A 72,089-nucleotide genomic window follows, 5' to 3' on the forward strand; every position below is an offset into this window, starting at 1 on the left:
TACATTTATTCCAAATGGGAGAAATTGGCCAAAACAAAGGGGCTAGACCCCATGTATGTCTGAAATCCAATAGGGTAGTCATTAAACTTTAAAATTCCAAAGTGATCTCCTTTGACTCCATGTCTCATATCCAAAGCACACAGATGAAAGAGGTGGGCTCATACAGCCTTGGGCAGCCCTGCCCCTGTGGCTTTGCAGCATGTAACTCCCCTCCCAGATGCTTTAATGGGCTGGCATTGAGTGCCTGTGGCTTTTCCAGGTACCTGGTGCAAGCTGTTGGTGAATCTACCATTCTGGGGTCTGCAGGACAGTGGCCCTTTTCTCACAGTATGCAGTGCCATAGTGGGGATTCTGTGTGAGGTCTCCAACCCCATATTTCCCCTCTGCACTGTCTTAGCAGAGGTTCCCTATGAGGTTTCCACTCCTGCTGCAAACTTCTGCCTAGACACCCAGGTATTTTCGTACATCCTCTGAAACCTCTCAAACCTCAGTTGTTGACCTCTGTGCACCTGCAAGGCCAACACCACATGTAAGCTGCCAAGGCTTGGAGCTTGTACCCTCTGAAGCAAGAGCCTGAGCTGTATGTTGGCCCCTTTGAGACACAGCTGGAGCTAAAGCAACTGGAACTCAAGGCACCATGCCCTGAGGCTGCATACAATAGGGGACCTTTGGACCTGGCCCAGGAAACCATTTTTCCCTTTCAGGCCGCTAGGCCTGTGATGGAAGGGGCTGCTGTGAAGATCTGTGACATGCCCTGGAGACATTTTCCCCATTGTCCTGGTGATTAACACTTGGCTTCTTGTTACTTATGCAAATTTCTGCAGCCAGCTTGAATTTCTCCTCAGAAAAATGGGTTTTTATTTTCTATTGCATTTTCAGGCTGTAAATTTTCCAAATTTTTGTGCTCTGTTGTTTCTTCAATGCTTTGCTGCTTAGAAATTTCTTCTGCCAGATACCCTAAATTATCTTTCTCAAGCTCAAAGTTCTACAAATCTCTAGGGCAGGGGAAAAATGCTGCCAGTCTCTTTGCATAGCAAGAGTGACATTTACTCCAGTTGCCAATAAGTTCCTCACCTCCATCTGAAACCACCTCAGCCTGGACTTAATTGTCCATATCATTATCAGCATTTTGATCAAACCCATTTGACAAGTCTCTATGAAGTTCCAAATTTTCCCACATCTTTGGGTCTTCTGAGCCCTCCAAGTCTCTAGGAAGTTCCAAACTTTTCCACATTTTTGTACCGTTTTCTGAATCCTCCAAATTGTTACAACCTCTGCCTGTTACCCAGTTCCAAAGTTGCTTCCACAATTTTGGGTAGAACCCTACTACCCAATTTACTGTATTCATGCTGCTAATAAAGACATACTTGAGACTAGGTAATTCATAAAGGAAAGAGGTTTAATTAACTCACAGTTCAGCATGGCTGGGGAAGCCTTAGGAAACTAGCAATCATGTTGGAAAGGGAAGCCAACACGTTCTTCATCAGATGACGCATCAGGAAGTGCTGAGCAAAAGGGGGAAAAGCCCCTTATAAAACCGTCAGATATCGTGAGAACTCACTATCACAAGAACAGCAGCATGAGAGTAACTGGCTCCATGACTCAATTACCTCCCAAGGGGTCCCTCCCACAACATGTGGGGATTATGGGAACTACAGTTCACAATGAGATGTGGGTGAGGACACAGCCAAACCATATCAGAAATAGCAAATTTTACATGGATATCCAAAACTGTAGTTCTGAATATAAAAGATTTCTAGTTACTTAAAAGAATAAGAACAAGCAAACAAAAAACACTTAATATAGATAAGTTACTAGACTGGACTCTGCTTTTAGGGATTTCAATTAAGAAAAAAAAAATGTGTCTGACTAAAGAAATAGATTCTACTTATGCCAGCCTGATTGAGGATGGTGAGTATTTTGTGCTTATCTTCCAGGTCCTTAGACAACACTCCACACTGCCACACTAAGGTGATGCTTTTACCTTTACTTCACTTTTCTAGTGAGGGCTTTAACATAGAAATGATTGATTTTAACACGTGAGTCTCTGTGAAAAATTTGATCTTGTTACATGATGGATCATGCCTTATTCATCTTCAGTTGCCTGGATCTAAGCACAGGACCTGACACCTACCTCATTCTCAATATATTTGTGTTGAATATAATTTGACAAGCTGGAGAGAAGTGCAGATTTGTCAGCTTTTTACTTGGAGATACCTATCTTGAGATCCAGTTTACCTGGCTCTACCATTTAGAATCTCTGAATGCAATTAAGAAAACAGCATGGTATTGCCAATTCTCAATTTTTTCGTGTTTAAATTGCCAGTAAGATTGCCTATTCATAGGTTTGTCATAAGGATAAATTGTGATGATAGTAACAATAAATAACCTTTCTTGAGTGCCTTTGTTGAGTGCCTACTGTGTATCAGGTGTGGTTCTGCATACCAAGCTTTGTCCTAAAACTTCAGATACATATTTTATTTAATCCTAAATAACCTCATAAATTATGTATTATTTCTAAATTTTACAGATTAATAAAATGAGACAGAGATTAAATAATTTGCTCAAGTTCAAACAGAAAATGGATCAAGAATGGGGAAGTTTGACTCCATGTCCTCCTGTAAGGGTTTAAATATAAACCCATGATCAATAAAGTTAGACTTTAAAAAACAAAATAAAAGAAAAACACTTCAACTGCTATTCATTATTTGTAAGTTTTTTATGGGGGAGGAGTGACTATAATGCAAACTTTCTTTGGTCTCTAGTTGCTAATAAGTGTGTCATTTTTATGAACATATGAATATACTTAAGCCTACAAAGACTTGCTTTGGCAAGCTGTTGAACACTAAACTAAATGGATGTGACTAGCTACAGGGACATACTCTTTGAATGAAAGGAGTGACTTCTCTATTAAAGAAAACATGTGTGACTTTGGGTAGGATGTAACACTTTTACCATATGATTTACAACATATCTATACTTTTAACTCCTCCCTGCAATTTCAAGCCAACTTACACATTTTTTTAACCTAAGTTGCCCTTGCCTTTCAGTGGCCATTTTACATTTGAAAATATAAAATAACAAGTGTTATTTTCGTCTAATTTCTAAAAATTTGGCTTTCTTCTAGACAGGCACCTGATTTGGAAAAAAGCAGAGGTTCCATCCAGCTGGAAAGAACAACAAAGTAAAAAAATAGTCAAGGTTTCCAAGAATATAGGTCTCTCTCTGTTTAAATGGTTCCAAACCACACTTGCTTAGAAACACAGACCAAAAAAGTCTTGACTTTTTCTATATAGAAACTTTTTAATCATCTATGGCAGGCCAAGGGCTACAGCTTTAGGCAGTCACATGGCCGGAATTTCTGTTCTCATGTCTTTGGCTATAAGAAAAGTCTGTAAACCAATTTCCAGACTGTGTTAAAAGTAGTTTTACTGTGAGAAGGAGGGAAAAAAGTACCTTTGATGTTCAATATGTGAAATTAAACATTTGGTTTACGTACGTTTCCTTTTTAGGATTATTAAACCATAACCAGTCACCTATATTGGAGTCCCACATTGCTATAGCTAACTAACACTTATATCACTTTTCAGCTGCCTCCAGTATTAAGCTCACAAGTGCCAGTTGTAATTAAAGGGAATATTTTTTAAAAAATCACTTCACAGTTTATTCACAATGCTGAATGCATTTATTTTGTGGAATTACCTACAGCTAAGCTAAGGTAAACAGGTGCAGGTTTTCTAAAACTGTTTTCCCTTCATTTTTTTTCTCTCCAAAATTACGTACTTGTTTCCCGCTTTGGAGAAGCAAAGTGACTGACTTTTAGCTGCTATAACATATTACAAGGAAGAATACCAGTTCGAGTGGCTCTGTTCTAGGACAGTGCATTTCTTATTTTCTGCAACATAGGAATATTTTTACAGGCATGATTCCTGCCTCCATTAATACTGGAGAGCTCAGAGCACAAATCCCAACACGTAGAAATGCAATTTTCAGTATCTGAATAAAACTATTATCTACTTAGCTTAGTGCATCTCAGCAGCATAGATGAGTTCATAGAAACAGTTCTCTGCATTGCAAGTCAACTTCCAAAAAGCATCCATAAGTCGAAAAAGATTAATTCTGTTTCCACAAGACTATTTCTACAGAGTACTATTAAGTGATAGCTATAAGGATGTTTGAGGGTTCTTTATTTTCCATCTCTATCTGCCCCACTAGGCCATTCCATGTAAATAACAACTAGAAAGACAAAGAGCATGTTTGCTATCTAAACATATCTTTAAAAACACCCGTCCAATCAGACTGGGTCTCCCAATTGCCTCCTTTTTTCCCCCAGCTTTCTTGAGGTATAATTGCCAAATAAAAATTGTATAGATTTAAGATTTAAAACATGAGGTTTTGATATACATATTATTATTAAATGATTACACAATCAAGTTAATTAACATATTTGTCACTTTACAGAGTTACTTTTCTACAGTGAAAACACAAGCTTTACTCTCTTAGCAAATTTTGAGTTTACAAAACTTTTACTTATTATTAACTATAGTTATCATACTGTGCATTAGGTTTCTGGAATTTATTCATCTTATAACTGAAGTTTGTACCCTACAACTAACATCTTTTCATTTTACCCTATCACCAACTCCCTCTAAAATAGAAATTTTGAAACTACTACTCGTGGTATTTCTTGTATTTTGAAACAACTTAGTCAAAATAAATTTTTAATAAAGTCAGTGTTGTCCTGTTCCTATGCTGTAAAAGTCTGCCAACTTCAAATCATTGTATTTGTGCTGTCTAAATAAGAACAATTACATGTTTTCATTTATTTCCACAGCATAAGTATAAATGGATCTAATTTTCCGTAGCAGTGAAAAACTTTGAATACAACATTAAAAACTTGTTTCAAATATTGATATTGACAGCATTATTTCTAAATTGATCAAATATTCAATATGGATATATAGATTTTAATAAGTAATCAAATTTCCTAGCAAAGTCCACATTAATTGATTATATTTAAAATAATTCTATCAAAGTATTTAAGGTAACCACTGATGATATTAGCATATTTACTGCATTTTTTACATTGATGAATCTAAAAGAAAACAATGAAAAAGAATAATATTCAGTTATCAGCAAGTATAAGTTTGTTACATAAATCATCCAGAGAATGACTCACTACATAATGGTATTTTTTAAATTTTTGTGTGTCTGTGAAATTCTCAAATTTCCTTCTGTTATTGATGTCTAACTTCCTTCCATTGTGGTTGGAGAACAAACTTTCTTAAACCATTATGATAATGATGAAAAGGGTGATGAGCCTTTTTAAATTTTTGGAGCCTTGTTTTAATGGCCTGATATATGGTTTATCCTGAGGACATGCTCCTTCTCTTTTATTCATTTTCCTGTTTGTTCCTTAGAGTAGATAATTTCCATAGTCCCATAGTCAAGTTTGCTGACTCTCTGTCTGCTTAGTTCTGGTCTTGAGCCCCTCTAGTTAGTTATTATTTCAGTTATTGTAATATTCAACCCCAGACATTCTATTTGGGTCTTTTTAAAAACGACTTCTGTCTCTTATAGATATTCACTATTTTGTGAGACATTGTTATCACTCTTTCCTGCATAGTTTAGTTTTCGAATACATTTAAAATATCTGATATAAAGTCTTTGTCTCTTAAGTCCAGTGTCACCTTCCTCATTAATTGTTTATATTGACTACTCTTGTTCTCACGTATTGGGCATACTATTTGTATACCTCCTAATATTATTTTGTTGTTGAAAACTGGATGTTTTAAATTATGTAACTTGACAGCTGTGGAAATCAGCTTCTACTCTCTACCCAATGTTTGTAGTAGTTACTGTTTATTGTACTAGCAGTTGTTTGTTTGCTGAGTCACTTTTCTAAACTAATTTTGTAAAGTCTCTTTCCCTTGTCATGTGTGTCCATTAAAGTCTCTGCTTGGTGGGTTTAGTGACCAGCTAATGACTATACAGAGATTTCCTTAAATGCTTCAAACAAGATATCTTCTGATTTTTGCTGTGATGACTTGAATGTGTTCTGAGATATGCCCTCACTGTACAGGCAAGCAGTTTACAACTCTGTATTATCCTTCACTTTTTGCTTGTGCGGCATATTAAGCTAAGCCACAGCTACACGCTTTGGACATTATCAGGTCTTTCCAGGAGGTGCACAAACCCTGGGCATGCACAATGTCGTACATGGTTCTAGATTCACAGGAGCATATAGAGCTTTTCAAAGCTCTCTGTGGATATCTCATTCACTAGCTCTTTCTTGCAGGTTTTCACCATTTGTTTTCCACAAAGCTAATCAGAATCCTAAACAGCTACCGTGTTAAACATTTGCTGCTGATAATTTTCACAAACACTCTGAGAAAAGGCTGTTTGTCCTGAGTGAGCTCAGAGGCAGGTCAGATAAATGCACTCTCTGCAAGTGAGGGTCTTCTATGAAACCACAAGACAGGTTAAGCAGTGAGAATTCTTTGGAAATGAGACTTTCAAGGAGTTTTAAATGGTACTCATTTCTGTAGTGGCTGCCAGGCTGCTAGTTTTTACCACGAGTGTGCACTGTTTGATTTCAGGGAACATGTAGCTGCAAAGTTTAAACCCCCATAAAACTGTTCACTGTTCTTACTTAAATCATTGTTGTTGTCGTTGTTTTGAATAAATATTCCGAGTTGTTCCAAGCTTTTGCTTTATATCCAGATTTTTGGAAAAAACAGAATTGATCTTTTTTTTTGCCAGTTTACTGACATTTTTATGGTGGAAACAAATCCCAGAAATCTCTTCTATGCTCTGTTTGCTGATGTCACCCTTTATCATTTTTTAAAATACTAGTTTACCTGGTTATAGAATTACATATTGAAGATTTCTTTCCCTTAACAACACTTTATGATGTAATTGTATTGACTTCTCACCTAAATGATTTCTGAAAAAGATCTTTAATGATTTTTGTTGTTTCTATGCAGGTACTCTAGCTGAGTCTAATTTTTCTATTCGTGTCTAGATTTTAGCAGTTCAAAAATGAATTTCTAGATATTTTTCTTGCTGTTTATTTTCCTATTTTTCTTGCTGTCTTCCATTAGATTCTTGTTTCTGTGGTTGATGCCAGTCATTAAATCTGCAAATGTGTTCGCTATTATTTCTTCAGTGTTTATTGTATCTTTTCTCTTTTCTCTTTCTGAAATACCAATCATGCATATGTTACTGGTGTATTACTTTCTCAAAACTCTGAGATGCTATGTTATATGTTTATAATTTTTTTCTCCCTCAATTTCAGTTCAAATAATTTCAATTATTTTCAAAATCTCCTGATCATTCTGGAGAAAGTTCTGCTTGCTTGTAAGGTATGATTGGAAAACAGGGGAAGTTGTAACTACTACAAAGGGACATACTTGTTTTGCGATAGGAGAGAAGAAACAACACTCTTATCACTTGGGAAGGCAATAATGTAAACACTAAGAGTAAAGGTGAGGGAGAAATGCTAAGTACACTTGTCTTTTACAATCACCTTCATCCTCATAAATGAACTCCCTCTTAATATTGCTTTCCCACACAATTGCAAGCAGTTTTATTTTATCTGGCTGTCAGATCTACCAGATTTTGACAGACAGCTCCAATCAAAATATTATTATAATTATCTTTACTTTACTGGTGAACTATTAAAACAGAGTAGATGACCCTAGCTCCTTCACCTTCAACTCTAAACACCTGTCAATATCTTTGGACACCTTTTCAACCCACCTCCTTATAGTCAGTCATTCTTTGAGACAGACAGACACCATCCTGCTGGTGACTTGAACATCCCCTTCAAAAGTGAATTCGATCAATTATTAAAACCAAACCTAGAGAGCATATTAGTTATCTTGGAGACTACATTGGAAGCACTGTCAATCTGTGCCCCCTCCTAATGAATACTATTTGCACTTTTGAGACCTCAAAATTTTGGCCAAGAATTTCTATCCTGGGAAATCATACATGTCTCTGGAATTGTCTTTTTGTCTGGCAAAAATGAACCAATTTGTCCTTTCCCAAAAATATAGTCATTTACATCTTAGGGGTACATGTTAGGTACCTTGTAATGTTTTATAAAACACTAAACTGGATGACTGTGACTATCTTTTTTTCAAAATGAGACTCCCTAGATTACTCAGAGATACTTCCTAAAAGGAAAATATGTTCATTATTTATGTATTCCTTGAAGACTGTTATCTCTACAACGTGAGTCAATAGATTAGAAACCATAATACAAAATTTATCGCTGACTTTAACCAAAGTGATCAATTATACTGAATTGGCCCTGGAAGGCATTCAGTTCTGCCTGAACTCACTGGTCATGGTTGTTATGAATGATTGCCTGAGACTTGCTTCTCATAGTTCAAGGTAGAGTCAGTGCAATTACTAAATCATCTTGCTGTGCTTGGATTAATGTCTCCAGTGAAGTGGAAATGTCAATACTAAAACTTATACAAAATGACACCAGACTTTCTAAGTTAAAACGCATTTTTTGTTGTTGTTGTTGTTGTTGTTGTTTAGCTGTGTCTGGTACCTTAGATGACATATTTGTGGTCAATACTTAAGGTTGTACTCTTTAGGCTGCTTAGAATCTTATTTAGAATGGCCTTAATTAAATGTTGTAGGAGATAATTGAACAGAGTTGGCCTAGTTTCTGCAGGTCAGATTAATCAGAGTTGCTGATGAAGTGGCACTGTGACAAAATTCACCAGCATTCAAGACTTTGCAAAAATGAAGGGTGGATATTGTGAAGAGACAATTCTGCCAATTCTGCACAGGTCTTTCATTTTTCTGCATGTATTCTGAATGAGACAGTGATGGTTCTTTTGTTCCAGACTATGTTTTCAATGATATTTGTATAAAAGACAACCTTGGAAGATAGAGTATCTCCCTCAAGAGTAAAGTAGAGAAATACTTTGTGTCTCTTATAGGGAAAATAATGTCTTCCTCCAAAGCAATGGGTTATTGTAATTACTATGCATCATGAGCAACTAGGGTTTCCTAAACTTAATTTTAATATCCTGTAATACAACCCACTGTATTTGGCACAACTTATCAAATGTGAGGTTAGGACATTCTATAGGACAAGTTAGCCCGTGTATTCAATAAATATGTCACCTGAAAAAACAAAGAAGAAAATTGGATGCCCTACAGAAAAAAATATAGACATATCAACCAAATGCAATGTGTGAATTTTGACTGAACTTAATTAACAGAAACCAACAATTAAAATATATTGAAACAGTGACATTAGAATATCAACTATGTATTATTAGATAATATTAAGAAATTATTATTGTGTTGATTGGGGTTACTAAATTAAGGTTGTGTATATAAAGAAAGTTTATCTGTTAGAAATAATACTAGTGTTAGTACTGAAAGGATATTTCTGAGATTTGCTTTAATCTACTACTACTACTGCGCACGCACACACACACACAGACACACTCAGACACACACAAAGATACGAAGCAAGTATATGGTGGAGGATATAGTTGGAAAAAATCAGACAAATATTTCTAATTGTTGAAACTGTGTGAAAGATGCATGGGACTGCATTATACCAAACCCAACAACAGAAAATGGACTCAAGTATAGCTTCTTAAATTCAAATTCCAAGTACACTTCTTCCTAGTTGTAAGACCTTTGGAAAGTTCCTTACCAGAGTTTCCTAAATTTCTCAGTTGAAAGTAGTGGTAATAGTAATTTCTCTCAGAGCTGTTATGAGTTTTAAATGTGTTAATATTTTCAGTCACTCAGGACAATGCCTTGCTAAATGTGTTACTTAGATACCAAAATGTAAATATTGCTGAATAACAAAATGAAGACAAGAACTATTTCTTCAAAATTATATTTTAAATTATGAATTAATAATGTATAATATATAAAAATAATCTTATATTAAGCACATAAATGTTATAGCTCTATAAAGTACCAATTACTTTATACTCATTGGTGTCTTCTTGTTTTTTTTTAACTCGTGAATGAGAATGGGGGCCTTTTAGAGAATATCATTCTAATTCAAGATCTTCCTGTATTTTCATGACTTCCACTGCATGCACTAAATCTAGGAAGTAGTTTAAAAATTCTCTTTTACTTACATCTACCTTGAAAAATTGTTTCACTTCTTCTCCAGGTCTGAACAAATATAGATCATTCTATCCACTTACAAGAAAAGAATCTTCAGAAATAAAAAGAAAAGATATTTTCTTCACTTAAATATACATTCAGAATTGTAGACCTCAGGCCTAGCATATAAACAATATTTCATTAATCAACCATGTATAAACCAATCAATCAATATTTTTAAATAAATTACTTAACAGAATTAAAATGTTTCCTGAATGTAGATAGGCACTGGTAAAGTTGTCTGCTTCATGAAATTCCTCTGTGAATTTATAGTGGAGAATATAATTCATAGCAAGAAAATCACATTATGTACTCCTCCCTCCCCCAATAAGTTAAAAGTGGCTCATATAGCTACTGCCAGAGAACTGCATTTTCCACTCACTGCTGAATGCCCTTTCCTCAAATATACTTCACAGAGAGATGATAATTTACATTTCTCAAAAAGAAATGCGTGTTCAATGATTTAGAGGAAAGGAACATCTCATCTACTTGTTCGTTTCACATATTTTTCCACAAACTCACCCCAGTTATATAAGCTTTCTCTAAATATGAGAATGGAAAGTCCTGGAACAGAGATCCCATTTCCTAAGGTAAACGTTGTGGTAGTTTTACAACTCAGGTGGTTGAGGTACATCATTTCACATCTTCTCAATTAGAATAATAAACTACAGAAGCGGTGAATGGTGGTTAAGAGCTACTACAGAAAATAAAAAAGAAAATGTAAAGTAATATTTTTTAGACAGAACAATTCTAAGTTATATAAAAAATGTGATGAAATGTTGAGGAAACTTTTGTATGACATATCCGTGATTGTACTATTAATAACCTCGAAAATAACTAAATTTATATGCTAGAAATTTATTCCAAAGTTTAAAAGTGAGTCAATAATTCTATTTTCAATTAATGACTCAGTCCTTTGTTTGACGCATTTGCGTCTCAAGTTGGAAAATGTTTCCAATTCATTCTCCAAAGAAGTTAGAGAATGATTCAAAATTTCCATGTTGGCTTTTGATAATTTCAAATATAAATAAGAAACCTAAATGAACATTAGTTAATATTACATTTCTGTCTACTTTAATCACTTAATATCAATTTTTTGTATCAAATTGTTTTATAAATGATTATTTTGCTACAGAGAGTGTAAGCTCCATAAAAGCAATGTCTGTGAAAATACAATGCTATATATTGTTTTATAAATATGTCTTAGAAATAATATGGTCTGGAGACAAACTCTGTCATCATTCTTTACTAGGTGCATGACCTTGGGAATCATCTAACCCTTCTGAGTTTTGTTTTATAATTTTATAAATGAGGGTAATATCTACGAAATATAAAGATATATATCTATATATCTGTATACAGATAGAACTTAGAAAACAATCGATAGCTACTTAATTATGAAGCACACCTAATCCTGATAAAAGCTGCCAAAATCATTGTATTATTTTGTATTATTTGTATCTATTTCTCCAGAGAAATAGAGCCAATAACATATAGATAGATAGATAGATAGATAGAGATACACAGAAAGATATTTACAGTCATGTGTGATTTAACAATATTACATTCTAAGAAATGTGTCCTTAGGTGATTTCATCATTATGCAAACATCAATGAGTCTATTTACACAAACCTAGAGAGTATAGCCTACTGCACACCTAGGCTGTATGTCATAGCCTATTACTTTTAGGCAACAAACCTGTATAGCATGTTACTATACTGAATGCTATAGGCAATTATAACACAATGGTAAATAGTTGTGTATATAAATGTAGCTAAGCATTGAAAAGGTAAAAAATATGACATAAAAGATAAAAAATGGTGCACTTGTAGAGGGTACTTACCATGAATGGAGCTTGAAGGACTGGAAGTTGTTCTGGCTGAGTCAGTGAGTGAGTGGTGAGTGAATGTGAAGGCCTAGGACATGACTATACGAATGTAGGATTGTTAACATTGTACACTTAGCCTATACTAAATTTATTTCTTAAATTTTCTTTCTTTGATAATAAATCTTAGCTTTCTGTAACTTTCAATCAACTTTTTATTTTTCAGCTTTTTGACTGTAATAATTCACTAAAAACACAAATGTACAACTGTACCGAAAACATTTTCTATGTTATTCTATAGGCTTTTCCTATTTAAAGACTTTTGGTTGTTATACTTTTCTATTAAAAACGAAGACACCAACACACACATTGGCCTCAGCTTACACAGGGTCCAGATAATATCAGTCTTTTATTGCCATATTTTGTCCCACTGGAAGGTCTTCAAGGGCAATAACAAGCATGGAGCTGTCACCTCCTAGGAAAACAATGCCTTTTTCTGGAATACTTCCTAAATGACCTGCCTGAGACTGTTTTAAAGTTACCATTTTTTTTCTTAAGTAAATAGACAGAATACACTCTAAAATAATAAAAAAGTAAAGTAAATGCATAAACCAGTAACATAGTTGTTTATTATCATCACCATGTATTATATACTGTGCATAATTGTACCTGTTCTGCTTTTATTTGACTAGCAGCACAGGGGGTTTGTTTACACCAGCATCACAAACGGGTGAGTATTGTACTGCCCTCAGAAGTCATGATGGCTACAAAGTCAACAGGCAATAGAAAATTTTCTGCTTCATCATAATCTTATGGGACCAAAATCATAAATTCAATCTGTCCTTGACCAAAACATCCTTATGCAGCGCATGACTGTATTATGAGTGACCAGCCTTACACAATTATAGAAGCTGCGATGTTCCAGGATCTGCCCTGTGCAAGCTGGAAACTCCAGAAAGCTGATGGTGTATGAGATAACCAGGACAACCAATGGTGTAAGTCCTATTTTGAGTTTAAAGGAACAAGAGTCAGCAGTACCAGTGTTTCACAAGTTGGATGGCCCAGCTCAAGCAAAGGGAGTAAATGTTTCCTTCCTCCACATTTTGTTCTTGTTCAGGCCTTCAGTGAATCGGGGGTGCCGCCCAAATTGGTAAGGGTGATCTTTACTCAGTATACAAATTCACATGCTAATGTCTTACAGAAACATCCTCACAGACATGTCCAGAAAAAGTGTTTGATGAGGTATTTGGGCTTCCCTTATCTGAGCCAAGCTGACCCACAAAAGTAACCACCACAATAGCAAAAATAAAAAAATTACAAATTAGCACATCACAAAGTGTGTTCAGAAAAAAAAAAAAAAAAAAAAAGCCATTATTCTAGTCCATACGTTTATTTAAAAAAAAAAAAAGATAAATTCTTTATTTAAAAAAGATTTTAGTTTTCTACACTGCAAAATCAACTGACTTGTTGATTTTCATAATCTTTTTCTAAAAAGAAGGTATAATGGTGAGGTTTGTAATTCTCACTTACGGAAAAAAGTCAATTCCTTTCTTTTTTTTGAGACGGAGTCTCCCTCTGTCGCACAGGCTGGAGTGCAATGGAGCCATCTCGGCTCACTGCAAGCTCCGCCTCCTGGGTTCACGCCATTCTCCTGTCTCAGCCTCCCAAGTAGCTGGGACTACAGGCGCCCGCCACCACGCGCAGCTAATTTCTTTTGTATTTTTAGCAGAGATGAGGTTTCACCATGTTAGCCAGGATGGTCTCCATCTCCTGACCTTGTGATCCTCCCACCTCAGCCTCACAAAGTGCCACAGGCTAATTTAAATTACAGGTGTGGCTCAGCCAAAAAGTCAATTCTTAAATAAAATACTAGATACCAAATTAAGCATATGCTAAAAAATGCATTTTTTCTTTGGAAATTCTAATAAATTTCTTCAAAATATAGAACAAGAAAGGGGGAACAGATAAACTAAAAAAAAAAGGAAGTCAATTACACAACAAATTATAAAATGGTATACCCTAACCCAATATTGGTAATTAAATGTTGATATACAAACAACTTCAACCACTCTCAGAAGGGATTAAGAAGTAACAATAAAAATCCAAGACCCAACTAGTTTTCTTTACAGATACAAATACAGTTATTCAGCACCATTTGGTGAAGCAATCTTTAAATTTTAATGGAATTAACCCATCACATTTGCCCACCTTGTTCATTTTTAAGGCTGTTTTAAATATTTTAAATTATTTGTCTTTTCATTAAAAAATTTAAATTAGCCTGTTAATTACTTATAAAAACGAGAATATTGATTTCAATCACAAATCAATTGAACAGTTACAACTTAACTATTTCAAATATTTTAATTCACTAACAATCCATTAACAAAACATCTCCTTCATCTATATTTTCTTAAATCAATCTTTGCAATGCTTTGTATTTCCCTGCTTAAACACATGTCACTAAATGTATTCTTCAGCATTCTATTTTTAAGTTATTATGGCAGATCCATTGCCAGTATATTGAATTACAAATGGCATTTGTGTATTATCTTGAATCCAGTGACCTTGGTAAATTTACTTGCTAAAATAACTCTTCCTAAAACCTTTTTTTTCTAGGTCTCTTAAGGTTTGCACCTACAATATTTTTATTTATCTGTCTTTATTGTAGGTATGCAATATAATACATACAATATGTACAATAAAGACAGTTTCACTTTCATTCTCATCTTTATGTTATTTTTTCTATCACTGTCTTACTGCACTAGCAATACAATGTTGAGTAGTATTACAGTAAATTATGATAATAAAATAACAATTACTATAAATGATTATAAATATATAAATAAATATAATTTACTTATAAATGATTACAATATATATTTTAGATAATGTAAGAATATTATATACATTTATATTTCTTTTATATTTATTTATATTATATAAATATATAATTATATATTATATTATAAATATAAAAATATTCTTACATTATCTAAAGTATTTATTCTATGATTAAAAATATATTTACATATAGATAAAAATGTATTATATTTTATATATTTATAATATTACATCATCTAAAGCATATAAATATATTTACATTATGTTATAAATAAAATACAAATAACACAATTAAAATTATTAACACACTTCTAAAAGGAAAATAGGCACATGGCCAATGAACATATAAGGAAGTGCTTGACAATATTCATTAGAAAAAAACGCAAATTTTCGCATAATGAACTACCACTACATACCCACCAGAAAAGCTGTAATTAAAAGCATGGAAACTCCAAATGTTGGCAAGGATTTGTAGCATACCAACTTCTCCTCTATTGACTGCTGAAAGTGTAAAATTATATAACCACTCTGTAAAATTATTTGACAGTTTCTTATAAAGATACATCTACCTTATGAATTAGTTCTACTCATGTATTCATACAAGTGTAACAAAAACATATTATAGCCTCTAAAATCATCTGCATAGAAGCTTTCTTAATTTCTTAATAGTAGTCAAAAAATGGAAATAGTTTATTATAAAAAGATTGGATAGATTGTAAAAAAGTCACAAAATTGAATACTTTCAGTAGTTAAAAGGAAAAAACAATGATTTTATGCAACAAAAGGTTGAATCTCACAAAAATTGTGCTGAGCTTAGACAAAGAGTCTTTACCTTCTAATATGATTAAGATGAAGTTCCAGAACAGGCAAAAACTAAGCTAGGATAATAAAAGAGATAGGAAATTGTTTGCCTATTGGAGAGTATGTTAAATAGGAAGTGACACGAGAGAACTTTCTAAGGTGATAAAATTTTTATATTTTATACTGATAGATGTCGGTATCAGTTCTATGGGCATAAGTCACAACTCATTAAACTCTATACTTTGAGACCTGTGTATTTTTCTGTATGTTAATTATAATTAAGCAGAAAAAATAAGATATAAAAACTCAGACAAGAAAATTATACACTAAATATATGTAAATAAAAAATAAAAATTTGTGTACTTTATCCAATAAATCAAACATATTTTCATACCATTAAGTATATCTTTATATATGTTTTTCCAGTTGATCTGCTAAAGATTGAGAAGTATGTATAAGTGTAATATTACTATATTTTCTGTCTACTTACATTTGCATTTGCTAAAGTTTTTGTATATACACATATATAATTCAACAAGATTTTTCTTTATTCTTATAATACAGTTGTGGTGTGCATTGTGTATTTTCTTTTAAAATATCAATTGAAGTTTCTTCAGTTTATTTTTCTACTCTTACTTTGTTGCATTTATTTTGTTTGCCCTGGTCTAATCTTCAAGAATATCAAGTAAAAATTACTTGTAGGCTGGGTGCAGTGGCTTATGCCTGTAATCTCAGCATTTTGGGAGAATGATGAGGGTGGATTGCTTGAGTCTAGGGGTTCAACATCAGCCTGGGTGACATGGTAAAAGCCCGTATCTATGAAAAATACAAAAAATTAGATGGACATGGTGATGCATGCCTGTAGTCACAGCTACTAGGGAGGCTAAGGTGGGAGGATCACCTGAGCCACAGGTTGAGGCAGCAGCGAGCCATGCTGATGCCACTGCACTCCAGCCTGGGCAACAGGATGAGATTCTGTCTCAAAAAATAATAACAATTGTATATTCATTATCTGAAATACACATATAAAATGTCCTCCATGATTTTTTCAACCCTTTAGCATTTGCATTTGCATTTTGTGAGTGTTTCGCAAATATTTTTACCTTATTAATTTTCTTTGAGTTTGGCTTTTTATTTGAGGATTTACATATTTCATTATGCTACCACAATTTAGTAGATATTAATTATACTACTATGCTTTATTTTATTTTTCCTGTATTATCTTATTTTCTTTTAATTTCATTCTATTTCCATTTCACACTGTCTTTCATTTTTAACTGTTTTTTCTAAATGGTACTTTCCTCTTCTGCTCATATTTCATGAAGGTAACTTTTTTTCATGCTCATGAAAGTGCCAAATATTTTTCTGAAAGTTAGGAAGTTGGGATCCTGAATTAGATCTTTATTTCAGAAATAGTCAGATGTGTTATTCCCTTTCTCGTCTATTTTTCAGGATAGCTTTTTTCCTCCTCAAAAGGTAATATGTCCTCTAATTTTATTGATATGTATTTGTTTCCCATTATCAGTATGATTTTTGACAATTTTTTAAAAATCTCTTTTTCATATGTTGAGCTACAGAGCAAGTTGATGTGACACGTTTCCAATAACACTTTTTAAATTTCTTTAGGCTTTCATCAGCCTTCCTTATTACTTATTTCTCTAAAAGTTGCAAATAATATGAAAACCAGGGTCCTCTAGCAAGCACAATTAACTAGCATTACTTTTATCTCCAACCCTTCCTCCAATATGTATCTGAGAAACTATACCACCAACAATAGAAATAATAGCTTTTACCCCATTCTTTCTTTGAACTTCCTCCCTGGCCCTCTGTTTCTGCACAAATATATTCTGTGATTTATTCACTCACTCTGAAAGGATTTCAAAAGTTGCTATCCAAAAAGTAGTACTGGCTCATGGAGATCAAAAAGCAAAATACAAAAATACAGGTTGAGAATTGTCCAGTTTTCTGAGTTTTATACGCCCTGAGTTTCAGAAAACAGCTAGTGAAGAGGAATGCCTAATTCTTGTTTTGCCTTTTTTATATAGTCTGTTTCAAAAACATGGCCATGTTAGGCCAAGAGTTGAAGCCTAGATGCATTCTTGTTTTCAATCTGGCTTCATCCACATGTCTTTAATTAATATTGAAAGTTTCACTCAGCAATTAAATTGTCTGACAGCCTAGTTTGGGGAGTGTCTCAATGTGTTTATAGTTATTTCACTATACAATTTTTTAGACACAATATTAGAGGTTTCTAGCCATATTATTTTGGGTTGTATGTAATACTTATTTAATCCAATAAAAATACATTTGTCTGAGTACTCTTATAAACTGTTAGAGTGATTATAAATTCATAGAGACCATGGGATGAAAATTTGGTAATATCTATTACATTCTAAATTTGATATAGTTTCTGTCACATTAATTAAACCTTAAATATTTTATGGAGATGTATTCAAGAAAGTGTGTAGTAGTTTATGTTCATTAGTCTTTGAAACATTACTTGAAATTAAAGCACACCTGAAAAAAGAAGAAATATCTAGCAATTGAGGGAATTGTACAGATATTAAGCAGATTTTTAACAGAACAAGATATATCTACTTGTATCAGTCTATGAAGTCCACAAAGTTCTATTATAAATTTTAAATAAAGTTTTTAGAGAGTATGCATAATAAGTTTTCATTTGTCTATACAATGGCAATAATAAGATGCATATGTAAATACACGTATAGTTTATAGGAATATACGTGTTTTGTTAATTTGTTTAACGGCATAAAACTGAAGGATTGTAAAGATTAATCTTATACATTTGGCTTTATGTATGTCATTATTATTTAATATTTTCTTAACCTAAGCATATTTATTTTCTTGAATTAAAAAATCAGTTAACAAAAAAGCAAAAGGAGATTTTTTAAAGAACATTATAAATTTTATTGTGGAGGATTGTTACAGGACTTAAATATAATATACATTATTAGAGCTTTGTAATTGATAGCATCCTATAAAAGAAGTTATAATTTGTTCTTCTGTGTTCCTACAGAAAAATATAAGACAGGATTTTTCAGGTATCAGATACTGTCCTATTATAGCATATATACATATATATATATATACACACACATATATATACACATATGTATATAAATGTATGCCTTTTTCATAATTATCTTTTGTTTTATTTTGGAAGTGTATTTAGGGTCAGAGAAATTCTTCTTGAAAAAAAAAATGTAACATCCACCTGTGTTTCAGTTGTTCTTAACTCTTAAAAGAAATAATGTATAGGTTTTTGGAAAGTGTCCTTTGTATAATCCTGCTAGGAAGCAGCTACATTTCAGTTTAATACAAAACTATTCTAATATTTAAGCCTTGTATGTACTGTTTTTAATGTAAAATAATGACTTAAAATACAATTATGAGTAGGTAGATTTGTTTATCCAAACTTTAAAAATCAACAAATGCAATTATTAAAATCTTAATAGATTTTGATTTAATGTTACCGTATTGGCAGGGAGAAGACTGGTGGGAGACTGTCCCAGCAGGCAACAACCATCTGTGTTAGGGTCAGAGGCTTTGTCAAAATGTTCAAACCAAAGGGGATATATGTTCTTGAAAATTAAGATGAAGAATTAAAAATTACTTTTGCAGTCTTTTAAACAATACAGAATTATGGATATAATTATGTAGCATAAGATTCACGTTTTTGCATGAAACATGCAGAATTCATAGATTAGTTGAAAGTAGAGCACACTTTATTAACCAGTAGACAAGTTAGCCTTTGGGCACTGTGTGTGAATACGTGATATAATGTTATAAGTATCTAATCTCTCTATGTTAACAAACAGAAAAGGCTCAGGAGCTTAGGGAGTTGGCTAGGAACACATCTGTTGAACAAACACCTTGGCTCTTCATGCTTTCTGTCCTCTGCAAGCTGTCCAGGCCAGCACTGAGCACTTCTCTTTTGTCCACTGTTTCTCCTTTGCACAACTGGACGTCACTGGCAAGCCTCCGGAGAAGATAAATCCAGTGTTCAGGTTTTGATTTAATGTCTTTTTTTTTTTTTTTCTGTAAAATCTTTCTGAAATGTAATGTTTGTCTTTTTATGGAAACAAAATTAATGGAAATCAGAACCTACACAATGGTTTTTATGGCAAATGTTATTACAAATGAATGCATTAAGTGGTGCTCATTTAAAGTTCAAACGCTAATAGGCGCTGGATTTTAACAAAGCAAAGCAGGGCCTTTGGAGAAAGCCCTGAGTGGAGTCCTGGTTGTATTCAAGGTCATGCATCTGATTTGTTGGGCAATCTTGGGCAAAGTCATTTATGTGGCCTTAACCTAAATCTAGTGGGTTTTTCCTCTCCATCTGTAAAAAATTAGGCTAATAACACATGTTTATTTGTGAAGTGCTTTCATCTGCTCAGAGTAAGAAGTCACAAGTGCAAATATTGTTATTATTATATTTATTAATTGCTGAGGATGGCTTCAATGCACCTTTGCTATTTAAAAATCCTGCTTGCAGCTGTGAAAACATTATGCTTAACAGGAGCAATTATCAGTGGTGGTCGGTGCAGAACTCACAGGGAGGGCAGCTGCTGGAGGAACCATTTATTAAAAGCAGAGGGAGAAAGAAAAAGAAACTGCAGGCATTATGTAAAAAGTGAATGTAATATTATACACACTATTATGTAATGTATATAACCAAATACATATTTGTATAAATCAAATATATTTATACACGTAAACTAAACATTCCCATATTTATAATCAAAGAAAGAAAGAAAAGGCTATTGGGCTCTTGGTTTTGTTTTGTTACTCTCAGTCTCTTGCCTTCACCACCTTCTCTAGGCCTATTGGATCTCTTCCCTTTCACAAAGCCTGCTTTTGTGTATAATATGTTACTACATTTTTGTTTCTAAATAAATATAAATATATTAAAATGTTATAAAATAAAAAAGCTAGGGGATAAATATATATATTTATATGATTAAAATATATATTTATATTATATATATTCATATTATTATATATTTATATATATTATATATTTGTGAAAATTACATCTTGTCCTCTTTTGTGCCTCAAAATCCAGTAGCATATGGACAGTTTGGCACCAGATTAACCATAGTTGTTTCTCTTCACCTCTATTTTTTCCTTAACTGCTTTTTCCCTGTCCATATGTTAACTTATTTACTATATCAAATTTATTTGTAGTAGTGACTTTTATTATGTTTTCCCAAGGTGGCACATATGGATCCTTTGGATTTCTGAAATTAGCAATTATGTTTCTGCTGATAGAAATGTGTAGAGGGACAGAAGATGAGACCTGACCTGAGGTATGGAGGAACATAGCGAAACTACCTCCTACTTGCCTACATCCATTCTTCATCATCTAGCTAGATTGAATAAAACTCCTCTATAAGATTTAATTTGGTGAAAACAAAGTAAGGTTTACAATTCGGTGAAGATACTATTAGTAAAACAAAATATATTTTTACAGAATGAAGAGAGAGCAACAAATGGAAAAAGTCAACGCTAAAAGTGAAGGGTTTGCAATTCCTAGCTTGTCAGACCAGCAACCTGTTCACTGCTTCATCTTCCCTCAACTATTTTCTTCATCTCTCATCTTTCTATTATTTTGCATTTTCTCTTTTATTTTCTGCCTCTGATTTCTTCTTCCTCATCTAGATAGACTATGGAGTTTTACACGTGGCCACTTAACTGATGAGAAAAATATCTTCTGAGGAATATGTCAGCCAGTAAGTGGAAATTAAATCATGACAAACTGGAGCAACTGTTCAGATTATTCAGGTAAATTTAAAGCAAGTCCATATTCAAGGGAAGTGAAACACATTGATGTTTTAGATTAACTAAATTAAAAAATGTTCAGCATGTATTTTGTTTTGGTTTTATGGAACTTAGCTAAAAGATCCTCTTCAAAATATGATATTATCAAGCCATTTATTTTTTACTTCATTAGGGGAGGGTTGTGTCGATCATACTCATTAGTGAATGTCACATTATCTCCATGGTCTCTGCAAATACATTCTCTTATTTCATTTATTTTGTTTCATTCACATACTTTATTATTTTCCCTACCCACCCTTTACCCTGCTAGAGACAATCATTCTATACAATCATTTTTAGTTGTTTGTTTTGGTTTGTTCTTATAAATAATATACTTTTGTATTATGTTACTAAACTTACCTGTTTCTTATATTTGATTCACTGAGTACTATGATTTTTTAAAATCTACTTGTGGTTTTAGGTAAATTTTAAGCTAATGCTTCTAAGACTAGCATTGTTTAAAGTGGATTGATGGTAGGATATGGCGGCTCACACCTGTAATCCCAGTGATCAGAAGGCAGTGGCAGGAGGATCTCTTGAGGTCAGGAGTTCAAGACTAGCCTGGGCAACAAAACAAGAACCTGTCTGCTGGGCGCCTGTAATGCTAGCTACATGGGAGGCTGAGATGGAAAGATCCCTTGAGCCAAGGACTTTGAAACTGCAGTGAGCTATGATAGCACCACCCCACCCCCAAATAAATTAAGGTGAAATGAGTTTTGGATTTGGAGGAAGTTAGCTACTTGGGAATTAGATTGATACTTTTAAGTTTTGTTAGGGCAGGCTAACATCGCCTTTACTCTTGGGTTACTTAAGCTTTACTACCAGAGGTGACCCTTCTGGGAGCCTAGTGAAAGCCATAGTTGTTCAGTTAATCCTCTCTGATGTGGTTGGTTGGAACTTATGCATCTTACACTCCTTTGAATTTTGGAAGGTTTTCAGTTTACATCTCACTAGTTGTTGTTTTTCTCCAGAAATTATTATTTGCCAAGTCTTGTGAATTCTTATCCTATGCATATGCAGCTGAGTATTTGCTGAAAGACTTGAGATTACCCCTATTCAGATTCCTGGAGCTCTTTGTGTAGCTTTCTCTTGTGCAGTAATCTGATTCACAAGTTCCAGCTGCTGAGCCTCCTAAACTCTGATATCTGCCTCTTAGGCACGGTTGGTTGTCTAGTATCTAAAAACAGTTGTTTCTGATATTTTTTGTTTTCTATTATGGGAGGACAATGCAAGAGCCATTTCTTCTATTGTGGCCAAAAGCAGAAGTAAGAAATAAGTTTGGATTTTATGTCTTTTCTGCTTAGTGTTGCTTGATTATCAAAGCCCTCATTTTATATATACAAAAGAAAAGCTCCAAGTTGTAAATTGTATGCTTTTCTGGATGCTGAAACCAAATTGTAGGCAGATTAACAAATTTAGGGTGATTAATCTAGTATCAGCTAAATAAATTTATATTAGCTCATCCCTAATGGCTCACTTTCTCCCAAGGAAACCATAATATTAGCTTGTTGACAGACTAGATAATTAAAAACTAGCCTTTACAAAAATAGCTAAATAGGTCTTATAATCACAGAAAAATCTGAGCATTGGCAGGTAGGGTATTTATTATATCAGTTAATAATAGTCATAAATTATGCATTCATTACTGACTTATACAAAGCAAGGAATTACCAACAGTTCTTGCTCTTAGCAACTTATGGTCCAATGTGGAGAGAGATGAATAAATACATACCTCCTAAAAATATAAAAAAAAGTGATAAAAATAAATCAACAGCATAAATAAAATACAATAATTCTTATAAATGTATAGAAATCATTTAAACAGTGAAAAATCTTTATAGGAGAGTGGTATTGATTTGGGCCTTGAATTGCAGAAAGGATTTTTATATACCTGGAATAGAAGGAAGGACATTGGTGTTGGGAAAGGAAAAAAAGGAGAGAGAAAAACTTGACATGACTCTATGTATAGTAATGGGAGGCACCAAAGCATGACACGCTGAGATCATTATAGTTGCATCAGAGTTTTCGTGTAGGGTATCAGAATGAAAAAAGGCAAAAAAGAAAAAAGAAAGAGAGCAGTAGAGTGTATTGGTATTAAGATCATGAGATTTATAGTGGAAGTTAAGTTTTTAAGTTTCAAGATTTTTTCAACATGTACAAAATATACAAATCATGAAAATAAATTTACTTTCTTAAATCCTTATTTTCTTCATATTCTAGAATAATATCCAGAATATACATGGAACTGAAATAATTCAACAATAAAAACAGACAAGTAATTCCACTAAAAGTGGAAAAAGAATATGAATAGACATTTTTTCAAAAGAAGGGATACAAATGGCCAAGAGGTATATTTTTAAAAAATGCTTGCCATCACTAATAATTAGGGCAATACAAATCAAGGCCATATTGAGAAATTTTCTTACCTGAGTTAGAATGGCTATTAGCAAATGATAAAAAATAACAGATGCTTACTAGAATGCAGAAAAGAAGGAACTCATATACTGTTGGTGGCAATTTCAAGAAGTATAGCCACTATAGGAAATAGTACGGAGATTTCTCAAAAAATTAAAGGTAATATTACTATTACTATATATTAAAAGCAATATTATTATTGGGTATTTACCGAAAGTAAAGGAAATCAGTATATAAAAGGGATGCTTGCACTTGCATGTTTATTGAAGAATTACTTACAATATTAAAGACAGAGAATCAACCTAAGTTTCTATCAATGGATGGATGGGTAAAGAAAACATTGTACGTATACACAACAGAATATAAGTTGACCATAAAAAAGAATGAAATCATATCGTTTCCATTAACATAGATGGGACTGATGGTCATTATCTTAAGTTGAAAAAAATCCAAGCCCAGAAAGAAAAATACATCTTCTCACTCACATGTTGGAGCTAGCAAAGTTGATCTTATGAAGTGGGAAGGGTATGTGGTTGAGGGGTTGAGAAAGAGAGGTTAGTGGGTAGAAACATACAATTAGAAGAAGAAATAAGTGCTAAAGTCTAATAGCAGCTGAATCTGGATAACAACAACATACTGAATCTTTCAAAGTAGCCAGAAGAGAAGACTGAAAATGTTCCCAACACACAGAAATGATAAATACTTTAGATAATGGACACCCCAAATGCCCTGACTTGATTATTACTCAGTTTATTCATGTAGCCAAATATTACGTGTACTCAAAAGTATGTACAAAAATTATGTATCAAAAAAGCATTTTAATATAAAATAAAATTTATTTTTATAGGGTTTCTTTTGACCAATGTGTTTTCACCTCTTTTTCCTAGTCCCAAGTCACTTCTCAAATTGAAGACATAACCAAGCTGGCCAGTAACATGATATACTAGGTACTTTCCACTACTAGGTACTTTTGCAGGTGCTTGGATACTTCTAGATATGGGCTCACACTGCTTACTGATCCTATGTACACCTACAAATCAAAGGAAAGGAAATATATATATATATATAAAGAATATTTAGAGAAGACTTCATCTAATAAGTTAAGATAACCAGTAAGAAAGAGATATTCAAAATCATTGGCAATGACAGAAATGAATATTCAATCAACAAGATATCATTAGATATCTGTTAGAATGGCCAAAATTGTATAGCTACATAATAAAAAATAAAATGTTGACTACCAAAATATGGAATACACCAAAGCAGTTCTAAGAAGCAAGTTTATAGCAATAAAAACCAATATTTAAAAAGAAAAAAAGATCTCAAATAAACAACCTAACATTACATCACAAGAAAATAGGAAAAGAAGAACAAACTAAGCCTAAAGATAATAGAGAAAAGGAAAAAAGATCAGAGCAGAAATAAATGAAATAGTGAATTACGAAAAGTAGAAAAACTCAATAAAACTAAGAGTTTTGAAAATATAAACAAAACTGACAAACTTATAACTGGATTTACTAAGAAAAACAGAGAGAAGACAAATTGAAATGAAAGAGAAAGCATTCTAACTGATACCACAGAAATATAAAAATCCTAAGACTACTATTAATAAGTATTCTCCAACAAATAGATATTAGAACAAATAAATTACTAGACCATTCAATGTACCAAGAATAAATCAGGAAGAAATAGAAAATCTGAAGAAAGCAATAACGAGTGAAGACGTTGGATCAGTAAGAAAAAGTCACCTATCAATGAAAAGCCCGCAACTTTATAGCTTATTTGCTGAATTCTACCAAACATTTAAAAAAGAATTAATATAAATTTTTATTAAACTTTTCCAAAATATTAAAGTGGAGGTAATGCTTCCAAATTCATTTCACAAATTTGGAATTATCCTGCTACAAAATTCAGACAAGGACACTAGACGAAAATAAAATTACAGGATAATAACCTTGATAAACATAGATGCAAAAATCTTCAACAAAATACTAGCAAACTGAATTATATTCACATTAAAAGATTATTCATTATGATCAAGTGGGATTTTTTCCCTGGGATGCAAGAATGGTTCAACCTATGTAAATTAATCATGGTGATATACCACATTAACAGAATGAAGGACAAAAGTCATATGATCATCTTAATAAATGCAAAAGAGGCATTCAAAAAAGTCAATATCCTTTCACAATAAAAACTTTCAACAAATTCGGTATAGAAGGACTTTACCTTAACACAATAAAAGTCCTATATAACAGAACCACAGCTTATGTACTCTGGTTAAAAATTAAAAAGGTTTTCCTCTAAGATCATGAACAAGACAAGAATGTCCACTCTTGCCATTTCTATTCACACAATACTGGAAGTCCTTGCTAGAGCAATTAAAAAAGAGAAACAAAGAAAAGCCATCCAAATTGAAAGGGAGAAGTAAAATTATGTTTGCAGATGACATCATTTTACTTATAAAACCCCCTAAAGGCTCTACCAATAAAACCAAATCTGAGATACTCAGTAAAGTTGCAGAATATAAAATCAACATACAAAAATCAGTCATATTTCTATATACTGACAAAGAACTGTCTGAAAGTAAATCAAGTAATATCTCGTGTACAATAGCGAAAAAAAACGAAAATAATCAGGAATAAATTTAACCAAGGAGGTGAAAGATCTGTACACTGTAATCTATGAAACATTGATTATAAAAATGAAGACACAAATAAATGGAAAAGCATCCCATGTTCAAGGATTGGAAGAATTCATATTGTTAATTATATAACTAAAGTTAACTATTACGTAAATTGCCCATACTACTCAGAGCAATTAGCAATTTCAATCCAACACCTAAACAAAATTCCAGTGCCAGTTTTCTCAGGAATACGAAAAAATTCTAAAATTCATATGGAGCCACAACACAACCTAAATAGTCCGAGCAATCTCAGACATACAGAATAAAGCGTGATACCACCTAACTTCAAAACCTACTGTAAAACTTAAGGAATCAAAACAACATGCTACTGGCATAATGATAGAAATATAGACCATTGGAACAGGGTGGAAGGCCCAGTATAAGTCTACACACTTATAGCCAACTGATTTTCAACAAAGTTGTGAAACACACTCTATGAGGAAAGGAAATCTTTTCAATAAACAGTGCTAGGAAAACAGGATATCCACATACAGAAGACACTAATTAGATCCTAGTATCATTCCACATAAAAATTTCAATTAGCAATGGAATAAAGACTTAAACTACAAAACTACTGGAAGAAAACAGAGGAAATACTTCATGACATTAGTCTGGGAAATGATTTATATATATACTCAAAAGCATAGGCAAGAAAAGCACAAATTAACAAATGGGATCACATCAAACTAAAATGCATCTACACAGCAAAGGGAACATTCAAAAGAGTGAAGAAACAATCTTCAAAATAGGAGAAAATATTTGCAAACCATATATCTGATAAGGGGCTAATATCTAACATTTATAAATAATTTAAACAACTGAATATCAAGAAAACAAATAACCTGATTAAAAAACGAGCTAAGGGCCTGAATAGACATTTCTCAAAGGAACACGTATAAATGGGCAATGAGTTCATTTAAAAAACTCCCAGTATCACTAATTATCAGAGAAATGCAAGTTAAAACCATATTGAGATATTACCTCACACCTGTTAAAATTATGGTTATCAAAAAGATGAAAGATAACTATTGGTGAAGATGTGGAGAAAACAGAACTATTGGACATTGTTGATAGGAATGTAAATTAGAACAGCCCTTATGGAAAACAGTATGGAGACCCCACAAAAAAATACTAAATAAAATTACCATATGATCCAGCAATCTTACTACTGGGTATATTCAAAGGATATGAAATCAGTATGTTGAAGAGACATTTGTACTCTCATGTTTATTGCAGTATTCTTTACAATAGCTAATATATTGATTCAATGTATGTTTTCAGTACCTCAGGAATAAATAATAAAATGTGGCATATATACACAATGGAATACTATTCGGTCTTAAAAAGGAAGGAAATCCTGTCATTTGGCACAACATGGATGAATCTAGAATGCATTATATTAAGTGAAATAATCTAGACACAAGAAGATAAATACTGCATGATCTCACTTATATGTGGAATATTTAGAAAATTGAACTCATAGAAAGAAGCAAAGAGTGAAATGACAGTTACCAGAGGTAAGTTTGTGGATGGGGAAATTGGGAAGATGTTGACCAAATGAAACAAGATTTCAGTTAGAACGAATAGGAAAAAAGTTATATATCATGGCGACAATAGTTAATAATAATATATTGTTTACTTGAAAACTTACAGGACTAGATTCTACGTGTATTTACCACACAAACACAAATAAGTATGTGAAGTAATACTTATGTTAATTGGCATCATTTAAATATTCTGTAGTATATACATGTATTAAAACATCATGTACTTCAGAAATATATGCCATTTTTAGTTGTCAATTAATAAATACATACATACATAAAATGTTGAGGAGGAAGATGAAATGGTAGCATCGCTAATGAGCGAGTATTAAGGGAGCCATTCCAGAGAGCAATATGGTACTACTTAGACAAACTGAAAATACAAATACTTATAACGTAGAAATAATACTCCCAGTAATATTTTCCAAATACATCTTCAGTGAGTCATAAGGAAATATGTGTATGCATGTTTATTTCAGTGTTATTTGTGATTGCAAGAGGATAAATGTAACTTTCTGTCCATTTCAAAGTCAATATAGTGGGTAAGTAAACTGTAAAGAACACTTAACAATGTAACAATCACAATTTTCATCACTTAATAAAATGCTAAAGAGAAAAAGAAAGTGAAAAGGAAAGAAAGAAAACATGGGTGAAAAAGGAAATAAATGTTACCCATACATGGAAAAACACCAGTCAATGGAAACAGACCTAAAAATAAGAGAGACTTTAGAATACTGACTTTAAATGTTGAAAGATCTGAAGAAAACACGAAAATAATGTAAAGAAAACTAAAAGATACTGAGAAAAAGAGAACAAATTAGACATGGAAAACATACACAAAGAAGAGAGCAATAGACACTAGGGCCTATTTGAGTGTGGAGTGTGGAAGAGGGGTGAGAATCAAAAACCTACCGAGCACCATGCTTATTACCTGGGTGAGAAAATAGTCTGTACCAACCGCCGGCAACACACAATTCACCTATATAACAAACCTGCACATATACCCTTGAAACTAAACTAAAAGTTAAAAAATAAAATAAAATAAACCACTAAATGGCTTTAACAGCAACTTACACACTTACACATTTTTACAGTAAAAAAGAATTTAACATCAACTTACACACTTACACATTCTTACAGTAAAAACAATTGTGAACTTGAAGATAGTGATAAACACTCAACCGAAATAATTTTTTTTCTAAAAGTAACAGAGTAAGCAGAGTTTTGATGAACTGTGGATCAACGGTCTAAGATGTGCATATTCCCAGGAGGAGAATCAGGAATGTTTGAAAAATTTTCAAATTGATATAAACTATAAACCCAAGATCCAAATGGCTAAATGAGATACATGAAATAAAGAGAAAGAAAACTGTGCCAAATTACATCAAATCAAATTGTTGAAACCCTAGGGAGGAGAAAATACTAAAAACATGCAGAAAAAAAAAAACCCAAAATGTAAAAATAATGAAATGAGTTCTGATTTCTCGTTTTAAAAAACGAAGCCAAAATTATATTGACATCTTTAAATGCAAAAACACATACAACTGTCAAACGAAATTTCGTATTGAATAAAAATCACCCTCAAAAGTTAATGCCAAATAGAGCCCTTTTCAGAAAAACACAGAACGATATACTCACAGCCATGAATCTGCATTTAAGAAATAGTAAAACAAATTATTGGGACCGAAAGAACATGGTAGTAGAAGAACCTAGAACTACACAAAGGAATAGAAACTGCCAGAATGAAGGAACCAAGGGCAACTAAAAGATAATGCATAGGACAACTTAAAAAAAAAAAAAAAAAAAAGACAGTATATTTAAACTTAGTCATATCGATAATTACATTTTATGTAAGTGGTCTAAAACATTTCAATAAAGAAGCAATACACCCTCCCTGAGATGACTAGAGTAGATTAAAAAAAAAGTAAAATATAACTGTAGGCATTTCCAGAGGATGCACATGAAATATAAAGAAATAGACAGCCAAAACATTAAAAATATATAATGCAAGTATACTCATATATGGATCATCATTATATAAATATATTAATAAAGTTGGAATAGCTATATTTTTATTAGAACAAAGACTGGTGTGAAGAATATTATAAGAGATAAAGAGGGCATATGAAAATAAATATTCTAATTGAAAAGACAAAACAATCCCAAATATATATATATATTTAACATCAGTGCTCAACATATATGAAACAAAACTGACAGAACTATCAATAGAAATAGACAAATGTATTATTATATCTAGAAATTTCAATATTTCTCTTTCATAAATAATTGACAACAGTATCAACCAAATTAATGAATTTATATTTTAAAAACACTCTGGCTGCACCTGCCAGTGCCCCAACCCTATGCTAATATCGCCACCACTGCAACTACCTGCACAATTACCAGTGGGTACCCCATGCCACCCCAACCATGCTGCCTCACCCCAGCACCTGCTAGCATCCTGCCACAGCTAATGAGCATGCACTCGCTATGCTGCCACTGCTGCTGCTGTGGGCAATGACACCCATACGTTCAAAATAAAGTGTTGGAGAAAAATGTACAAAGCAAATGGAAAGCAGAAAAAAGCAGGAGTTGCCAACACAATTGCAGACAAAACGTACTTTAAAACAACAAAGATAAAAAATATATAGAAGGGCATGACATATTGGTAAAGGATTAGATTCAAAATCAAGTCCTAACTCTCCTAAGCATGCATGTACTCAACACAGGAGCATTCAATTTCATAAAGCAAATTCTTAGAGACCTTCAAACAGACTTAGCCTTCCACTCAATGACAGTAGGAGACTTCAACATCCTACTGATAATATTAGACAGATCATTGAGGTAGAAAGTTAATAAAGATATTCAGGACCTGAACTCAGCACTGGATAAAATGGATTTGATAGATATCTATAGAATTCTCCACCCAAAACCAATGAAATATCTTTCTTCTCATGATCATATGGCACATACTCCAAAATCAATCACATAATTGGACATAAAACACTCCTCAGCAAATGTAAAAGAAATGAAATCATAACAACCACTCTTTTGGACCACACTGCAAAACAATTAGAGATCGAGACTAAGAAAATTGCTCGAAACCATAAAATTACATGGAAAATTGAATAACCTGTTCCTGAATGACTTTTAAGTGGTGAAATTAAGACAGAAATCAAGAAGTTCTTTGAAACTAATGGGAACAAAGATACAACATGCCAGAATCTCTGGCACACAGCTAAGGCAGTGTTAAGAGGGAAATTTATGGCACTAAATGCCCATATCAGAAAGTTAGAACGTTCTCAATTCAATAACCTAATACCACAACTAAAAGAACTAGAGGACGAAGAGCAAACCAATCCTAAAGTTAGCAGAAGACAAGAAATAACCAAAATCAGAGCTGAACTGAAGGAGACTAAGACACAAGAAATCATTCAAAACTTCAATGAATTCAGGAGTTGATTTTTTGAAATAAAATAAAATAAAATAAAACAGATCACTAGCTAGACTAATAAAGAAAAGACAGAAGATCAAAATGCATAAACACAATGAGACATAACAATGAGGACGTTAAACTGACCCCTCAGAAATACAACATGCTATTGTAGAATATTATGAATACTTCTACGCACAACACAAGGATGCCCTATCCGATACAGTAATAGAAGCTCTGGAGAGAGCAATCAGGCAAGAGGAAGAAAAAGCAATGGCATCCAAATATAAAGAGAGAAAGTCAAATTTTCCCTGTTTTCAGACAACATGATTCTATATATAGAAAACCCCCATAGTCTTGGCCCAAAAGCTCCTTAAGCTGATAAACGACTTCAGCAAAGTCTCAGGATACAAAATCAGTGTACAAATATTACGATATTCCTGTATACCAACAATAGTCAAGCTGAAAGCCAAATCAGGAATACAATTCCATTCACAAATTGCCACAAAAAGAATAAAGTACCAAGAAATACACCTAACCAAGGAGGCTAAAGATCTCTACAAGAACTAAAAACCACTGTTCAAAGAAATCAGAGAGGACAAAAATAAATGAGAAAACATTTCATGGTCATGGATAGGAAGAATCAATATTTTGAAAATGACTATACTGCCCAAAGTGATTTATAGATTCAGTGCTATTTCTATTAAACAACGAATGACATTCTTCACAGAACTAGAAAAACTTATTTTAAAATTTATATGGAAACAAAAAAGAGCCCAAATAGCCAAGCAATCCTGAAGAAAAATAACAAAGCTGGAGGCATCACATTACCTGACCTTAAACTAAACTACAGGCTACAGTAACCAAAACAAGATGGTACTGGTACAAAAACAGACACATAGCCCAATGGAACAGAATAGAGCCCAGAAATGAGGCCACACACCTACAACCGTCTGATCTTCGACAAAGCTGATAAAAACAAGCAATAGAGAAAGAAAGTTTCTATTCTATAAATGGTGCTGGGAGAACTGGCTAACCCTCTGTAGAAGATTGTAACTGGACTCTTTCCTTATAAAATATAAAAATCAACTGAAGATGAATTAAAAACTTAAATGTAAAATCCAAACTATAAAAACCCTGGAAGACAACCTAGGCAATACCATTCTGGACATAGAAACAGGCAAAGATTAAATGATGAACATGCCAAAAGCAATTGCAACAAAAGCAAAAATTGACAAATGAGATCTAGTTAAACTAAAGAGCTTTTGTACAGCAAACGAAATTATCAATAAACAGACAACCTACAAAATGAGAGGAAAGTTTTGCAAATTATGCATCTGAAAAACGTTTAATATCCAGCATCTATAAGGAACTTAAACAAATTTAGAAGAAAAACAAACAACTCCCTTAAATAGTGGGCAAAGCAAATGAACAGATACTTTTCAAAAGAAGACATACAAGTGGCCAACATACATATGAAAGAAAAAGCTCAATATCACCAGTCGTTAGAGAAATGCAAATCAAAACCACATGAGATAATATTTTACACATCAGAATGGCTATTATTAAGACGTCAAAAAATAATAGGTGCTGTTGAGGTTGTGGAGAAAAAGGAACACTTATACACTGTTGGTGGGACTGTAAATTGGTTCACTGTTTTGTTGAAAACCGTGTGACAATTCCTCAAAGACCTAAAAACAGAACTACCATTCAATTTAGCAATCCCATTATTGAATATATGCCCAAAGAAATGTAAATCATTCTATCATAAAGAAACATGCATGTGTATGTTCATGGTAGCAGTATTTACGATAGCAAAGACAAGGAATCAACCTAAATGCCCATCAGTGGTACACTGGATAAAGAAATTGTAGTACATATGCACCATGGACTACTACGCAGCCATATAAAATGAGATCATGTGCTTTTCAGGAACATGGAGAGAGCTGGAGGCTATAATCTTTAGGAAAATAACACAGGAACATAAAACCAATACCGCATGTTCTCAATTATAAGTGGGAACTAAACGATGAGAACACACAGACATTTAGACAGGAACAACAGACACTGGGGCCTATGGGAGGGTGACGGGTGGGAGGAGGGAGAGGATCAGGAAAAATAACTAATGGTTACTACGTTTAATACCTGGGTGACAAAATAACCTGTACAACAATCCCCTGTGACATGAGTTTACCTATGTAAAAAACCTGCACATATACACCTGATCTGAAAATAGAAGTAAAAAAATGAAATTCACCTTTAAAAAATTTTAAAAAGTCAAAGCACTCTGCAAAATAATGATAGAATAGAAATTTTTTGCCAAGTATAAATTGTAACTGCCCTAAGACAGTGGCTATGCTGGTGAAATCAAGACTTATTAAGGGGATTAATGTGCAAAGAGCATGTTGTTGTTTTTTCTCCATAGCAAATTTATATTAGAAATCAGTAACATAAAATGTATTAGAAAATCCTTGAATCATTTGAAATAATACTATTCAAATCAATGAACAAATCATAGAAATTACCATATTAATTCTAAATTACTTTGAACTGAGAGATTAGTATAAACCATCAAAAATAGCAGGATACAGCAAAAAAGTCATTTTACAAAATTTGTTATTTTAAGCACTTACACAAAATGACATAGAAATCTGAATAATGCCAAATCTATTAAACACATTAAATGTGTTATATAAAAATGTTTTAACAAAGAAACTCCAGGCTCAGATAGCTTCACCAGTGAATTATATTAAACATTTCAGGAAGAAATAATTTGAAATTTGCAAAAAATTTTCAGAATAGAGAAGAGCAAAAACAATAATCGATTACTTTAGTGGACCCAGTATAACAAAATGAGAAATTTGCATTAAAAAAAGTAACATGGTTAGAGAAGAAAAACTCTTTAAGAAAATTTTAGTGAATCAAATTTTGAAATATATATAATATATAAAATACATATTATATTCAACTTATGCTTATTTTTAGAAAAACAAACAACATCTAATTATTAACCAATAAAATGCACTAAATTAGTAGAATAATCAAAAAACATTATTTTATCTCAATTCATGCAAAAGCATCATTTAACAAAATTTAATCTCTGCCTCAATTAATTTTGTGTAGAACACTTGAGACTGAGTAATTTGCAAAGAAAATAGGTTTATTTGGTTTATAATTCTGGTGACTGAAAAGTCCAAGATTCAGTGGCTGCATCTGGTGAGGGCCTCCTGTTGCTTTAATTCGTCACAGAAAGAGGAAGGGGAGAGGATGTGTACAAAGAGATCACATGGTGAGAGAGAAAGAAAGAGATAAAAACCAAGGAAGCCAGACTCTTTTTAACAACCCACTCTTGTGGTAATTAATCCGATTCTGGGACGGCAAGAACTCATTAACTCCTGAGGGAACACATTAATCTATTCATGAAGGATTTTCCCCCATGACCCAAATAGGCCCTACATTTCAACTAAGGCCCTACATTTCAAACTAGGCCCTACATTTCAACACAGCCAAAATGGGGATAAAACTTCAATGTAAGTTTTGGGAGAGACAAAGTACATCCAAACTGTAGCAATTCCCATCACAAAAAAATCTCTTAATGAACCAGAAGAAAAAGCATCAGTCTTCTCAATATTGAAAGGCAGAAAACTTTTCACCTAACATCAAACAAAAATATCCATTCTCAGCACTCTGAATCAACATTTACTATGTGGTCTATTCAGTGAACATGCCACAAAAATTAAATGAAAGCTTCAGTCTGGAAAAGAAAAAACAAAGCTTTTTTTATTCACATAAAGTATGATAGTCAGGTAAAATTGAAGGAATCTAGCTGAAACTACTATAACTAATGAATAAATATACCAAGATCACAAGAAATTGTGTACATTTGAAAAACTATATTTCTATGTACTAGAAATAATTGATAAAAGAATACCATTTATTATAGCATATATTTAAATGTAAAAGCTGAAATTATGAAATGTTTAGAATATGAAAGAGATTTATGAACTTGGGTAAGATAAATATGTATTTGTTAAGCCACAAAAAAATCCCACTAATTACATTTTAAAAATAAATTGGATTTCAAAAAAATTAAAGCAAAGGAAATTTGGTCCTTGCAGGACATTGTTAAGAAGATACAAATGGATATCACAGACAGGCAAAAATGTGCACAGTGTAAAGGACTATAAATCTAGAATGTATAAAGACAAATATTTGTAATCTGGAAGTGACTTAGGTTAGCTGGGGCTGCCATAACAAAATGCCAAAGATTAGGAGGCTTAAGCAACAGGCATTTTTCACAGTCCTGGAGGCTGCAAGTCTGACATTAGGGTGTCAGCAGATTGGCCTTTGATGAGGACCCTCTTCCTGGCCTTGTTTGCTGACATGACCTTCTTCCTTGTGCATGAGCAGAGCAAGAGAACTTTGTTCTCTCTTCTCTTCTTGTAAAGATTGTCTTAGTCTGTTCTCATGCTGCTTTAAGGACATACCTAAGACTGGGTAATTTATAAAGGAAAAAGGATTAATTGACTCACATTTCCATAGAGCTGGGAAGGCCTCAGTAAATTACAATTATGGTGGAGGTAAACAAGTCCTTCTTCAAATGGTGGCAGGAAGAAGAAGTGCAGAGCGAACTGGGGAAAAGTCTCTTATGAAACCATGAGTACTCACTTACTATGAGGAGAACAGCAGCATGGGGATAACCGCCCCCATGATTCAATTATCTCCCACAAGATCCCTCCTATAACATGTGGAGATTATGGGAACTATAGTTCAAGATGAGATTTGGGTGGGGGCACAGCCAAATCATACCATTCTGCTCCTGGCCCCTCCTAAATCACATGTCCTCACATTTCAAAACACAATCATGCCTTCCCAACAGTTTCCCAAAGTCTTAACTCATTTCAGGATTAACTCAAAAGTCCAAGTCCATAGTGTCAACTGAGAGAAGGCAAGTTCCTTCTGCCTATGAGCCTGTAAAATCAAAAGCAAACTCGTTACTTCCAAGTTATAATGGGGGTACATTCCAAGTGGAAGAAATTGGCCAAAGCAAAGAGACTACTGGCTCCATGCAATTCTCAAATCCAATAGGGCAGTCTTTAACCTTAAAGTTCCAAAGTGATCTCCTTTGACTCCATGTCTTAAATCCAGGTCACACTGATGCAAGAGGTGGGTTTCTACAGCCTTGGGCAGCTCTGCCTCTGTGGCTTTGCAGGGTACAGCCACCTTCCCAGCTGCTTTCATGGGCAGCTTTTCCAGGTGCACAGTGCAGACTCTATGTGGCTCTACCATTCTGGGGTGTGGAAGACACTGGCTCTCTTCTTACAGCTCCATTATGCAGTACCTCAGTGGTGACCTTGTATGGGGGCTCTAACCCCACATTTCTGTCCTGTACTACCCTAGCAGAGGTTCTCCATGAGGGTTCCACCCCTGCAGCAAAATTCTGTCTGGACATCTAGGAGTTTCCATACATTCTATGAAATCTAGGTGGAGGTTCCTCAACCTCAATTCTTGACTTCTTTGCACCCACAGGCCCAACACGATGTGAAACCTCCCAAGGCTTGGGGCTTGCACCCTCTGAAGCAATGGCCTTGGCTGTATATTGGCCCATTTTAGCCAAGGCTGGAATCCAGGGCACCTAGTCCTTAGACTGCACAAAGCAGCAAGGTCTTGGGCCTGGCCCAGAAAACCATTTTTTCCTCCTAGTCCTCTAGGCCTTTGATAGGTGGGGTTGCTGTGAAGGTCTATGACATGCCCTGGAGACATTTACCCCATTGTCTTGGTGAATAATATTTGTCTCCTCATTACCTTTGCAAATTTCTGTAGCCAGCTTGAATTTCTCCTCAGAAAATGGGTTTTTCTTTTCTATCACAATGTCAGTCTGCAAATTTTGCAAACATTTATGCTCTGCTTCCTCTTGAACACTTTACCACTTATAAATTTCTTCTACCAGATACCCTAAACCATCTCTCTCAAGTTCAAAGTTCCACAGTTCTCTAGGGCAGGGGAAAAATGCCACCAGTTGATTTGCATAGCAACAGTCACCTTGCTTCAGTTCCCAACAAGTTCCTCATCTCCATCTGAGACCACCTCAGCCTGGACTTCACTGTTCATACAATATCAGCACTTCGGTCAAAGCCATTCAGCAAGTCTCTAGGAAGTTCTAAACTTTCCCACATCTTCCTGTCTTCTGAGCCATCCAAGTCTCTAGGAAGTTCCAAACTTGCTCACATTTTTCTGTCTTTTTCTGAGCCCTCCAAACTGTTCCAACTTCTGCCTGTTATCCAGTTCCAAAGTTGCTTCCACATTTTTGGGTATGCTTACAACAATGCCTACTCTCTGTGGTACCAATTTACAGTTTTAGATTGTTCTCACACTGCTATAAGGATATACCTGAGACTGGGTATAAATAATAGGGCTTGATTGACTCTGCAGGGCTGGGAAGGCCTCAGGAAAATTACAGTCATGGAAAAAGGGGAAACAGTCACTTCCTTCTTCACATGGTGTCAGGAAAGAGAATCGCAGAGCAAAATGGGAAAAAGTTCCTTATAAAACCATCAGATCTCATGAGAACTCACTCAGTATCCTGAGAACAGCACGGAGAAACTGCCCCCATAATCTAACCATCTCCCTCAAGTTCCCTCCCACAACACGTGGGGATTATGGGAACTACAATTCAAGATGTGATTTGGGTGGGGGCATAGCCAAATTATATCACACACTACTCTCATTATGTAAACTCAGCTCTCATGACCTCATCTAAACTTAGGCACCTCCTAAAAGTCCCACCTAGTACTGTCTCATTGAGGGTTATGAATACCACATGTGAAATTTTGGAGCTGATACAAACATTCCATCCATAGCAAGAAGGTATAAAATAAATTTTACAACTAGATTAGATAAACATCTATTAAAATATATACTAGATATAAATGGATAATTCCTGAATAAAAATTTGTATGTATGTCTTATAATTACATGATAACTTACTTAAAATCATTAGTCATCAGCAAAATGAAAATCATCAGCACAAAATATTCACTACAGACCCACCAAAATGAGTTAAGTAAAAAGACAAACAATATCATGAGGATAGAGAGAAACTGGAAGGAGCATTCTTATGTTGCTGATAGGAATACAAACGGTACACACACTCTTAAAAGGCTTCGCATTTTTTAAATATATCAGACATAAACTTATTGTATAACCAGCAATTTCAATCCTAGGTAGCAATCCAAAAAACAAAAAAACCCCCAGAAAGCATATGTCTACACACAAATCTGTACATAAGTCATATTCCCAACAGTTTTACTCACAATAAATAAAAAATGAGAATGAAAGTTTACTAAAAAGTGAGTGGATAAACAGATTGCCCTGTATTCATACAATTAAGTAATATTCAATAATATTTGGCCAGACATGGTGGCTCACACCTGTAATCCCAGCACTTTGGGAGACCAAGGCGGGTGGATCACCTGAAGTCGGGAGTTCAAGACGAGCCTGACCAACATGGAGAAACCCTCATCTCTACTAAAAATACAAAATTAGCTGAATGTGGCCGTGCATGCCTGTAATCCCAGCTACTCGGGAGGCTGAGGCAGGAGAATTGCTTGAACCCAGGAGGCAGAGGTTGAGGTGAGCCGAGATCGTGCCATTGCACTCCAGCCTGGGCAACAAGAGTGAAACTCCATCTCAAAAAAAATTATAATTATAATTATTATTATTTTTACCAGCAAATTATTAATACACATAATAAATACCCACTAACACACACATAATATATGATATATGCAAAATACGTAAAAAGATGAACAAAATACATTTTAAAATGCTAGGTCATAAAGCAGACACCAAGACCAGACACATAGTTACATGAAATTTTAAAATAGGTAAACCTAATCCATGTTGCCAGAAAATAGCTCATTGTTGGCTGGAGGTATATATTAGTGGAGATGGAGAGTGGCTGACAGTGAAGCATCATGGGGCAACTTCTTGTGGTGCTAGAATAGTTTATATCTTGATTGTTGTGGTTACCATTCACATGATGGTACATATTTATTAAAATAATCAAGTTGAACATTTAAAATATATTCATTTCATTGACTGCATAATTACAGCTCAACAAAGTTGAATTACATAAATTGGATCTGAACTGGGATATTCATAGTGCTTTAGAGTGCCAGAGAGAAGTAAATTCTTTTACAATTTCTTAGCCCAGAAAAACTATGTACAGGCATTAGGTCTAGATTCTCACATTGTAAGATTACTCTTGTATCATAACATTTTTATGAAAACATGAGAAACATTTTTATCTTATAAATATGCATTAAAATCATCAATGTTATTTAACTTATATATTTTAATCACATAAATAAAAATTGATAAGTGCCATTTGATTGAACATTTATTTCCTGAAAATTAATAAGATGGCAATAAAATATTTGAACTGCAGCTACATAATATGGCTTAGAAAGCTTTATTTGTTATACATAACAAAAAATGGTTAATGTCTTATTACGTATTGAGGTTTTCTTTAAAACAATAAACTTCTTATAATCAGAAGGACGTTATACTAAATTGATAAAGTTTAGGTTATCACAGTCAAAATAAAACCATCCTGGTAGGAACCTGAAATGCCTGAACCAGTGCCATGAAGTAAGGAGATTCTTATACAGTTGAAACATGCTATTATAAAATTTCAAAAGCTCATAATAGGAATGCTTCAAAAAAATAAACCATAACCAAAACAAACAAAACAAACAAACAAAAAAACAGGAACAGATGGAGAAAATCGTAACCCCTCTAAAGAATACCTTATTATTTGTAAATAAGTAAAATAATCATAATTTGGGTGCTAAATTTGTAGCAGTTTTATCTGTTTGGTGAAACTATAAAAAATAATTTTGGGCACACTACCAAGGTGTATTTTATCTTTATTTAGCAAAATAATCAAATAATTAAAGGGGGTGAAATATGCCAATCTCATAAAGTTAGAAACAAAATATTTTTTGTTTTATTTTGCTTTGCATATTATTTCAACCTACACAACCTTTGTCAGCTGACTGTAAGTGGCATATGTCACAGATTGGTAGATCTCAGCCCACCTACAGCTATGTGTATCTGGGGTATCAAATTTGTTCTCATTAGCTTGCCAGAATCCATATTTTTGCAGGGGTGGTTGGAGGTGGGTGGTAACACACGTTTTACTTCAAACAGAAAGTATAATCCAAAGACTATGAATAAATGCACTTTAACACTAGGGATAATAATACAAATAACAGGGATTTTTTTTTTTTTTAATACTGTTCATATGGTACAAATTTCTCAAAATAGCTAAAAGAACATTTAAACTGTTTTTAGCCATAGTAGGTGTGGTGATTCACACACTAGGAAATTTATTCTATTTTGGGGAAAATAATCATGAACTTTGTTTCGGATTGTTTATATCAAAGATTTATATGTAAGTTTGCATGATGAGTGACCAAATCCCTTGGCAACCCTTCATCCCAATTACATAGAAATATATTAATGCAAAATTAGGCCTTTTATTTTATTTACTGATAGAAAATAATATGAAACTTGAGGCTTATATTAAGAAATGCAGTCAATGATGTCATTCATGTTCATGAAATGATAGCACTTTAAAATAAAATAGTGAGGTTTCAATTATGGTCTAGATATCTTGGATATTTGTAGCTTTCTTCATTTTGTCCAGAATATCGTTATCCACTAAACTCTTTGTTTAACAGACTAGAATACTAGCTGGGTGTTGTGTAGCTCAACTCAAAACCACTCCAAACACATGATCAATACTCCCTGCAAGACCTTAAAAGGAACATACGCTGGAGTTACGAAATATGAAGACAGAGGCAAGCAGTTCTTAAACTGCCATTCAGGTCTTTCCAGTGAGACAGTAAATGAGAGTGGAGTCTTAAAAAACAACAACAGTAACAACAACAAACCTTTTATGTTGAAATGCTTTTATCTCTTTAGAATAACTAAAGCAGTATATGAATATTATGTAACATATGGAAAATACAGTAATTTAAAATGGCTGATAAACTCAAACATACAAGATAATATGGTGAACATGTTACTGCAATACTTCATAGTTTTGCTATACAAATGTTAAAAATAAACTATACCTTTAATTACATGTATTAGAGAGAACTTACGTGTGAAAAATTACTTGTGCATCTGTATAACAAGTCAAATTTATATTGGATGTCCAATACCAAACTATTTGAAAATGACATCCTACAATTAGTGATTATCAAGAGTCATTATATATACTCTTGATATGAAATTAAAATATAGATTACTTAAAATGCTTTAAGATTTTCTTCAACAAATTGGCATTTTCTATATCTAAATCTTTATGGTATTTGATTTACCCAATAAGTATGACAATGCTTAAACAAAATTTTATTTTTAGTTTTTATCTGAAATAACTATAAATGCATTTAATATGTTAACTATTTTTATGTAATAAAAATGTTTTAATATAAAACATTTCCTTTTGTCTCATAATTTATTCTTTGCATATAGGTACCTATATAAAATGAAATAAAATTAGAAATCTTATGTTTACATACATATGAATTTAATATAGAAGTATTATATATATATATACACATATGTATGTTTAATATCTTTTAAAATCTCAGTTCAAATGCCAGAGAAATTTAAATAGAATAATCATTAAGAAGGGGGAAAACATTGAAATGAGACATCTATTATGTATAGGCCAAAAAAACCCTTTTTTAAAAAAATAAAGGAAAGACAGCTTTATAACAGCATCTAAAGCATAAGGTTAAACAGATTAAAGCAACCAACTATGAAATGTTCACAATGTGTTCTATCACTAACTTTGTTTTAGATTTTTTTTAATATACTTTTAAGTTCTGGTATACATGTGCAAAACAGGCAGGTTTGTTACATAGGTATACACGTGCCATTGTGGTTTGCTGCACCCATCAACCCATCATCTACATTAAGTATTTCTCCTACTGCTAGCCCTTGCCTAGCCCCCTAGCCCCCTACAGGCCCCAGTGTGTGATGTTCCCCTCTCTGTGTCCATGTGTTCTCATTGTTCAACTCCCACTTATGAGTGAGAACATGTTTTTAAAGTCTGTAGTTAAAAAGTTGTCTTAAGTTTGTGAGTATAATTTATGACTGTTAATACTCCCCACCCTATTATTACTCTAGTTTTTTCCTTTGTAGATCATTCTGGTAAAAATTGTACTTTTGATTTTTTTGAGGTATAGTGAGATAATACAGTAAGTTTGGGAATGTCAAGAAGTTGATAAAATAAATGTTAATTTTGTAACAGTCACGAGTAATTTTTTTGTCTTTTGAAGGCAATCTATTAAGTGATGAGATATTGATATGGATAAATAATATAGATGTGCAGAGAAAATATACTTTTCCTTTATTGTTGCTATGAACATTTCCCAGATTAATCCATCGTAGGTATTGTCTTAGTTCGTTTGTATTGCTCTAACAAAATACTACAGATTGAGTAATTTATAAACATCAGAAATGTACTTCTTTTGTGTATCAGAAAATTTTTCTGTTGTTTATCAATTATAGAGGCTGAGTAGTCCAAGATTAAGGCTCCAGGAAGGTTGGTGTCTACTGAGGGCTCAGTCTTTGCTTCCAAGATGCCACCTTGTCACTGTATCCTGTATTTTGCAGGGGCAAAATATGCGTCATCACATGGCAGAAGGGACCGAAAGGGCAAGTTCACGAGCTTAAGATCTTTTATTCAGCACTAATTCATTTATAAGGGTGGAGTTCTCATAGCCTAATAGTCTTATAAATATTGTACATAATACTGCTGCATTGGGGATTAAGTTTCAACATTAATTTTGGAGGGGAAACAGACCTGAATAAGATAGCAGGTGTTATAGAATTATACCATGAAGAAAATTCACTAATTATTCTTAAAGACTGCTTAGACTAGTTCAGATCTTATTGCTTTTCCCAAAAAAGTCACTTGAATAACTGTCCCTGATTACAAACAAATATTTTTTTTTTATTTTTTTATTTTTTGCTGGAAGAATAATGGCAAAACACAGGTTCATAATTCAGGATGATCTTTTCATCTGGGGTATTTAATTTTAAAACACCTACATTTAACTTTTTGAAGAGATAAAGTTGCAACTGTGTAATAAATTTGTTACAAATAACAATTATTTATTTACTTTCTTTTGGAACATTTCAGCCTGTATTAAACTCTACATTCATACAGTTCATGACAAATGACATGTAACACTTAGAGAAGTGAAGAATCTGGTATAATTGAAGGAAAACATCTTCCATCGAAACGAACAAATACTAAATTATACATGAAAATAAATAGATATTGAGACTAGGTCTAAAGGTCTCTTATACTTTCCTATATTGTAAACCAAATATTTCTACATTAATTATTTATATCTGGAGCTTCTATTTTTTTCCTGTTTTTTGCTATTAATTACATTTTATAATATCAATGACCTACAATTAAAATACAATCAAATATCTATTTTTCCCTGTCACTTCATGTGCAATAATATTCAACTGAAAAGTTCAGATATAGTATGTGAAACTGGGAGAATTTACTTTTTAATGTAAACCATATTGGGTGCCTTTTCTTAGAAGTATCAAAACACATGGTCCTAGTCATTATTACACATAATCCAAAGGAGAATTTTCTACTTAGTCTCTTAACAGTAATACTAGCCTGTACTTGTACTGGAAGTTATACCCAGAATTGACCTAGAATTTAACTTCAGTGTATTAGCAAGATATTGGCTATGCTATTCAAATTAAATTTAACACTTTGAAAGAAATTACTATAAAAACAAATAAGATTTTATGCAAAGCAGATAAATTGAGAAAAATATTTTGATAATGTAGATGCAAACTTGAGGAATAAATTCAATGTAAACATACATAAATAATTACAAATATCTTTGTTAAATGACATTCTTTTTGATAGGGGATTAGAGGCATTGCTAGCATACCTCTCCTGTTTAGAAGGACAGAATAATGTGTAGAGATTCACACTGTGAACATTTTTCCAGAAACGATGCAGTAACTAAACAGGAAAACCAAAGAAATCTATGAATCCCAGAAGGAAGCAGGAGCCTGCAGCCTACACTATGAGTCAGACAAAGGGCTGTGAGTCCCCAGAGTGTGAGAGAGGGAGAGACTGCCTCTGGGATATACGTCCCCACCCCAGGGAACCTGAAATCCCAGGACACAGGGTAACGCCTTAACCTCACACAACGCAGGAAATAACTTGGGGAAGTTAATGGAATATAAAAAGAAGAAGCAGCGGCAGGAAGACCCTTGAATTCACTCCCAGATCCCAGTATGGACCAAGGGCAGCCATTCCTTACTGTTGCTAACAAAAGACCTCGTGGAGGGACAGCCAAAAAGTTCAGGCAGTGGTCACAAGTTGAAAGAAGCTCCCAATGGGGTTTCCAGATGTAACCTTTGGTGGTGACAAACTCCCTTGGCCAGGGCCAGTGCAGGGGAGAGTGAAAAGCAGGCTGTGAGTGCAGGAGCCACGGGTTCATAAGCCGTGAGTGCAGGAGTTGTGACTAGGAGCCAAGTGCCAGGCTTTTCAGGGAACAGAGAGGGGCATGACTTGAAAGCCGTAGTTGCTATCTCCGTGGGGAAAGCTTATGACTCCTGAAAGTGGGGAATTCTAATTACAGGCTGATGTGAACTCATCTCTCTGCTGCCAGTGGAAATCTGTGGGAGTGGATGTGGCTCTCCAAGTGTGTGGGAACTCTGTGGGGCTTATCACCACCTGCTACTCCAATTTCCTGAACAAATTCTGTGCAGTAGAGTCAGCAATGCTCCCCTCTAGAATATCAACCCAGTGGCATGAGACCTACCTACTCCCAACCCTCTAAACCCACAAGGGCTGCTGCTTGACCTGCACACATAGAGTATAAACCTGCCCTGCCCAGCTCCTTCTTGGCTTTACCACACCACCCACCTTCGTAGCTTACACAAAGGACAGAATCTCTTGGGAACTACAGGGCCCTGCCCATTGCCTGAGAAATCAGAGTGACCGCCCCCGCCCCGTCCCCATCTAGTAACATAAGGCAAGTAAAAATTCCACTGCTAGTACACAGCTGGTGCTCTTTTGCAAGTACCATCTCCTGGCTGGAGGCCAACCAAACAGTCCATTATGGTATCTCCTGGTAGAATAACACTGCAACCAGGAAGAAGAAAAGAGCTGCACGATCTTAGTTATCACCACTACTTGTACCACTCTGGCTAACCAAGAGGTCCTGAGTCTGTCCATATGAACAGTTCATTACTACTATAACTGGTGTTCAAGAAAGCCAAAACACTAAGGCTATCAATAACCAAGGAATTTCACAGAGTCTCTGTCAATCCCCTGCCACTTCCATTAGAGCTGGTGCTGCTACCCACTGTTGGGAAACTTGAGGATAGGTCACATCACTGGATTCCTTGCAGATATTCCCTAATACCAGCCTGGAGTGTGACAACCTCACTGGGCAGCCAGACCCAGAGGCACAATAACACTCACAGTAGTCTGGCTTCCAGGGACTCCTAGTGATAGGGAAAGGAGAAGTGCACCACATCAAGGCAACACCCTATGGGACAATAGAATCTGGATGGCAGGGCTTGAGCACCAGATCCTTCTGCTGGTTGGTGGAAAGCTTCGTTAAGCACAGTTGAAGTGCTGGGCTCAGCAGGGAAAGTCATTCTCTGTATCCCAACAGTCTTGTACAGCCGTGGTGCATGTGAAAGGTCTTGGAGAAGAGGAAGTCTTTCTTCCCTTGTCTACCACTGTAGGCACAGTTTGGGCTTCTCCCATGAGAGCTCAGCATGGGCACAACTATAGACAGCCTTTCTGGAATATATCAGGGCCACTGCATCCCCAAAGGAGGAGCACACTCCAGGTCCAGGATAGCATGAGAGACAGAGTCACAATTCCTCTTTATTTGGAATATCAACATTCCTACAGATGAGAAGAGGTGCCTATCTGATCTGAATAGCTGGAGCACTGGGACAGAAGCATGTCTGAGAGGTGGATAACATTCCTGCTGACCTGGCAGGGGAGCTGATGTGGTTCCAACCCTTTCTCCTTCTAAGACCCCAGTGTGACTCACTGAGAGTTTCTCCAGCCACTTTTGTCAAGGCTGGGACTTCATTTATCCACCTGCTTTAGCCACAACCTGTTCCTACCCAGAGACACCTCCCCTATTGGCCTAAAGCCTGAGCCTTCAAACTATTAAATAAAATACTGGAGAAAAATAAATAAATAAATTTCACTCCACAGGAGAAAGAGATAAGCTTTAAGAGACCTCTATAATTTCAACCCCATAGGAGATAGTGGACTTGTTTACACACTGAACACATTGCTACTACAACCAATATATGAGAAAGCCATTGTTCAAAGACTATCTATAACCAAGAAACTCTTACAGAGCCTTCATCCCTGAAAGCACCAAGAGCTGAATTAGACTATTATTTATTATAAGCAATAAAGTTTCATTCTTAGGGGGAAATTTTTAAAGCAAACAAAAGAAACACAGTCAAATCAAACATAAATTCATGAACAATGAAAAGCACTACTCTACCAAAATGAAAATGAACCAGAAAAATAACTCTGGTAATATGACTAAACATGGTGCAATAATACTTCCAAAAGTCACACTGGCTCTGCAGCAGTGAACCCAAACCAAGATAAAATCTAATACCAGATAAGGAGTTCAAAAGTTTGATTATTAAGCTACTCAGGAAATATCAGAGAAAGGTAAAAACGATCATAAAGAAATTTAAAAAGCAGTTCAGGATATGAATGAAAAATTTTCTAGACAGATAGATATCATCAAGAAAAACAATAAATACTCTGGAAATAAAAGGCCCACTGAGGTTATTACAAAATGCAGTGGAAAGTTGTAACAGTAGACTAGAATAAGTAGAAGAAATAATTTCAGAGCTTGAAGACAAGGCTTTTGAGTTAACCCAATCAGACAAAAATAAAGAAAAATAATAAAAAGAAATGAACAAAGTCTCCAAGAAATATGAGATTATGCAAAATGGCCAAATCTAAGAATAATTTGTGTTCCTGAGGAGGAAGAGAAAAATGATGTCTGAAAAACTTATTTGAGGGAATAATTGAGGAAAACTTTCATAGCCTGGCTGGAGATCTAGATATCCAAATCCAAGAAGCTCAAAGAACTCCTGGGAAATTCATTGCAAAAAGATCTTCACCAAGGCATATAGTCATTATGCTATCTAACGCCAACATGAAGGAAAAAATTCTAAGAGCAGTAAGACAAAAGCATCAGATAACCTACGAAGGAAATCCTATCAGACTAACAGCAGACTTCTCAACAGAAACTTTACAAGCCAGAAGGGATTGTGAGCCTATCTTCAACCTCCTTAAACAGAGCAACTGTCAGCCAAGAATTGTTTTATTACAGAAAAGAAGAAGAAATAGTCATTTTCAGAAAAATAAATCCTGAAGGGATCTGTCACTACCAAACCAGCAATACATGAAATGCAAAAAGGAGTTCTAAGCCTTGAAACAGAAGCCCAATATGCATCAACATAGAACCTCTTGAAAGCTTAAAACTCACAGCACCTATAAAACAATAACAGAAGAAAAAAAAAAAAAACTAGGTAACAGTTAACATGATGAACTTTACCTCACATCTCAATATTAACATCGAATGTAAATGGCCTAACTGCTCCACTAAAAAGATTCAAAATGCCGTAATAGATAAAAAGTTCACAATCCAAATATCTGTTGTCTTCAAGAGACACACCTAACATAGAAGAATTCAGATAAAAGTATGGTAACTGGGTGGAAAATGCAGTCCATATAAATGGAAACCAAAAGTGAGCAGGAGTAGGTATTCTTATATCAGACAAAACAGACTTCAAGATAAAAACAATTAAAAAAAAAAAAGACAAAGATGGTCACTGTATAATAACAAAAGGATCAATTTAACAAGAAAACATTACAATCCTAAATGTATATGCACTAAACACTGGAGCCCCTAGATTCATAAAATAATTACTACTCAGAATGAGATAGAGAGCAAGACAATAACAGCAGGAGATTTAAATATCCACTGACAGCACTAGACAGATCTTTGAGACAAAAAGCCACGAGAGAAACAATGGAGTTACACGACACACTAGAACAAATTGACTAAATGGATATTTACAGAACATTCTACCCAAGATCTGCAGACTATACATTCTTCACACCAGCACATGAAACATTCTTCAAGATAAATCATATGATAGGCCACAAAGCAAGTCTTATAAATTTGAAAAAATTGAAATCATATTAAGTATTTTCTCAGACTACAGCAGAATAAAACTAGAAATAAAATCCAAAAAGGAGCCCCAAAACACTACCAACACATAGAAATTAATAATTTGCTCCTGAATGATATCTAGGTTAACAATGAAATCAAGATGAAACTTAAAAATTATTTGAATTGAGTGATAATAATGAGACAAGTTATGAAAAACCTCTGGGATACAACAAAAGCAATGCTAAGAGGAAAGTTTCTAGTAATAAATGCCTACATCAAAAAGTCTGAAAGAGCACAGATTGACAACCTAATGTCACTCCACAAGGAATCAGAGAAACAAGAACAAACTAAACCTAAAGCTGGAAGAAGAAAAGAAATAAAGATCAAAACAGAACTAAATGAAATTCAAACAATAATAACAACAAAATACAAAAGATCAATGAAACAAAAAGCTGGTTCTCTGAAAAATTAAAATTGATAGACCATTATCTAGATTAATAAAAAATAGAAGAGAGAAGATGCAAATAAGCTCAATTAGAAACAAAACTTGAGACATTACAACCAACACCACAGAAATACAAAAGATCATTCAAGACTACTATGAACACCTTTATGCACACACACTAGAAAACCTAGAGGAAATGGACAAACTCCTGGAAACATACAACCCTCTTAGATTAAATCAGGAAGAAATAGAGAACTTGAATAGACGAAAAACAAGCAGCAAGAATGAATCAGTAATTTAAAAATTGCAAACAATAAAGCCCAGGTCCAGATGGATTCACAGCGGAATTCTACCAGATATTCAAAGAAGAATTGGCACCAATTCTACTGAAATGATTTCAACAGATTGAGAAAGAAGGAATCTTCCTAAGTCATTCTATAAAGCTAGTATCTCCCTGATACCAAAACCAAGAAAGGACACAACAACAACAAAAAAAACACGACCAAGTTCCCTGATGAACATAGATGCAAAAATACTCAACAAAATATTAGCCAACTGAATCCAACAATACATCAAAAAGATAAATCATCATGATGAAGTGGATTTCATTCCAGGGATGCAGGAATGGTCAACATATGCAACTCAATAAATGTGATACATCACATAAACAATTAAAAACCATATGATCATCTCAATAGATGTAGATAAAGCATTCAACAAGATTCAGAACTCCTTTATGATGAAAATTGTCAAAAACTAGGCACAGAAGAGACCTACCTCAAAAGAATAAAAGCTATGTATGACAAACCCACAGGCAACATCACACTGAATGGGGAAAAGTTGAAGTATTCCCCTTGAGAACAGAAAGAAGAAAAGGATATCCACTTTCACCACTCCTATTTAACATCGTTCTGTAAATACTAACCAGGGCAATTAGGCAAGAGAAAGAAAGGACATTCAAATTGGAAAAGAGAAAGTCAAAATATTGCTGTTTGCAGATGATATGACTGTACTCCTAGAAAACCTAAAGACTCACCCCTAAATCTCCCGGAATTGATAAGTGCATTCAGTAAAGTTTCAGGATAAAAAAAATGTACGCAAATCAGTAGCCCTGCTATACACCAATAGTGACCAACCTGATAATCAAATCAAGAACTCAACCCCTTTTACATTAGCTGCAAAAATAATTAGAACTATGCTTAACCAAGGAGGTAAAAGACCTCTACAATGAAAACTACAAAGCACTGCTGAAAGAAATTACAGACAACACAAACAAATGGAAACACATACCATGTTCATGGATGAGGAGAATCAATATTGTGAAAATGACTATATTGCCACAAGCAATATACAAATTTAATGCAATGCTCATCAAAATACCATCATCATTCTTCACACAGAACTAGTAAAAACAATCCTGAAATTCATATGGAACCAAAAAAGAACCCACATAGACAAAGCGAGACTAAGCAAAAGAACAAATCTGAAGGCATCATATTACTATACTTCAATTATATTAGAAAGCTGTAGTTACCAAAACAGCATGGTTATTATATAAAAGTAGACGCATAGGTCAATGGAACAGAATAGAGAAATAGAAATAAGACCAAATATTTACATCCAACTGATCTTCAACAAGGCCTGCAAAAACATAAATTGGGGAGTGGACATCCTATTTAATAAATGGTTCTAGGAAATTTGGCAAGCAACATGTAGAAAAAAGGAAACTGATTCCCATCTCTCACTATATACAAAATCCAGTCAAGATGGATTAAATACTTCAATATAAGACCTGAAACCACAAAAATTCTAGAAGACAACATTGGAAATACTCTTCTAGACATCAGCCTAGACAAGTAATTCATGAATAAGACCCCAAAAGCAAATGCAACAAAAACAAAAATAAATAAATGGGACCAAATTAAACTAAAAAGCTTCTGCACAGCAAAATAAATAATCAACAGAGGAAACAGACAATCTACCTAATGGAAGAAAATATTTGCAAACTACACACCTGACAGAGGACTAGTGTCTGTAATCTATAAGGAAGTCAAACAAATCACCAAGAAAAAAACAAATATTTCCATTAAAAAAGTTGACAAAGGACATAAATAGACATTTCTCAAAAGAAGATATCACATGGTCAACAAACATATGAAAAAATGCTCAACATCTCTAATCCTCAGGGAAATGAAAATGAAAACAACAGTGAGATACCACCTTACTCCTGAAAGAATGGCCATTATTAAAAAGTCAAAAAACAACAGATGATGTTATGAATGTGGTGAAAAGGGAACTCTTATACATTGCTGGTGTGAATGCACATTAGTATAACCTCTAAGGAAAGCAGTATGGAGATTCCTTCAAAAGCTAAAAGTAGATCCACTATTTGATCCAGCAATCCCACTACTGGATACCTACCCAGTGGAAAAGAAGTTAATATATAAAAAAAGACACTCACACAGATATGTTTACAGTGGCACAACTCACAGTTGCAAAGATGTGGAACCAACCTAAGTGTCCATTAACTAATGAATAGATTTTAAAAATGTGATATATATACATCATGGAATGTGACTTAGCCATTAAAAAGAATGACATGTCTTTTGATGCAAGTTGGATGGAGCTGGAAGTAATTATTCTAAGTGACGTAACAGTAGTGGAAAAACAAAAACTCTATGTTCTGACTTTAAGTGGGAGCTAAGGGTGGGCATGGTGGCTCACGCCTGTAATCCCAGCACTTTAGGAGGCTGAGGCAGGTGGATCACCTGAGGTTGGGAGTTCAAGACCAGCCTGACCAACACAGAGAAACCCCATCTCTACTAAAAATACAAAATTAGCCGGGAATGGTGGCGCATGCCTGTAATCCTAGCTACTCAGGAGGCTGAGGCAGGAGAATCGCTTGAACCCAGGAGGCGGAGGTTGCGGTGAGCCGAGATCACACCCTAGGCCACAAGAGCAAAACTCCGTCTCAAAAAAAAGAAAGAAAAGAAAAAAAAAAGTAGGAGCTAAGCTATGAATATGTAAAGACGTAGAGTAATATAATGGACTTTAGAGATTCAGAAGGAGGGGCAAGAATAAAAAACTACACACTAGGTACAATGTACACTACTTGGGCAATCGGTGCACTAAAAAAATCACAGAATTCACCACTATATAATTCATCCATGTAACAAAAAAAACCACTTGTACCCCAAAACTTATTGAAATAAAAAATTAAAACAAAAAGCAAATATGATGATGATTTGGCAACACAAAGACATACAATCTAGCTATGTATTGACGAAATAAACAAAAGTTAATATGTCTAGCTATTCATACATATAACATTAAGTAGAAAAAGCATAGCATCCTTCCTTCTCAGGTTTAATTTTTTTACAATGTTTAATTATTTTAACTCAATGAACAAGTGTGAGTGTATTTAGTGTTACAGGGATAAATTCTGTATTAGACAAAGCACTCTAGGCACAATTACTCATGAGAGGTAGAGAGACATAACTAAATTTAACACTGAAGAAAATGAAAATAATATGAAAGAGGCACAAGTCTGTTGTTGAGACTAGTTAGAGGGAGATGTGATTCACTCCACCAGGAGCAATTAGAACTTCTAAGATGTTAAGAATAGCAGTATTTCTATAAGTAGAGGTTGTAAGAGAAACTTGAATAATTAAAGAAAGGAAGCAAACATGGAATAGTTGCCTAGCAGATACCAGACGTGATTATGCACTTTACATATATTCATTTTATCCCTACAAAAATTATTTGAGATAAACAACAATATTCCCATTTAAGGGATGAGTTACATCACTTTAAGACCAATCCTTTAAAAACCAAAGCAATCTATTTTTATGAACAGGCAAGAGCAATATTTCTAGATCTTGTGATAATAGATTAACTTTTAAAATTATTTCTGAGCCAGCAAGTATTTTTATCAAGCTAAATCCACAAATATACATGGAAACCTTTTCAATTTTTCACTTTTTATCTCAATGATTGACATCATATTTGTAACTGTAAGGGAATTTATAGTTAATTTACAAATGTTCCTGACTTTTGACCAAAAATAAGAGAATAAAAGTAAATCTGAGATCAAACCAAATTCAATGTAATTAAATGTTTCTGGTTTAAAATCTCACTCATATACTTATGCTATAAGAGTTTTGTGTATATTAGGGTCTGAAAAAAATAATGGATCTTAGCCATTCTAATCTGTGTGTAGTGGAAACTTGTTTTAATTTTTAATTCTCAAATGATGTATGATATTGAATATTTTTTCACATGCTTATTTGTAATCCGTATATCATCCTTGGTAAGGTGTTTGTTTAGGTATTTTACTCATTTTTTTTAAATTGGGTTGTTCATTTTCTTATTATTAAGTTTTAAAAGTTCTTTGTATACTTTGGCTGACAGTTGTTTATCAGATACATCTCTCACAAATATTTTCTGCCAGTTTGTGGTTTGCTTTATCGTTCTCTTGACAGATTTTTTCACAGAGCATAAATTTTTAATTTCAACGAAGTCCAATTTATCATTTATTCTTTCCATAGATTATGCCCTTATAGTCCCTAAAACATCATCATCAAGGTGACCTAGATTTTCTACTATGTTATCTTATAGAAGTTTTATAGTCTTATCTTTTACATTTTGGTCTATGATTCATTTTAAGTTAATTTCTATGAAAGGTGTAAGGTCTGTAACTAGATTCTTTTTTTTTTTTTTTTTTTTGCATGTATATGTTCAACTGTTCCAGCACCATTTATTGAAAAGACCATCCATTTCCCATCAAATTTCCTTTACTCTTTTGTAAAGTATGATTAGTTAACTACATATGGGTCATTTTAAGACTCTCTATTATGTTCTCTATTTATCTACTTGTCTCTTCATTTCCCATCAAATCTTATTCTATTTTCTGAAAGATTATTTCTCTAAAGTATCATTTTTGTTATTAATTTCCAGAATAGTACTATCCTCACCTCAGCACAATTATGAAATATATTTAATGTGCACATTTTTAAATTCTCCATTCAGAACTTAAAAATTTAGTAATTAAACAACAAAGAATTTTATTCTAAAAATGTTTTATTTCAGACATTCAAGAATGAAGAATTGTGTTATTTGCAATAATTCTGTTGTGACAATATTATCTTAGATTGTGTTCTATATGATTAATATCATTAGTCTCTAAACGTATACACTTATACTATAAAGTTAATAGGCTTTTAAAAATTTGCTTGCATCTTTTGAACCCTGGATTTAAGATTCTTCAATTAAGACATGAACAACATATATTGTACATAATGTATTAGTTCCAAAGTTCATTAATTTAACTTCTACTTTGTAAAATAATAACATTTAACTTAATGTCTTCACTGCTATGTGTTTAGTTCCTGTATTATCCAATCTTAATGGGGCAATGACACATAGATCTCATGTTTCTGTATTTCCCTAATGTTTAATACCTTAATCAAGTCACTTGTGCTTTTTCTGATCTAAATAATTACACTTCCCAAATTTGTGCTAGAATCTGTGTGGTTAAAGCAGATAAAACACTATGATAGCATTACACAATCAAAATTTGGGAAAGGTTATTTAAGAGAATAAAAAGCTGTAACCTGAAACTTACTAAATATTTTTCTAAGAAGAACACAAAAAATGTGTAGCAAACATTGAAGACACATTTATTGTAAGTTCGATAGGGGACCAATATTTTCTTTCTTTAGTGAGAAAGCATTGCTAATCAGTCCCAACACTGTTTTTTGAACAAAGACTACTCCTGTCTGGGACCCTAATATGCCTAGGCTATGACCAACAATATATTCAAAACTAAAATCCTACTAGGAAGGCTTCGGTCCCACTGGGAGCATTGTTAACATTGTTAAAATGTACTTCTATTAAGCAAAGCATAGAAATGGAACAATTATAATCAGCAATTATATATGTATATAAGTATGTATTGCTTTCTTCCACAGAAAATTTTAGAGTTTAATTCATAATTCATAAACCTAATATTTATTGAGCACTGACTTTGCATGCAAAACACTGTTCTAGGTGGTTGAAAATATCAATTTAAAAATAGACAAAAGTATGTTTATTTCTTGACCTTAAGTTATAGCAGAAGAATAAAGATTCTCTATATATAGTGAATTATATGGTAGGATGTTAGAAAGTGACTAGTAATGTGGAAATGAGAAAAAAATGGAGGTGAAAAAGAATAAGGAGGAAGACAAGCAACATTTCAAGTATAAATGAGATGATCAGGAGTTTGCCTCATTGAAAAGGTAATATACAGATGTGGTGGCATACACCTGTAGTTCCAGCTATGTGGGAGGCTGAGGTGGGAAGTTTGCTTGAGCCCAGGAAGGTTGAGGCTCCAGGACTCCAGTGAGCTGTAATCATGCCGCTGCACTCTAGCCTGAGTGATGGAGTGAGGCCGTCTCCTCTGTGTGTGTGTATATAATACATATAACAATTTTTAAAAACAGAATAGGTAATCTAAGAGCAAACACATGAAAAAGGCGAGAGAGGCAGCCATAGGGACAGTTGGGGGATGCCTTGGGAAGAAGAAACAGGAAATGTAACATCCTAAATTAAGAAGTATGCCATGCACATTTTAGGATCAGCATGTAAGCCAGCATGGCTGGAGCTGTATAAGCAAGGAGAAGAACAGTAAGAGAGAAAGTCAGAGAGGTAATGAGAATGGGAGACTAATCCATTGTGTCAGGCCTCGTAGACCACTCTAAAGGCTTTGGAATTCGCTCATTGAAATGGCATGCCATTTGTATAGTTTTGAGTGAAAGATTTAAATTATGATATTTGTTGTTGTTGTTTGTTTTGTTTGTTTGCTTTTTGTTTTTCTGTTGAGAGGGAGTCTCGCTCTGTCGCCCAGGCTAACTGCAAGCTCTGCCTCCCAGGTTCACACCATTCTCCTGCCTCAGCCTCTGGAGTACCTGGGACTATAGGGGCCCGCCACCACGCTGGGCAATTTCTTTTTTCTTTTTTTGTATTTTTAGTAGAGACAGGGTTTCTTTGTGTTAGCCAGGATGGTCTTGATCTCCTGACATTGTGATCCGCCCACCTCGGCCTCCCAAAGTGCTGGGATTACAGGCGTGAGCCACCGCACCTGGCCTAAATTATGTTTATTAAAGGATCGATCTCATTTTATGTTGTAAATGGAAGTAACAAGGTAAGGTAGAAGAAGAAAAACTAGTTTATAGTTGGTTTCATTAATGAAGGCAAAAGATGATGGTGCAGAATCAATCATAGATATATGAAGAAGTTGTTAAACTCTGGATATGCCTCTAAGGTAGAATTAAAATACTTTCTGGTGGACTGGAACTGGGGTATGAGAGAGATAAGCATCTAGTACAACCTGATTTTTATTCTACAGAAAGACACTAATTTTATCTTCCAGTCCTATTCACTACATACACATCCTTGAAAAGGTAGTCCAAAAGAAAGGGTCATCAGTACCTTTCTTGGAGGATGTACAGAAATGAAAGGCTCATGGAGAATTGTCTCCCATGAATTAATTTTTCTCTTATATGATTTTTATCTATTTGGCAATACAATACAGCCAAACAATTGCTTAAGTCGGAAACACAGGAGTAATTTTAAGCCCTTCATTATGTTGGGAATACTGCAATAACAACAACAAAAAAATGCTTCCTTCTTGCTGTATCTAGCCATGAAATATTCTTGGAACTATGTCAGGAACTTAAGTAAAGCTACCCTTAGAATGAAGCCAGGTCTAGGGAAAACAGGATTGGTACAATAAAGTAACTGGGCTGGATAACAGTGTTTAGCACCTTTTTCGATCCTTTTCTTAAGCCAAACCAATTTCTAAAGTTTTTAGTTACTTAAACTAATACGTTTCTATATCCTTTTTTGGGTTTGAGATGGATTTGCAGGCACTTATAGGTGAAACTCTACCCAGTCTTCAAACTTCAACTTGAAATTTTTTCTGAAATATTTGCGTAAGCATTGTGATTTATTTTATCCTATAGTTATTGTTTTTATCATACAACTTTAACCTACTTGCCTTCCAATTTTCTAAAAATTTGAAATTTGTATTTTAGATAGCTTTTCTACTTTCCATAAATTCCATAAGTTCATCATAATCTATTCAACTGTTTTTGCTTTGCTTGTTTGCAGGCAATGTATCTCTTTTCTGGGATGATATACCTGAGGTTAATACTGATAATAACATTCAGTAATCATAACTATGCCTTTTCCAATAATACTAATGTTTAAAAATTAAATCTGTAATATGTCTGCTTACAGAGGAACCTTATTTGGTGTATATAGTCTGGGAAAGTGTACATCACATTTCAATCTACTATAGAGATTTCCGAGAAAAAGGAAGTAGTGAAGGAAGAGTTTCTGCATTTTCTTTAAGAATGGAAGAGCCAAATTGTAATTTTAAGTCTCGAAAACTGTTAAAAATGATAGTTTAATTTATGGCTCTACATGTCAGCTATTGCTCTTCTTAACGCATATTAACTCATTTAATCCTTAGCATACAATATGCGTTAGGCATGGTTGTTATCATCGAGATACTAAGATGCAAAGAGAAATGCTGCCAACATCAGCAAGATTTATACCCGGAGTCCCTTCTTTCAACTACTCCACATACTGTTGTCTGTCCTAGTATATTCCACTTCTAATTTTATAATGTAGTTTGAGAATATTACATCATTTAGTTTGAATTGTTTGTTATCAATTTAATTGCACTTGATATAACAAGTTGATTTACTCTACATTATTTAAAACTTTGCTGGCAGAGATGCATTTATAAGGGATGAAACATAAGTTTTCATGTTAAAAATGAAACTTTGAAAAAGTTTGAAAAAATTATCAGGTTTGAGCTGAACTTCTGATGCACTCAGAGGTATTTTGGAAGAAAGTTATTTTAATATAAAAACAGGGAAAAGGATGAAGTTGGAACTCATAGAACAACTCTGATTGTGACAGTTCAGTATATGGCTATTTTATCAGTAAACAAACGCTAAAAATCCTCAGAGAAAACAAGCAAATGTTTTCATGCTTATCAAAAAAACAGGCACCTAAAAAGCCAAAGAAATTGAATCACTTAATGATAGGCAAATTTTGGCAGTCTATGTTTATCATGGGTATGAATTTATGACTGTATAAAGCAATAGTATTCTCTTGTCTGTATGCTCAATGTTGGCCATATCACTACAAGGAACATTTATTAGTGACTGAAAATATCTGAAGAATAAACTCAAAAATGATCACAGATACTGCATTTCCAGCTCTTGGCATGGCCTAGAGCTAATAGTAAAATATATACCTTATTTGCAGCTTTCTGGCACCTCCCACCTAAGGGAAATAATAACAAGTTTTAGATTACAACTCTATTTATCTCTTAAACCACCATGTCTCAATTTTGATGTTGTGATTATATCACAGTATTGTATCTACCATAACTGCATGGGTTCTGGCATTACTTGAAGAAATAGAAATAGCAATATATATATATATATATATATATATATATATATATAAAATTATTTGGCTTGAAAGACAAAAGCCCATTCAGAAACTTAAAGGTGTAGAAAAATCTAATTATCTCATGAAAAGGGACCTAAATTGTGTTTAAAAAGATAATACAAAATAGTTATATTAAAAAGATTATAACACAAAATAGTTATATTTAAAAAGATAATACAAAATAGTTATATTAACACTGGCAAAAAGACCAGTGACACAACACAAAAGCTGACAGAACAGGTGCAGTGCTGATACTAAATCAGTACAGTACTGAGCCATGGGACTAATCACACAGCCTGTTTTATCTACTCTATTTTGGTTCAGATTCTATCTCAGAGTCTGAAGCTGCTGCAGCACTGTATTCAGCTACTAGATAGGGCTTGGGACCAGGTGTGAGTGAGTGTGTGTGTGTGTGTGTGTGTGCGTGCATGTGTGTGTGAGAGAGAGAGATTTGGAAACAGTAAATGGTGCTGTATTACTAGATAATTTTAAATTATATGTCAATATTTTTCTTGTAATTATGTAGAATTTTTTATATTTAGAAACAAACAAAACAACAAAAAAAATAATTTTCCCTTAATGTACATCAACTGTTTACAGATGCCACAGATTTTGAGAGGGAGTTGCAGTCTGTGGCAAAATAACTTAATATACTGACTTGAGTACTATTTATTTAATTCCTGAATATAAATTATATTTCTGGTTAGAGAGGCAATAATTTTAGGGAGCTATAGACTGCTTTGAACTCCAGCACATAAAGTCCATTGCAGCAGACTTAAGTCACTCCTTACTGGTTTTTTACCGGACCTTACCATTATTCCTTCTGTCTCTCTGAAGATGTAAAGATAAAAGGATAACGGCAGGCATGTTTCCTTCTAAGCGGAGAGGCTCTGGTCTTTTACTACAGTAGTCAGTGCTCTAGAAAAAATTTCAAGAGGCAAAGTCTCCTTAGAAACAATAAAAAAGATTCTAAGTATCATATTTTTTACACCAAATGCATATAGTTCTCACTAAATCTTTTGAAGTATATATTTAAACTGACTGTATTACTCCCAGAAGACTAAACACAGACTTGAACTCACAAGCTTTGGATACTGTATTGCACTTTTTATCACAGAAGAATTTGCTTTGGTATACAAATTATAAAAGGCATGCATATATGGGTCTAAGCCAAAAATATTAATCAATAAAACAAAACAAGGTGCAATTTTCATAATTACAACTGCACTAACCAGTGTAGCAGGATTTAAGGTATAGTCTTGAGTGTTACCTTATGATAAATGTGCGTCCTTCAGTTGTCTTTTAGGTAGCATAAGTTCCAGTTACTCCCAGGTAATTATTTTTCTTTAAGGATTTTTTAGAGATAATATAATTGGACATTTTGTTTATCAGACAACACTTAGGAAAAAATTTAAGACAATTATTTTCTTGCTGTAAAATTGTTACTATCTGTGTTTTTGTTGTGTAACAACGAGAAAGGGTAAATTGAAGCGGTGTCAGAGCGGTCTCAGAGAGGCACATTTGGAGACAAGTGAGAAGGTTTTGGGTGAGAGTGGATCAAGGCCTGGACCAACATATTGACAGTGAGTTCCATGTGGTGATGGCTTTGGAACCCTCCCTGACGTGGGAATATGCACCATTGGAAGTGTGGAACACTAACCTAGCCCCATGCCTCATTATAGAAGTCCTTCTCCCATGAACTGTTCATGAGAATACAAATTTGTTCATTCTGTACAGCTTAACAATTATATCACCACATGAATTGTACATAATCCTTTACCCAACAATTTACAAGCAGGAATTTACCCAAGGAAATAAAGAAGTATAAGAAGTAAAGAAGACACAACAATATATTGTGATGGGTACTACCTAGGCCTGGATTCTAGTTCTCTTCTGTTTTATAGAACAGGAGAGCTCCTGTTGACAGTCTGATCATCATTCCCTTACTTGCTATGAACTTGTGCATGTGTGACGTATGGTCATATTTTTATAAATTGTGAAAAAAAAAGATAGTGCCAGTGGCACAGTTAGAAATTATATTCAGAACCCTGTTTGATCCACGTGACATGAACTGCTAAAGGCATTACAAAAGTTATTATAAAAGGTAATTTTCAGAGTTTCAGGATTACATGGTTGGAAGTTGAGATGTCAGAAAGCCACATTCAGGGTTTTCTACATCCTTTCAGAAACTCAATCTAGATGAGTTGAAACTAATCACCACTGGCCTAAGCTTCTTTCTCATGAGGATCTTGTAAAACACACAAAGCAGACTTCATTGATTACCCTGGCCTTTTGCCTTCTGTTACATTGAATCTCTCCAGCTATTACAAATGACTGTCACTTATAAAAGACTTACTTGTTAGCATCTTATTTTTTCTGAGGGGCATAAAAACAGTTCTTTGTGATACTATGTAAATATACATAAAAAAGTAAACACCTAAATAGCATTAATTAGCATTGTTTAACAATATGACAACTATATGTCATGACATACACTAAAACAACAATTACGACAATAATAGCACCTAACATTTATTTAGCACTCACAGTATTATGACCTTGCAAGGTATCCTTTTACAGGCCTTACAGAAAATAACATATTTAATCCTCACGAAAAGCCTTTGAAGTTAGTCCTGTAACTATCCCTATTCTACACATGAGAAACCCGAAAAACAGAGAGGAAAACCAGCTTACCCAACATCACACAGGCAGACAAGATTTGATCCCATATAATCTGGCTTTAAAACCAGAAATTCACTCCACTGCATTCAATATTAAAATAGTTCACATGTGTTGTCTTTTTTTCTCCTTCTTTTAATTATTTTTTTAAATGATTATGTAGGAAGATATTCAAATTATATTGTTGAAAAAAATCAGAGTTTGGAAAATAATAAACTTTATCCTATGCATATAATCTCATACACACACACAGACACACATACATATGTTTTTGAGAAACAACAAAACAAGGATCCTAGGGGAAAATAAGAGCAGTGGCCTCAGGCTGATGTGAAAAATCATAATTCTTAATAAATTAGATTCACTTATCTACTTATCTGATCAATGTGTTTTCTCATCTGCTGGTCTTTTTGGTGATGTTTCCATTCTCTTCCTTAATCTTCCACGACTTCAAGCATTTGATTCATGAGCAATGTAGAAGCTCAAAAGGCATATAGGGTATAAAACCTCATATATATATATACGTCTATATATGTATATATATAGACGTATATATATATATACGTCTATATATATACGTATATATATAGACGTATATATATATATACGTCTATATATATATAGACGTATATATATATATACCCACACATATATACACATACATACATACATATATAAATATATATACATACACATATATATACATTAATAATTATATATATATATACACATACTTTCTGTATATATATAAAGTTAAATGCTATTTATTAAAATCTTAACTGTTCATTTCTGATGAAAGATTTAAGATTTTTGACTTTTTTGACTTTTGTTGTTTATACTACTCTGTTATATAAAATTTTAATGAGAAAATATCATTTTTATAAAAATATTCTCAAAACTGAAATATGTAATTATATGGACAATATTTTAACTATATTATTTTAAAAAGCAGATTTCCAAATTTGTATGCAGTTATGATGACATTTTTGTACTCTTGAGTCTACACGTATACTCAACATATACTCTTGTAAAATGACGGAAGTACATCAAAATATTAGTAATAACTCTACAGGTGATGCAATTATGCATAGTTTCAATGTTTTTTTCAAAAATGTACTTTATTTTTACTATAAATTTGCATATATTACTTTTCATTGAGAAAAAAGACTGGTACAAAAAACTTAATGAAGAAGAAAAGAGGGAAAGAGAAAAGCAGGGAGAGAGAGGGCATGGGAAATGGAGTTAGAAACACCTGGAGGATAAAACCTAGTTCTGGTGCCATCATTTACTGGATACCACTTTACCTATATAAATCTTCTTTATTTGTTAAAAAGTCATAGCAGACCGTAGTAATAATGCTTTATTGTTATGAGGTAAGCCTCATAGGATTACTATGTAGATTAAAGAGTTGATGAAAATAAATTCAGATCTTTGGAATGGTGCCTCTCTTTGTCCTTTACCTCAAGAAACAACATAATAAGGATCCTAGGAGAAAAAAAACAGCAGTAGCCTCAGGCTAATGTGAAAAATCATAATTCTTCCTAAATTATGTCAACTTATTTATCAGATCAATGTGTTTTCTCATCTACTGGTCTTTTTGGTGATGTTTCTATTCTCTGCTTAATCTTCTGCAACTTCAAGCATTTGATTCATGAGCAATGTACAAGCTCAAAAGGCTTTATTTTTCATTCAACTTAATCAGGATAGCATAACAGTTTCTGTATTCCGTGCCTATTCCTCAAATCATGGAGCATGGAAATGAAGCACACACCCAGATACTGGATGAATCCAGGCCAAGTGTTTTCCCTGGTTGTTGCCAACATAGGAACTTCTATCTTCTCCTTCTCAGGCTAAATTTTCTCCCCTAAACTCTAAATCATTGACTTTGGACCTAAAATTTGGCCTAGTCATTATCAGTTAATTTTCAAAGTTGAAGATTACTTCCCACCCTTAACTCTGAAGTATTGAGCATTTCTAAGGCTTTGTGCTCCAGGGCTCTGCCTTTCTGCTTGAGCCACCATAAGAAAACTCCACAGGTGGTCTAAGAGCCTGTTAGCATGAATACTCTGAGGATGTCTGTATCACAGGCATTTTCTAGTTCTGCAGTTCCATGTTCTTAAAATGTTTGGGCCAGGTTGCCATGTACAGTCATGTGTCTTTCAGAGAGGCCTGTATACCTCTATCTGTTATTCTGTACATAAAGAATGCAGCTGATCTACATAATATGTAGCATAGAAAAACTGACTCCTCTTGTGTGTTTTTGATTTAACCAATCAACCAACCAACCATACATCAAAAACATGTTTAATTACCAGGTGGTGACTCTTTGGTATCCACTTATTCTATTCCTGCTACTCGCCCCCCTTCCAGCATGCTGGTCATGCAGCTTCCTAGCCCTGCTCTGTACCGACATCAAAGCACTTACTGTGCTCTAGTTTTAAATGGTCATTCTGTCATTTTTCTCTGGGATTATACTCTTTGCTCTCTGAGGGCAAGGGCAATATCTGAGCTTGTTCTCACTTCTTCCTGGCTCCAGGATACAGAAGCCTCATTAGGTCCTTTGTTCAAGTCATCCTAGGTGAGAGCAAAGGCACTTCAGCATCAAATCTATCTGGGGAAATTATTTATTGATACTTTTGTGCCACATGTATTTTGTATCCTGCTTCGGATAAACAGAGAGTAGTGACCTGCGTTTCTGAATCAAATAACTGAGTTTGGTGAATCAGTTTTATGCTCAATGTCATGTTTGTGTTCAGTACTAAAAATTGTTTCTCAAGGAAATCTTGAGGTACAATGGAAGTAGCATTGGATAAGAGTCATGTTAGCCAGGAGACATCAGTATTTAGATTCCCTTCATTTCTAAAATGGGAACTTCTATATTCTCTTTTCTTCACAAAGAAGATTATTTTGAGGATTAAATGAGATGATGTGTTTGAAAATGTCATTCCCAATGTAAAGGTTTTAGTCAATGTAAGTTAATATTAAATATTATTATGCCTAAAATGAAAATAACCACTAGAAAGGTATCTTAGTATTATTAACAGAGTTGGCTTGAAGGCCAAATGTCATCATCCTCACTATCATCTCAAAGATAACAATATCAACTATAAGCATATGATGGGCATTTAGTATTTGCTAAAAACTGTTTCTAATATTTTTATATTTCTAATGTTCTTGACTTGCAAGGTAGGTATTATTCTCTCAGTTTATAGATGAGTAAACTGATGCTCAAAAAGAGAATGGCTTGATCAACATCACATGGCTTTTACATGACACAGTGAAAGAGAATTCTAAATTGTAGGTTCTCATCTTGGAATTTCAAGGTGACAGCAACAATAATAACACAGATTAGTTGTTTCTCTTACAAATGTAATGGATTGCTCAAAACATATGTGAATAAAAGACAAGCAATTGGAATGCACTCTAGGTCTGCTACTTGGCATTCTGCATCCAGGAGCTTTCCACCCATTAACTGAAGAATTACTCATTCCTTTGCCAAGGTGTCAGTTTGTGTACTTGAGATATATGAATTTCTTGGCACAAGACTCGCCCAGTTGGACTTGAAGGGGTAAAAAACACAAGTTACTAAAAAAAAATCTTTAACTTCTCCATTCTCTTACAGTTTATTTTTAATAAGAGAGTTAGGTCAAAGTGAGATTTTGTCATTTGACTTCTCAAGCCATCAACACAATGGAGCTTTTTAAACGTTTCTTATATCAACATTTAGTTCTGCTAAGGACCATATTTGCGACTGTGATTGGTATAGATTTATGTAAATTTCTCCCATCATTTGTCATAACTATTCTAGAAAATTACCTTCACAGTTTCCATGATAATTCCCATAGTTCTCTCCCACCACTATTTCAGGAAAATGTAATCTTCCATAATTTCAGTTTGACTTTATGATTCACAGGAAACATTAATTTTTTTAGCTTCAGGGCTCACATGTGTAAAATTTAGATAATATTGCCGTCCTGAAGCTTTCTTTAAGTGAGATAATATATGCAGAAAACTAGCAGATTGCTTCATACATATACACCTGCTCATTAAATTCCAATTCCCTTCCCATTTCATTCGCATAGGATGAGTTGACCTTTTGAGATGAGGGTAACAAAAGACTGTGTCAGATTGTACATGTGCATACATTTTTAAAAGTAAAGTAATTTTATATGTACAACACATTGATCTTATATAATCTTTTTTTCTTAAAGAAAAAAATTAGAAATAAATAGTTTAAGTTTATCATGAAGTAAAGATATACATCTTAGAATATTCTTAAGAATTAAGACTTATTAAAATAAGATCTAGTCTAAGGCCTCTCTGCAGGCTTGGGAATCAAGCTTTACTTTATTTCTTTTAACCAGAGCCACTTAATTTCTGTATTAAGTAGTACTGCTCCATCTGACCCAGGGACTCTTAACCCTTATTTCAATTTCTTTTCAGCTTTAAGTGGAGAATAATAATAGCACCTCTCTTATCCTTCAGAGGGTTGTTGTGAGGAGCAAAATGAGAATGAATAAAAGTGAAGGAACATTAACAAGATGAAAATGTTGAAATGAATATGTTAAAATTATTATATTAGGCAGTACCTTGAGTGGATATTTCTGTTAATTACAGAAGAGCTCAAGATCTAAAGAACTGATGCAGAAACTGCTACATGTTCCACAAAAATTTATGTTTGCCTCTTTCTCTGGGCGTATTGTTTAAAAAACCGTTCTAAGTTTCTCTTTATGTGTGATTAACTAAATCGTATCTAACATAGTACAAGCAGAATGATGTATTTGACTTCTAAGTGTGGCACATAAAACCTTCTATGTAGGCTCTTTTATGCCTTTTTCTCTGTTTCTAGTTAGAGTGCTGGAATGAAAACAAACTGCAAGGGAACCTGGACTCTTGAAGATGGCAAAGTCTGTGTCTACATGGGTTCATGAATGACTATAAGCAGGGGAGATTCATCACTGATATATAAACACAACTGATATTATATGAAGAAGTAAAATTTTATTATATGGAAGCCATTACACATATTTGGGCCAATTTGTTAGAGCAGTCAGAATAAACCTAACCAATATAAAAATCAAATCTTATGGTGTTGAGAATGCTAATCTACTTTCATATGTTTTGATAATCAGTTAAGTCCTCCTAATGAAAATGTAAAAATTAACACATTTGCTGAAATTGAAAAGAAAGAGGACATTTGCTGTCATTAACAAAGCCATACAAACATTTCTCAGTACTCATATATAGAAACTATATACCTGACATAATGCTTATAAAATTTTATAACATGGTCATGAGGATTACTTTTTGTATTTTATATAAAATAATCACTCTATCAACAAGCTTATAGTTAGAATTCATTAAATAGTAGCTTAATATGAATAAGAATTACTGGGTTATTCATTTTTTTCCAGGGAGGTACTGATAATAATTTATTACTACTAATAATTACTATGTGTTTTTTATATTCTTAGAACTTTACATGTTCTTATTTAATTCACATAAAACACCTTGGAGAAAATGCTATTATTATTCCCATTTTACACATGAGGAAAGTGAGGGGCTAACAGGTTAAGCAACTTTCTAAGGTTGCACACAATATTGTTCAGGATAAGTAAGATTAAGCTACAATAAACACACAAATTTCAAGGGTCTTTACAAAACAAAAGTTCATTCCTCACCAAGACTGCATTTTAGACTACTATAGGTTAGACTACTAAGACTATGTGTTAGTGAGTTTATAGGAGTTGATGGTCACTATTGTTGCTCAGGGACCCAAGCTGAACAACTTTTCATTTTGACACCAGCTTTCCCTGTCAATTGGTTAAAAGCAAAAAAACATGACAAATCATGCACTAGATCTTAAAGTTTCTTCCCAGAAATGATACGTGTTCTGTTCACATTTCCTCAGTCAAAGTATGTGACAGGGTCACACCAACTTTCAGAGGCAAGAGCAATACAATCACATACCTGAAAAAAGAGAAGTACATTTGTGTGAATATTGTTATTATCTTAAAGTACATGTATATCTAGTAAGTGGTGGAGGAAGGATGCAAACTGAGGCAGTTTGGTTCCAAAGTTAGGATTTTTAACCACTAAGTTCTTTCTAGATAACAAAGGTCTTGGGTGTAGTAAAATCAGACTTGAATAAGCAGTCCATAGCCTCCTGATAGGAATCTGGTAATTTTGTGTAACTTGGTGTCATAGACAAATGACAGCTTGTGGGATTTTAGCATTGTTCTGTTTGTACATCTGGAGGAGTTAGGGCCAGGTGACATCCAGGACCCCTTTCTGCTTCTGTCAAATATCTTCTAAGGATATAATTACAAAATAAGCCTTTTTTCCAGGAATCTTTGTACTATTAGTTATATAGACCGTTATCCCTGAATCTGACTATAACAACCAGTTCTGATTCATAACTTTTCTTCAGTTGGCTGAGTAAGAGGGTCACCTTCATTTGTATAACACTTTGTAATCTACAATACTCTTTCATAATCCCACCTCCTCCCATGTCCACAAGTTTTGAAGGTATGGTAAAAAGTAATTTATAGGCTATGAGCCAGCAATTATTCATTCAATGTTTCCATTGTGCTACATAGCATTTCTTACTAAGAGATAGGGTATACTATGCCAGTTGTTGCTGAGACTATGAAAATTGACTACCTTGTAATTTCAAAACTTTTGCTAAATAAAATTTAACATTATTTTTATTATTTCATGGAAGCTTAGTTTAAAATAAAATAAACTAGAAACTGAAAATAAATGTTTCTTCTGGTTAAACATGACTTAATATATATGCATATTTATCTGAAGTCAGTTTCACCTCCCCATACAAAACAGAAAAACAAAATATAAAGAAACCACACACTAAAATGAAGAAATTGAAAAAGCCATATTGTTTCTAAAGACAAGAAAGCAGGAAAGCAAAGGCTTTTTTTCCCTGAATTTGTATTGACTTATTTATTACTATGTGTACAATTTGAAATATTTTGACATCTGTACAATTAAGAATCATTATCACAGTCCGGTAAATTTATAGATCACCCAAAATGTTCTTTGTGTCTGTGATTCCTCTCCCCCTCACTTCCTGTTCTAGATACTCCTTGCCCAGTTCAGGCAATAACTGACTTTCTGTCGCCAGATTAATTTACGTTTTCTAGAAATTAATGTAAATCAAATCATAAATATATTTGCTCTCACTTGGGTTTTTGCATTCAGCATAATTATTCTGAGACTCAACCATGTTATTGCTTTGTTGATAGTTCATTCTTTTATTGAGTAATATTCCAGCATATGAATTTACCACAGCTTATCCATTTACTGATGAGTAGTTCAATTGTTACCAAATTTGGAATTTTATAAATTAAACAGCTATGAACAAATGTATGAGTTTTGGTATGGGCACATGCTTTCATTTCCCTTGAATAGAGATCTAGGAATGAAATGCTGAGTGATTTGGCAGGTAAATGTTTAACAATTTAAGAAAATGACAAACTGTTTTTCAAAGTGATTGTATCACTTCTTTTCTCATCAGTAGAATATGAGAGCACGAGTTGTTCCCCATCTTTGACAACACTTGGTATAATCAGCCTTTTAAATTGTACACATTATAATAAGCATATGAGTATCCTGTTGTGATTTTAATTTGCATTTTTCTAATGACTGATGACAAAAATTATTTCACGTGCTTATTTGCCTTCCATATGTCCTTTTGTTAACTGTTGGCTCAAAACACTTCCCAATTTTGCTTAATTGAATGGCTTGTTTTATTATTGTGTTTTGAAAGGTCTATTTATTTCCCTATAGCTATTAATTTGCATATCATTTATCTATTTGACTTATATGGAATATTAATATGCATATATATTCTCAATATATATAGCACATAAATTTATTTTAACAGATATATGATGCAAATACTTTCTCCCAGCCTGTGGCTTATCTTTTTGTTTTCTTAATAGTTTCTCAAAACCAAAAGTTTTTTGTGAAGTCTATTCTATTAATTCCTTCTTTTATGATGTCGCTCCCAAGAATTCGTTCACATAAGTCTCTTATTTTATTTTTCATAATTTTTATATTTTTATGTTTAACTTTTAGGTCTGCGATCTATTTTGAATACTTTATTTGGTGGAAGGTATGAACAAAAGGTAAATTTTTGCATATGTATATTTAAATTTACCAGCAACAAATATTGAAAATATTTATCTCTTCCCACTGATTACCTTTGTAGCTTTATCAAAAATTAGTTGTTTATATATGTGTTGGTTTATTTATATACTCTTTTTTGTTTGTTTTGTTTTTTGTTTTTTGAGACAAAGTCTCTCTCTGTCGCCCAGGCTGGAGTGCAGTTGTGTGATCTTGGCTCACTTCAACCTCTGTCTCCCTGGTTCACGCCATTCTCCTGCCTCAGCCTCCCAAGTAGCTGGGACTACAGGCCCCGGCCACCACGCCCGGCTAATTTTTTGTATTTTTAGTAAAGACGGGGTTTCACCGTGTTAGCCAGGATGGTCTGGATCTTCTGACCTCGTGATCCGCCCGCCTCAGCCTCCCAAAGTGCTGGGATTACAGGCGTGAGCTACCGCGCCCGGCCCATTTATATACTCTTTATTCTGTTCCATTTAACTCTGTTCCATTTAACTTTGACAACTATATTTTGTCAAATCTACGTCTTTATTACTTGTAGCTTTATAATAAATCTTAAAATCAAGTATTGTTAGCCTTCCAACACTGTTGTTTTTCAACGATTTTACTATTCTAGACTAATTGCATTTCTGTGTTAAATTTATTATCATCTTGTCAATTTCTACCAAAACTGAAACAAAAAAAGCTTTAATTTAGTATAGTGAATATATTGAACAATTTATGAGACTTGATATCTTAAAAATAATGACTCTCCTATCAACAGGATTAACCGATTTATTTAGGTCTTTTGTATTTTGGTAGATTTCAGTGTACTGATTTTTAATGATTCTTCTAGATTTATCTATGCTAAATTATCTATTTGGTAGAATATAGAAATTTGAAATCTATGTTTGTGAGAATGGGAGTATGTGCATGTGAGATAGAATCAAGGCTGTCATTAATTGCTTACATTATTATTCTTAGAAAGACTGGGTATTTGGTAACACTGCATCCTCTTGAAGCTGGGCTGCAAAGTGATGGTGCAAACTGAGAAATTTACTGAAAATGTCCATAAGGAACAATGACCAATCCTACACCAGATGGGAGACAGCTGCCCAGAATCATAGTGAAAGGATTCTAGTTCAGATGGTTGCAGGAAGGCAGGGGACTCCAAGCAAGAGGTCTTCATAGATATGAAATAAAAGTACTTGATAGATTAACTGTGGGTTTTAATATATTGCAAAAAAAATTTACAGTTGTCGGGATACTTGGGAATGAATTGATGGTATGTACCCAGAAATGTAAAAAATGTAATGAGGCAATTAGCAACTTCAGGGAAAATTAAAAGTTGTACAGGAATGAATATGTAATCTCTGTGGCTTTAACCAGGCATAAGATTTACATAGTATGATGTCACTATGAATACTGATTTAATGAAAAATGATAAAGTACAATTAGTGAGATGGCAAGAGTCAATGTACATGTGTGTCCATGGCATAAAAGCACAGACTCATCTCTACAGCAGCTAGAAAATATTGTGCATTTAAAAATCAAGAAAGAACAGTATGGTTTTTTTATGTTTAGAATTACATAGGCAAAATATATAAAAAAGAAAATTAAAGTGGTTGCTTTGCATCAGTAGGAATTGGGGTGTTTTAGTAGTGAGCAGAAGGCTTCTAGTTATTATTATTTTGTAGGTCTAAATGCATTTATTATTTTGACTAGATTAAAAGTAAATCAAAACAAAGTTATCACAATATAAACTTGCGGCTGGGCGCGGTGGCTCACGCCTGTAATCCCAGCACTTTGGGAGGCCGAGGCGGGCGGATCACGAGGTCAGGAGATCGAGACCATCTTGGCTAACACGGTGAGACCCCGTCTCTACTAAAAATACAAAAAAAATTAGCCGGGCACAGTAGCGGGCGCCTGTAATCCCAGCTACTTAGGAGGCTGAGGCAGGAGAATGGCGTGAACCCGGGAGGCGGAGCTTGTAGTGAGCCAAGGTAGCGCCACTGCACTCCGGCCTAGGCGAAAGAGCGAGACTCCTTCTCAAAAAAAAAACAAAAAAAAAAAAAAAAAAAACTTGCATCCAAAGCTTCAATGTGTTTGGTTAAGAGTTAAGAATAGGTAGACAAACCGCCTAGTTTGGAACCTCAGCTCTACCCCTGATTAAGTTGTAACTTGAACATATTACTTCACCTAGTGATGCTTCAATTTCTTAATCCGCAAAGTGGAAATAGTAGCTGTATTTGCCTCATATGGCTTTTAAGGGAATCCATTGAGTTAATCTTTGTAAAGTGCTTAGAATTGAGACTGGTATATAGTAAGTGCTATTTTGTAGTCTATTATAGTAAAAGCAAAACAAAAGGACATTGATGTTGTAGTAATGCTATTTTGGCTTGTTTTTTATATTTATACTGAAGAATCAATGCCAAGAACACAGAAATATCACTCTAACAGCAATGCTATTTGCATTG

At 33.8% G+C, this 72,089-nt stretch overlaps 1 long non-coding RNA gene across 1 annotated transcript; it reads left to right on the forward strand.

Moving 5' to 3' along the window:
- The first annotated feature begins 21,317 nt into the window (after positions 1 to 21,317).
- On the forward strand, positions 21,318 to 41,411 carry LOC134735826 (uncharacterized). The gene is made up of 3 exons (XR_010119354.1): positions 21,318 to 21,434; positions 27,853 to 28,088; positions 41,298 to 41,411. It is a non-coding gene; the product is annotated as an uncharacterized lncRNA (long non-coding RNA).
- Positions 41,412 to 72,089: the final 30,678 nt, after the last annotated feature.

This window comes from Symphalangus syndactylus, chromosome 2, assembly GCF_028878055.3.
Source record: "Symphalangus syndactylus isolate Jambi chromosome 2, NHGRI_mSymSyn1-v2.1_pri, whole genome shotgun sequence".
In the NCBI taxonomy this organism is placed as follows: domain Eukaryota; kingdom Metazoa; phylum Chordata; class Mammalia; order Primates; family Hylobatidae; genus Symphalangus; species Symphalangus syndactylus.